General features: G+C 47.0%; 2 protein-coding genes across 14 annotated transcripts; both read right to left on the reverse strand.

The window, feature by feature from the left end:
* Nucleotides 1-37,039: 37,039 nt before the first annotated feature.
* On the reverse strand, nucleotides 37,040-42,002 carry LOC123162447 (uncharacterized membrane protein At3g27390). Of its 12 annotated transcripts, none has more exons than XM_044580221.1 (10): nucleotides 41,807-42,002; nucleotides 41,565-41,673; nucleotides 39,596-39,788; nucleotides 39,163-39,299; nucleotides 38,759-39,047; nucleotides 38,561-38,667; nucleotides 38,229-38,403; nucleotides 37,938-38,133; nucleotides 37,609-37,849; nucleotides 37,040-37,509 (listed from the first exon to the last, which is right to left on the reverse strand). In XM_044580221.1, exons 1-10 carry the CDS (start codon nucleotides 41,898-41,900, stop codon nucleotides 37,278-37,280), a joined length of 1,773 nt encoding a protein of 590 aa, XP_044436156.1. In that variant the 5' UTR covers nucleotides 41,901-42,002; the 3' UTR covers nucleotides 37,040-37,277. The 12 variants fall into 12 exon arrangements, with proteins under 12 accessions (XP_044436156.1, XP_044436157.1, XP_044436163.1 ...); XM_044580222.1 differs by having other exon boundaries at nucleotides 39,163-39,315; nucleotides 41,807-41,924; XM_044580228.1 differs by lacking the exon at nucleotides 41,565-41,673 and adding an exon at nucleotides 40,304-41,094 and having other exon boundaries at nucleotides 39,163-39,315; nucleotides 41,807-41,921.
* Nucleotides 42,003-53,372: 11,370 nt separating this feature from the next.
* LOC123159817 (39S ribosomal protein L46, mitochondrial) lies at nucleotides 53,373-59,198 on the reverse strand. Of its 2 annotated transcripts, none has more exons than XM_044577637.1 (6): nucleotides 58,939-59,198; nucleotides 58,770-58,835; nucleotides 57,923-57,997; nucleotides 54,341-54,470; nucleotides 54,060-54,182; nucleotides 53,373-53,894 (listed from the first exon to the last, which is right to left on the reverse strand). In XM_044577637.1, exons 1-6 carry the CDS (start codon nucleotides 59,130-59,132, stop codon nucleotides 53,745-53,747), a joined length of 738 nt encoding a protein of 245 aa, XP_044433572.1. In that variant the 5' UTR covers nucleotides 59,133-59,198; the 3' UTR covers nucleotides 53,373-53,744. The 2 variants fall into 2 exon arrangements, with proteins under 2 accessions (XP_044433572.1, XP_044433571.1); XM_044577636.1 differs by having other exon boundaries at nucleotides 53,373-53,897.
* Between the last annotated feature and the right edge of the window lie 12,891 nt (nucleotides 59,199-72,089).

The following is a 72,089-nucleotide window of genomic DNA, read 5'->3' on the forward strand; positions in this document are numbered from 1 at the left end:
TTTCCTCTGTTGTTCAAATTCTTCAACTTTGCAGGTCTTCACTCTTTCCGACCTTGTTCTTCATTGACTATAAATATATTTGAGTTTTTTGTCCTCTACAGCATTCACTTATTGCTAATTCTTCAAGTTGACTTTTCTGCTAAGTGAATGTGATCGGACCCGTCCCCCTCTATGTTAAACTCAACCCAGTCTATTCACAAATTCTTCCTGTGCGTTCTATTTGAAACCCGTTCAAAATATTCATTGTGTCCTTGCCAGCTGAAGAATTTGCGAACGAATCTTTAAAATATTCTTATCTGAATTTTCGGCTTTTGTCGCTCAAACCGTTCCACATCTCACGATATGATTATTCTATTCACCCACCATCTCACACGATCTCCACTTAACAGTACGTGGGTGACACATGTCCCTAGGATGAGAAGGGTCAGGGGCATGTTCGTCCATTTTCCTCGGATGAGGAGTTTTTGACCTCGGATATAAATACCCCTCACCCTCCTCAGACAGCATTTACCTCGCTCGACCTCAACCCATCTCGCTCGAGCTCTCCGACCTAGCACCGCCGCTACTTCCATCGTCGCCGGTGAGGAAGAGCTTCACTGCCTCGACCTCGTCACCATCATACTCGCGCCGCTCCGCATCCGCCGTAGTTGTCTTCCGCCGCCAAGTTAGGGCGTGGAAGATCTGAACGGATGAACTTCTCAACTCCTACTCCCAGTTCGTCATGTTCTTCGTCAAGGGTAAATAAAATTTATTTTTACTGCCCTTGTTGATTCTGATGATTTCCACAAAATCTTTAAAAGGTGTTTATTCTTCAACTTCCACACTCGTAAACACCACACTTGCATCTATTTCTTGATTTGTTTCTCTAAGCAACGTTTTTCTTCAAGATTCCTCAATTGTGTGGATTTTCAATCTATACAACTCTGGAACCTAACTCAAAGACTGCTTAGTGAAATTCCTCAAGACACTCCTGGCCAAATTCCTCAAACTTGTTTCCTTTAGAAAAACTTCTGAGAATGCATATGACCTCTCCAAATTCTTCGCACCTATACTCTTTTCACGGGTACACATATCCGCTGCTGAATCTCTAGGTTCTCATCAACTTAACTCATTTGTAGCATTCCTTGAAGACAAATTGCATACCTCGTTAGAGAATTCTATTGTTCAAAATCCTCGGCTTAAGAAAATGGCTGATGGCAAGAGACCTCAGAAGGGAGGTAAGAGACCAGAAGTGAAAACAGCTTTTGAGATCCCAGATGACATCTATGAGGAATATTGTACTCCTGATGAAGCCAAACATGGCAAGGAGAACAAAAATCAGCGCAAGGTGCACATTTAGAGAATAGAGAGGAGATGGGCATGGGAAATGGAGGGAGTACAGCTATGTAACTCCGAAATACATGAAGAAATTCGCCTTACACCCTCCTTGCCCAAGACCTCCATTGGCACCCGGCCAAATAGCTGATCCCACTAGCATCAAGTGTGGTGAGTACTTTCCACATGAATGGGCCAAGCGGCAAGCCAAGTTGGCCAAAATGGCCAAAGAAGCAGTGAAGAAATTCAATGAAGATTCTGTTGTTGCCGCTGCTGAGGCCTCTACTAGCAAGCCTAAGAAGGCTATGCCAAAGAAGCCTGCTCACAAGTCCAGTTCCTCAGCAATGCCCTCACGGCCCAGCTCATCAAAGCCCTCACAGCATATTCCTCAAGCAGCTCAAGTCCCCACTATTGCAAAACCTTCAACTACTGCTGCAAAGTCCTCGACATCTGCGCATCTCACCTCTTGCCAAAGGACCACTGGCATCTCTATTGCTTCAGGAGCATCTGCAAGTTCTTCAGCTCCTCCTCAGTCCTCAACAGACCCAACTCTGCTGAAGAAAAAGGCCACTGCTGGACGAGGCACAACACCAAGTCCTCACAAAAAGCAGGTTGCTTTTCAAGTATCGTCTAGTGTAGACGAAGCTGATGATGAAGAAGAAGAACTAGCTGAAATCATCAGAGACCGACAGCAAAGGGCCACTAGAGCCAAAGGCAGTAATGTGCCACTGATGCTGGATCCTAAGTTGATCCTCGACTTCATTGATCTATGGCACAAGGACCCCAATACTCCTTTGCCTGAGCTGAACCTCACTCCTGGCCAAAGTCATGTGTTGACTGATACGTCTCCGTCGTATCTACTTTTCCAAACACTTTTGCCCTTGTTTTGGACTCTAACTTGTATGATTTGAATGGAACTAACCCGGACTGACGTTGTTTTCAACAGAATTGCCATGGTGTTGTTTTATGTGCAGAAAATAAAAGTTCTCGGAATGACCTGAAACTCCACGGAACACCTTAGAAAAAACAATAAAAAATCCTCGCCAAAGATAAAGACCAGGGGTCCCACACCCTGTCCACGAGGGTGGGGGCGCCCTCCCCCCCTGGGCGCGCCCCCCTACCTCGTGGGCCCCCTGGTGGCCCTCCGACGCCAACTCCAACTCCATATATTGGCTTTCGGGGAGAAAAAAATCAGAGAGAAGAAATCATCGCGTTTTACGATACGGAGCCGCCGCCAAGCCCTAATCTCTCTCGGGAGGGCTGATCTGGAGTCCGTTCGGGGCTTCGGAGAGGGGGTTTATCGCCGTCGTCATCATCAACCATCCTCCATCATCAATTTCATGACGCTCACCGTCGTGCGTGAGTAATTCCATCATAGGCTTGCTGGACGGTGATGGGTTGGATGAGATTTATCATGTAATCGAGTTAGTTTTGTTAGGGTTTGATCCCTAGTATCCATTATGTTCTGAGATTGATGTTTCTATGACTTTGCTATCGCTTAATGCTTGTCACTAGGGCCCGAGTTGTTGGGGAACGTTGCAGAAAATAAAAAATTTCCTGCGGTTTCACCAAGATCTATCTATGAGTTCATCTAAGCAATGAGTGAAAGGAGAGACGCATCTACATACCACTTTGTAGATCGCGAGCGGAAGCGTTCAAAAGAACGGGGTTGAAGTAGTCGTTCTCGTTGTGATCCTATCATCGGAGATCCTAGCGCCGAATGGACGGCACCTCCGCGTTCAACACACGTACGGTCAGCGTGACGTCTCCTCCGTCTTGATCTAGCAAGGGGAAGGAGAGGTTGATGAAGATCCAGCAGCACGACGGCGTGGTGGTGGATGCAGCAGAACTCCGGCACGGCTTCGCCAAGCTGCTGCGGGAGGAGGATGAGGTGTAGCAGGGGGAGGGAGGCGCCAAGACTTGGGTGCAGCTGCCCTCCCCCCTGCCCTCCTTTATATAGGCCCCCAGGGGGGCGCCGGCCCTGGGAGATGCAATCTCCCAAAGGGGCGGCGGCCAGGGGGGTGGAGTGCCCCCCAAGGCAAGTGGTGCGCCCCCCCCCCCACCTAGGGTTTCCAACCCTAGGCGTAGGGGGGCCAAGGGGGGCGCACCAGCCCACTAGGGGCTGGTTCCCCTCCCACTTCAGCCCACGGGGCCCTCTGGGATAGGTGGCCCCACCCGGTGGACCCCCGGGACCCTTCCGGTGGTCCCGGTACAATACCGGGTGACCCCGAAACTTTCCCGATGGCCGAAACAGCACTTCCTATATAGTTTTCTTTACCTCTGGACCATTCCGGAACTCCTCGTGACGTCCAGGATCTCATCCGGGACTCCGAACAACATTCGGTTTGCTGCATACTCATATTCATACAACCCTAGTGTCACCGAACCTTAAGTGTGTAGACCCTACGGGTTCGGGAGACATGTAGACATGACCGAGACGGCTCTCCGGTCAATAACCAACAGCGGGATCTGGATACCCATGTTGGCTCCCACATACTCCTCGATGATCTCATCGGATGAACCACGATGTCGAGGATTCAAGCAACCCCGTATACTATTCCCTTTGTCAGACGGTATGTTACTTGCCCGAGACTCGATCGTTGGTATCCCAATACCTCGTTCAGTCTCGTTACCGGCAAGTCACTTTACTCGTACCGTAATGCATGATCCCGTGACCAGACACTTGGTCACTTTGAGCTCATTATGATGATGCACTACCGAGTGGGCCCAGTGATACCTCTCCGTTATACGGAGTGAAAAATCCCAGTCTCGATCCGTGTCAACCCAACAGACACTTCAGAGATACCTATAGTGCACCTTTATAGTCACCCAGTTACGTTCTGACGTTTGGTACACCCAAAGCACTCCTACGGTATCCGAGAGTTACACGATCTCATGGTCTAAGGAAAAGATACTTGACATTGGAAAAGCTCTAGCAAAATGAACTACACGATCTTGTGCTATGCTTAGGATTGGGTCTTGTCCATCACATCATTCTCCTAATGATGTGATCCCGTTATCAACGACATCTAATGTCCATAGTCAGGAAACCATGACTATCTGTTGATCAATGAGCTAGTCAACTAGAGGCTCACTAGGGACGTATTGTGGTCTATGTATTCACACGTGTATTACGATTTCCGGATAATACAATTATAGCATGAATAAAGACAATTATCATGAACAAAGAAATATAATAATAATCCTTTTATTATTACCTCTAGGGCATATTTCCAACAGTCTCCCACTTGCACTAGAGTCAATAATCTAGTTACATTGTGATGAATCGAACACCCATAGAGTTCTGGTGTTGATCATGTTTTGCTCGCGAGAGAGGTTTAGTCAACGGATCTGCGACATTCAGATCCGTATGTACTTTGCAAATATCTATGTCTCCATTTTGAACATTTTCACGGATGGAGTTGAAGTGACGCTTGATGTGCCTAGTCTTCTTGTGAAACCTGGGTTCCTTGGCAAGGGCAATAGCTCTAGTGTTGTCACAGAAGAGTTTGATTGGCCTCGACGCATTGGGTATGACTCTTAGGTCGGTGATGAACTCCTTCACCCAAATTGCTTCATGTGCTCCCTCCGAGGCTGCCATGTACTCCGCTTCACATGTAGATCCCACCACGACGCTCTGCTTGCAGCTGCACTAGCTTACTGCTCCACCATTCAACATATACACGTATCCGGTTTGTGACTTAGAGTCATCCAGATCTGTGTCGAAGCTAGCGTCAACGTAACCCTTTACGGCGAGCTCTTCGTCACCTCCATAAACGAGAAACATGTCCTTTGTCCTTTTCAGGTACTTCAGGATATTCTTGACCACTGTCCAGTGTTCCTTGCCGGGATTACTTTGGTATCTTCCTACCAAACTTACGGCAAGGTTTACATCAGGTCTGGTACACAGCATGGCATACATAATAGATCCTATGGCTGAAGCATAGGGGATGACACTCATCTCTTCTTTATCTTTTGCCGTGGTCGGGCATTGAGCCGAGCTCAATCTCACACCTTGCAACACAGGCAAGAACCCTTTCTTGGACTGATCCAATTTGAACTTCTTCAAAATCTTATCAAGGTATGTGCTTTGTGAAAGACCTATGAGGCGTCTCGATCTATCCCTATAGATCTTGATGCCTAATATGTAAGCAGCTTCTCCAAGGTCCTTCATTGAAAAACAATTATTCAAGTAGGCCTTAATGTTGTCCAAAAGTTCTGTATCATTTCCCATCAAAAGTATGTCATCTACATATAATATGAGAAATGCTACAGAGCTCCCACTCACTTTCTTGTAAACGCAGGCTTCTCCATAAGTCTGCATAAACCCAAATGCTTTGATCATCTCATCAAAGCGAATGTTCCAACTCCGAGATGCTTGCACCAGCCCATAAATGGATCGCTGGAGCTTGCATACTTTGTTAGCATTCTTAGGATAGACAAAACCTTCCGGCTGCATCATATACAGTTCTTCCTTAAGATGCCCGTTAAGGAATGCCGTTTTGACATCCATCTGCCATATCTCATAATCATAGTATGCGGCAATTGCTAACATGATTCGGACGGACTTAAGCTTTGCTACGGGAGAGAAAGTCTCATCGTAGTCAATCCCTTGAACTTGCCGATAACCCTTAGCGACAAGTCGAGCTTTATAGATGGTGACATTACCATCCGCGTCCGTCTTCTTCTTAAAGATCCATTTGTTTTCTATCGCTCGCCGATCATCGGGCAAGTCAGTCAAAGTCCATACTTTGTTTTCATACATGGATTCTATCTCGGATTGCATGGCTTCAAGCCATTTGTTGGAATCTGGGCCCCCCATCGCTTCTTCATAGTTCGAAGGTTCACCGTTGTCTAACAACATGATTTCCAGGACAGGGTTGCCATACCATTCTGGTGTGGAACGTGTCCTTGTGGACCTACGAAGTTCAGTAGTAACTTGATCCGAAGTACCTTGATCATCATCATTAATTTCCTCTCCAGTCGGTGTAGGCACCACAGGAACATTTTCCTGAGCTGCACTACTTTCCGGTTCAAGAGGTAGTACTTCATCGAGTTCTACTTTCCTCCCACTTACTCCTTTCGAGAGAAACTTTTTTTCCAGAAAGGATCCGTTCTTGGCAACAAAGATCTTGCCTTCGGATCTAAGGTAGAAGGTATACCCAATGGTTTCCTTAGGGTATCCTATGAAGACGCATTTTTCCGACTTGGGTTCGAGCTTTTCAGGTTGTAATTTCTTGACATAAGCATCGCATCCCCAAACTTTTAGAAACGACAGCTTAGGTTTCTTTCCAAACCATAATTCATACGGTGTCATCTCAACGGATTTAGACGGTGCCCTATTTAAAGTGAATGTAGCTATCTCTAGAGCATATCCCCAAAATGATAGCGGTAAATCGGTAAGAGACATCATAGATCGAACCATATCCAATAGAGTGCGATTACGACGTTCGGACACACCGTTACGCTAAGGTGTTCCAGGCGGCGTGAGTTGTGAAACGATTCCACATTTCCTTAAGTGTGTACCAAATTCATGACTTCAATATTCTCCTCCACGATCTGATCGTAGGAACTTTATCTTTCGGTCACATTGATTCTCTACCTCATTCTGAAATTCCTTGAACTTTTCAAAGGTCTCAGACTTGTGTTTCATCAAGTAAACATACCCATATCTACTCAAGTCATCAGTGAGAGTGAGAACATAACGATATCCTCCGCGAGCCTCAACACTCATTGGACCGCACACATTGGTATGTATGATTTCCAATAAGTTGGTTGCTCGCTCCATTGTTCCGGAGAACGGAGTCTTGGTCATTTTACCCATGAGGCATGGTTCGCATGTGTCAAATGATTCATAATCGAGAGACTCTAAAAGTCCATCAGTATGGAGCTTCTTCATGCGCTTGACACCAATGTGACCAAGGCGGCAGTGCCACAAGTATGTGGGACTATCGTTATCAACTTTACATCTTTTGGTATTCATGCTATGAATATGTGTAACATTATGTTCGAGATTCATTAAGAATAAACCATTGACCATCGGGGCATGACCATAAAACATATCTCTCATATAAATAGAACAACCATTATTCTCGGATTTAAATGAGTAGCCATCTCGTATTAAACGAGATCCAGATACAATGTTCATGCTCAAACTTGGCACTAAATAACAATTATTGAGGTTCATAACTAATCCCGTGGGTAAATGTAGAGGTAGCATGCCGACGGCGATAACATCGACCTTGGAACCATTCCCGACGTGCATCGTCACCTCGTCGTTCGCCAGTCTCCGCTTATTCCGCAGCTCCTGCTGTGAGTTACAAATATGAGCAACGGCACCGGTATCAAATACCCAGGAGTTACTACGAGTACTGGTAAGGTACACATCAATTACATATATATCGAATATACCTTTAGTGTTGCCGGCCTTCTTGTCCGCTAAGTATTTGGGGCAGTTCCGCTTCCAGTGACCCTTCCCCTTGCAATAAAAGCACTCAGTCTCAGGCTTGGGTCCATTCTTTGACTTCTTCCCGGCAACTGGCTTACCGGGCGCGGCAACATCTCTATCGTCCTTATTGAAGTTCTTCTTACCCTTGCCCTTCTTGAACTTAGTGGTCTTATTGACCATCAACACTTGATGTTCTTTCTTGATTTCAACCTCTGCTGACTTCAGCATTGAAAATACTTCAGGAATGGTCTTCACCATCCCTTGCATATTGTAGTTCAGCACAAAGCTCTTGTAGCTCGGTGGGAGCGACTGAAGGATTCTGTCAATGACCGCCTCGTCCGGGAGGTTGATCTCCAGCTGGGATAGGCGGTTGTGCAACCCAGACATTTTGAGTATGTGCTCACTGACAGAACTGTTTTCCTCCATCTTACAACTATAGAACTTGTCGGAGACTTCATATCTCTCGACCCGGGCATGAGCTTGAAAAACCATTTTCAGCTCCTCGAACATCTCATATGCTCCGTGTTTCTCAAAATGCTTTTGGATCCCCGGTTCTAAGCTGTAAAGCATGCCGCACTGAACGAGGGAGTAATCATCAGCATGTGACTGCCAAACGTTCATAACGTCTTGGTTCTCTGGGATGGGTGCTTCACCTAGCGGTTCATCTACGACATATGCGTTCTTGGCTGCTATGAGGATGATCCTCAAGTTCCGGACCCAGTCCGAATAGTCGCTGCCATCATCTTTCATCTTGGTTTTCTCTAGGAACGCGTTGAAGTTCATGTTGACATGAGCGTTGGCCATTTGATCTACAAGACATATTTTGCAAAAGTTTTAGACTAAGTTCATGATAATTAAGTTCATCTAATCAAATTATTGAATGAACTCCCACTCAGATTTGACATCCCTCTAGTCATCTAAGTGTTACACGATCCAAGTCGACTAGGCCGTGTCCGATCATCACGTGAGACGGACTAGTCATCATCGGTGAACATCTCCATGTTGATCGTATCCTCCATACGACTCATGTTCGACCTTTCGGTCTCTTGTGTTCCGAGGCCATGTCTATACATGCTAGGCTCGTCAAGTTAACCCTAAGTGTTCTGCATGTGTAAATCTGTCTTACACCCGTTGTATGTGAACGTAAGGATCTATCACACCCGATCATCACGTGGTGCTCCGAAACGACGAACTTTAGCAACGGTGCACAGTTAGGGGGAACACTTTCTTGAAATTATTATAAGGGGTCATCTTATTTACTACCGCCGTTCTAAGTAAACAAGATGCATAAAACATAATAAACATCACATGCAATTATATAGTAGTGACATGATATGGCCAATATCATATAGCTCCTTCGATCTCCATCTTCGGGGCTACATGATCATCTTCGTCACCGGCTGTCAGGACCCCGACTCAATGCCAGATCGATCTAGCATGTAACACCTCATATCACTTTGCGGCCTCACGCACGGTATTCCCACGGGTGTCGCCTTACCTTTGCCCGGGACCGTTTGCGCCTTTTGGCACACGTATATGACAGTGTCGCTAGCATCCATATGATAAGGAGCCCGGGCTGACATGGCTAGTCGTAAACCCAAAGTGGCACAGACTTACAGGGACAGGCATCCATGACCCAGCATCGAACATGTCGGTCATCAGCGAGTGAATCCAGGTTGTAGCACTGGGCTAGCAGGACTCCGGTGAACCGGGCTGTAGCGGGCTAACAGGACTCCGGTATTCATCGCGTGACATTTCCCCGAAGGGACAGACACAGGAACGAAGAAGGACACATGCCGGCCAGCCTAAGTGTTCCGGAGCAGTAGCAAGCTACCATGGCTCAGTGAAACACTAGGAGACATTTCCCCGTAAGAGAGGCTACTAAAGATAAACAACTAGATGGTCAGATCCCACACATACCAAGCATTTCAATAACATACACACAATATGCTCGATATGTGCAAATACAACATGGCATCACAACATGACTCTACGACTCAAGTAATTTATTCAATAGGCTCCGAGGAGCGAGATATTACAAACATGGGTCTCATGACCCAACAATCAGAGCATACAAATCAAAGCACAAGCGGAAGCTATCATGTCTGGGTACAGACATCTATAACTGAAAAAGGCTGAGAAGCCTGACTATCTACCAGATCCTGCCGGGGCACAAGATCGTAGCTGAGGTAACAAGCTAAACGTCGAAGTCCACGTGAAACTACTAGTGAGACCGAAGTCTCTCTGCAAAAACATAAAATAGGCAAACGTGAGTACAAATGTACCCAGCAAGACTTACATCAGAACTAACTACATATGCATCATTATCAACAAAGGGGATGGTGGGGTTTAACTGCAGCAAGCCAGCTTTGACTCGGTGGCTATCCTGAACTACGACTGCAATGTAACTCTTTTGAGGTGGCGCACACGAGTCCACATATTCCCCATATCAATACACCACTATGGATCCGCTCCCGTCTCCCTACGAGAGCGCCATCCATAGCACTCACGCTTATCTTGCGTATTTTAGAGTATCCACTTTCACTTGTCTATGAACTGATATAAGCAACCCAGAAGTCCTTTACCGTGGACACGGCTATTCGAATAGATGATGTTAACCCTGCAGGGGTGTACTTCTTCATACATGTTTCCACCACTTAGCGTCTGCACACGACATGTGCTCGGCAGACTTCAAGCGAAAGCCGACGTGGGTGTAGACCACGACCTACCTAAACACTCAAGTCTCTAGTCCAGGTTTATCGCCTATTCGGGTTCCATCCATGAGGAGATCCGGCCGGAGTTTCGCTCACAGCCCCAAACGATGTGAACAGGGTTCCGTGACACCAAACGGGCGCCCGGTATACCCGGCCACGTGCCTACCGCATCACAGCCCACCCCTACGGTCAGCGCTGTCCACGGCCTCCAGCATACTACAAACACCAGAAACTACTTGCAACTCCTGGACAGAGGACAAGGGTGAATAAGAAGTCGAGCGGGGTCATATTTCAGGGCCCAATGTATGGTAGTAGCTGAATCATGGATCACAAACACAGAACTCAGTTCCTGAGGACGGCTTCAATGAGACAACCCACCATGTACTCCTACATGGCCTCTCACCGACACCTTTTACCAAATCGTGTTCACACACTTAGCTCACACACAGTAGGACATGTTCACACACCTCTGATTCATCCCGGATGAATCAGACCTGACACAACTCTAAGCAGTAGCAGGCATGACAATAAGCATGAATGAGTAGGCACAACAGGGCTCAAACAACTCCTACTCATGCTAGTGGGTTTCATCTATTTACTGTGGCAATGACAGGTCATGCAGAGGATAAAGGGGTTCAGCTACCGCAGCAAGTAACAGATGAATCGGTGTTGTCCTAATGCATTAAAAGAGAGCAGGGGCGAGAGAGTAGGATTGTATCGGAATGAACAAGGGGTTTTTGCTTGCCTGGCACTTCTGAAGATAACATTGAGTCTTCATCAGTGTCAACGATCACAACGTCGGAACATCGTCTACCGGGAGGGAACAGATACCGGCAACAAGAAGAAATACAATCAATGCAATGCACAATATGATGCATGCTCATGACATGGCAATATGAATGTGTTTTGAGCTAATGCACCTAGCTATGATTTAAATGAGGTTGGTTTGAATACATGATTCAAATTCCAACTCCATATATGATTATTTAAATGCCCTTTAATTGATTTGTGCTAAACAGCAGCTATAAGTTGTTCTAACATGCATGAAAATGGTACAGATGGATTCCTTGAATTTTTCTGATAATTTTTCATATATAAATTATTTAATTTGGAGTTACGGTTGAATTTCTATGATTTATTGAAGTTTTAGCTATTTTCTGAAATTTCCTGAATTAAAATAAATCCAGAAAATGATTTAATTGCGTCAGCCTGACGCCGGGGTGACGTCAGCAGGTCAAAGGCGTCGACCAGGTCAAACCTGACCAGTGGGGCCCACTGGTCAGTGACCCAGTCAACTAACCAAGTTAGTTAGCCCTAACTAACTGGATTGGGCCCACTGGTCAGCGACTAGCCTAAATATGATTAGCCCTAACTAACTTAGTTAGCCGGGCGGGGCCCGCATGTTAGTGGCTCAGTGGCTTAGCCGAAATTAGTTATTAACTTAACCAAAGTTAGCAGGTGCCGGGCCCACCTGTCAGTGACCCTGGGAAAGTCAAACAGGGTCAAATCCCGGGTCGGTGGGGTCAAACCCACCGGCGACATGACGCCGGCGAGGCCCGAGACGGCGGCGATGCGCGGAATCGCAGCACAGGCCACGGATCGAGGCGCGGATGGCACCGTTGGAACCCCGAGCCTCGTCCGCGTCCTCTGGTGCTAGTGGGGTCGCCGGAGACGGCTCAGATCGACGGCGGCATCCACTTCCGCGGCGGCCAGAGCTCGGCTAAGTGCGGGCGTGGTGCTGCAGCTCATAGGTGGGTGAACGGAGGTGCTAGGCAGCACCTAAAGGCGGCAGGAGCATGTCGGAGCTGCTATGCGAGGCAGAGGTGCTCGGGGCACGGAGCTCGCCGGCCATGGCGGACGGCGGCTTCGGGTGCTCGTGGGGCAGCGGCTACAGGGCGCGCGCGAGAGAGAGAGGTGAGGGGAAACGATGGTAAGCTCACAGGGAGGCAGCAGGGTGGCTCAGTGGGCTCGGGGACGCGCCAGACATCGCGAATCGACGGCGGTGAGCTTCGGTGGCCGGCGACGGAAACGGCGATGGTGGCGGCGTTGCAGGGCGTCCGGCGGGGCATGGGTTGGTGGAGAGGAAGAGGGGGTCGAGGCGGAGCCTTTGAGCGCATCGGCGAGGCTAGGGGTGGCCGGTGGCCACGGGTACGGCGACGATGACGGCGAGCTCCGCTCGGTGGTGTGCGCGAGAGGGGAGCAGAGGAGGGGATGGGGTCCAGGGGGAGAGGATGAGGGCGAGGGAGAGCGAGAGGGGGTCGGGGAGGCGCGTGGCGTCACCGGGGCGTCGAGGAGGAAGCAGGAGGTGGCCAGGGGAAGCAGGAGGTGGCCGAGGCCTCTCGGGCGCGCGCCACGCCTCGGTCCTTCTGGCGAGGAGGAAGACGACAGGGGGAGTGGAGATGGGCTGGGCCGTGCTGGGCCAGGTAAGTGGGCGCCAGATAACTTCCTTCTCTCTCTCTCTTTTATTTCTTTTCTATTTCTGTTATTTTGTTTTTGATTTGATTTAAAATACCAAATCATTTAATAAAATCCTGGAAACAATTATGGGTGCTTTCTGAATTATTTCAGTGACCCTTAACAATTTCCAACATTTATTTGAACATTTAAATTATTTATAGTGTTTAAATGCCCAAAGTCAAATACAATATGATTTAATTCAAAAATCCAAAAATGACCTAAGAATATATTCATCATTTTTGGCAGAGGTTTCCACCTTAACCAGAAATCATGAACTTTTCTTAGGAACTTTTTGGGTTTATTGAAAAGATTTTAATTCACCCTAGTTGAGTTGATTTAATGCTAGGGTTTGAACATCCCCATTCCAATTTTAGGCAAAAATTAAACATGATGCAACACATGACTAGCTAGCTCAGAGCAAACCAGAAGTTAGGGATGTGACAACTCACCCCCACTAAACAAGAATCTCGTCTCGAGATTCAAGCGTAGGGTAAGATGAAAGGGGAAACGCAAACTAGTATAATCTTCACGATCCAGGGTGCACTTCATAAGAGCGTTGATTCAATCACCATCTTTGTCTTGTCGTCTTGTTCTGAGAACTCCAACTAACATGACAACGAGAGGAAAGGAAAGACCCTAAAAGAATCGTTCTTCTCGAAGGTCGAACAACTCAGGATTAACTCACGGAATGAGACATAGCAACATCTCTCGAGCTGAGGGACGAAGCACACATCCATAAGAATGGAGTGAGGCAGATGACGAAGGTTCACTAGGTAGACAACAATTTCACGCTTAAGAAGATGGTAATCGGTTGTCAACGTAGCGAGGAGTTGAGTTGCCATGATACCACAACGAGACACCTTCGGAACCGTGACTCGTAGATATCTCCCCTTAAGTGGCAAAAAGAATTACCTTTGATTCAGAGATCATTGAAACTCTTTATACCAGCTTAAGGCAAATCATAATCGATCATTTAGAGGGGTTCGGTAGAATGGCATACTCAAACTTGGATGATGTGGATTACCTTGTTGAAGACAACGTAATGGATGAATTTGCTTATCACCGGAAATGGAAGAGACCCATGGTAGAATGACACATTGGCGGTGCAAGCTGGGAACAAAATGCAAATGCTGGGAATGATTCTGGTAACTGGGGAAGAACCCAACAATAGGGAGTGAATTCACTGTCTGAAAAGGTCATAGCATTGCCGAGGAAACTGAGAGGAATCCCAGTTAGTGCCGATGATAACTCGTAGCGCTTGTGCGTGCTCTCAAGAACTTGAGCATTTCCATATTCATCAAGGTTTTACCAACATCCGTGTCAAGGATCCTGGCAACACAACTTGCTACCATGATGAATGATGATGGATGATGCAGATGCAAAGAAAGATAACACTTTCTCAGATTTCACCTTAGCGAGGCCAAGGAAATAAAATCTGGATGATCGACCGAGAGACATTTAGCACTCCGCTTCTAATGTTCTCCTTGATGTGCTAGTGTATCCCATTCATAGATATGGTTTGATAACTAGAACATCAAGTAAAAGGTCGGACTTCGGGAGCAATAGAATCCATAAGGAACAGTTACGGAGGTAAATCCTACGAAATCCTTATGGGGAGGTGGCCAACTTCTTCAATCAAGATACTACAATAATAGGTCTTTCGGCTGGGTGGTGCTGGCCACGACATCCACTTTACCAGTTATCGAGGAACCAATATTATAGTTCTTGGGGAAATGTTCCAACCATCATATCTGCCTGAGATTCAGATCTGGTTGGTGTCAGAATATTCCAGACCCATCGAGTCTAGGAAGAAAAATGAAAGTTTGCAACACAAATCGACGAGATGACGTTGCGGGATTCTCGGGAGATGAACTACGATAGCAAGCTCCAAAACATGAGCTGGTTCTGCTACAAACATGTGAACACGTTGTCCCAGACAAGCATGCCCACATGGTAGTCTTACAATAAAACACTACCGAGTTCTGGTTGGGAACCATCAGCGAGGATATCGAAGTTCTTTCATAAGTCCGGATTAGCTCTTATGAAGATACTCCTTCTCCTTGAACAAATCAGTCAGTGGCTTGGTGTGCTAGGATACACATATGGAATGAAGGTTGCAAGTCTCCAGACCACAGAATACTTCGCACGTGTGCATGACTGACTTGCGATGATTCCAGAGGAAGCAACATTGACTTTCTCGAGTCCACGGCGGCAACTTGCATCAAATGCACATGAACTAGAGGAAGTCACTTCTTACATCCGAACATATGCTTCATGAGCTAGCATGAACAAATGCTTTCAAAAGTTTCCAACACTAGCTTAATGTTCAGCAAAATTATGGAGAAGACAAGGATGTTGTCAATGGGCACAACAACAATTCATCTGGGTTTCCTTTTAAAAGGAATTCCATAGTTAAGTGAACAAGTGATAGCATTGGTCAGACCCAAAAGATATAATGGTGTATGCTCGAGGGATCAACCACGAGTAAGACAACATTACGAATATCGTTGGTTCTGGTCTGATTGGATGATAGCCCATACTCAATCAAAGGTTTGGGTAAGATAATAGATCCAACAATTGTTCACAAGGACCAATTGATGAAGATATCATCTTTCTTCAACACACACACACACACAAAAAGATATCCCTTAACATGAACTAAGTCGGACAAGCTTTTATCTTCCAACTCTCCAAGTTGTTGTTTAGCTTATCCAACTAGCTCAGGGTATCCAACACGGATTCTTGGAGAAGGGGTGGTTTACAGGAATAAACCAACTTGATCACGAACTCAACATAGCGGTCAGGTGACAACCTGGTAATACTTCTGAGAAGATATTCAGAAAATCACGAACCACCGGTATGTTACTAAGCTCGAGAACAATCTTGCTTTTCAGGGCAAGACGATATGATCAATAGAGCAAGGATTTGAAATAATCCTAACTCATCGATCGAGGAGTGAACCAGGAGAATGGACTAGGTAGCACGATCAATCTTAGAATGATGATTCAATAACCAACACACTAAGAATGAAATTATTGTCCTTTAACTACCCAGCAACGAGGTTGCTAGGCGTATTGATTTCACACATCACAATTCATTTGTCGGTATTCCGGTTGCATCAACACGAAGACCGAGGAATGACTAATGATGGCAAGAAGTATCACTGTACCAAGAGTTCATAGGATGGTGTGCAATTCCTATAACAATCCCGATATAAAGATGGTAATACTCCAAGGTAGAACAGAACAAAAGCTGGATTAGCAATTTGATCTGCGGAGCACAACTTCTTTGACCCAATCCTGGATATGGAAGAGGTACTGGAGTTTGTTTCTCCTAGTCATTCTGCGATAGAATGGCTTGACGGACCACAAGAGTAATAGGCATCGATAAACGAACGCACGCATACTCTTGACTATCAATTGATAGACGAGGGTCAGAATGCAACTAAAGAGAACAACTCAAAGGAACATATAATTTTCTGAGTTGTGGATGCATAGATTAGTATGTCGAACCAAGTTCAACATATTTCTTCGGATAACCCATGCAGAAAGGTAGAACTGGCAGAGTCACGATTTATGAATGGAGAACTCCTCAAGAATAATCCTGTTGTGATATTTCAGTTCAACGAGGAACTTCTGCCATAAGTAGTTCATGGTATTTGGAAGAAGAAGATACCACGGACTTCAAGGACTATCGCAAAGGTTACTAATATCCTAAAGGCACTAGCAATTACTATCAACATGAAGTAGGTAGAGTGAATCTCGGGTTCAAGAACCCAGGAACAGAATACCTATTACTAAGTAGCATCACGGGATGCTTTCGAGAATGATGGCCAGAATCATCACACTGGGAACACAAATCATGGCTAAATTACTAGATGATCCCCTAAGACACCTAGGGTCATAATAATATCTCCAACATATATGTCAAGGTAACAGAGTACCTCAACTCACTGATTAGTGTGGTTAATCTGGCCCAAAGGAACATTGAAACGGGAGGAAGGAATTTGCAAGTGCATCAGACTGTTTAGAGACCTGAGATGACTCGGACAGCATAACGGCTGTAAATGCTCAAAAAGATTTGAGACATTCACAAAAATGGTGGCATAACCACTCAAAAGCACAATATCAAGGTATCGAGATCAATAATTAACATACAGAGGTAGAAACTGAACTGAGGCTTAATCCAACAATCTTATAAGTCTACGGATTAGTAACACGTGATCCTGATGGAAAGAAGAGATAGCCTAGTTCTTAATCCCCGTAGAAGAGAAGATGATGACTCAGATCAGAAGGCCATGAGGTATAAGGAGTAAAAAGAGCCTTACGTTCCATCCCACAATCAATTCCCTTATATAACTAAAGAATTTCTAGACTCAACTTCGACCAGTTTGGCTTGGTAATCCTACAGGCAGTCAAGCTCTGATACCAACGCTGTCAGGACCCCGACTCAATGCCACATCGATCTAGCATGTAACACCTCATATCACTTTGCGGCCTCACGCACGGTATTCCCACGGGTGTCGCCTTACCTTTGCCCGGGACCGTTTGCGCCTTTTGGCACACGTATATGACAGTGTCGCTAGCATCCATATGATAAGGAGCCCGGGCTGACATGGCTAGTCGTAAACCCAAAGTGGCACAGACTTACAGGGACAGGCATCCATGACCCAGCATCGAACGTGTCGGTCATCAGCGAGTGAATCCAGGCTGTAGCACTGGGCTAGCAGGACTCCGGTGAACCGGGCTGTAGCGGGCTAACAGGACTCCGGTATTCATCGCGTGACATTTCCCCGAAGGGACAGACACAGGAACGAAGAAGGACACATGCCGGCCAGCCTAAGTGTTCCGGAGCAGTAGCAAGCTACCATGGCTCAGTGAAACACTAGGAGACATTTCCCCGTAAGAGAGGCTACTAAAGATAAACAACTAGATGGTCAGATCCCACACATACCAAGCATTTCAATAACATACACACAATATGCTCGATATGTGCAAATACAACATGGCATCACAACATGACTCTACGACTCAAGTAATTTATTCAATAGGCTCCGAGGAGCGAGATATTACAAACATGGGTCTCATGACCCAACAATCAGAGCATACAAATCAAAGCACAAGCGGAAGCTATCATGTCTGGGTACAGACATCTATAACTGAAAAAGGCTGAGAAGCCTGACTATCTACCAGATCCTGCCGGGGCACAAGATCGTAGCTGAGGTAACAAGCTAAACGTCGAAGTCCACGCGAAACTACTAGTGAGACCGAAGTCTCTCTGCAAAAACATAAAATAGGCAAACGTGAGTACAAATGTACCCAGCAAGACTTACATCAGAACTAACTACATATGCATCATTATCAACAAAGGGGATGGTGGGGTTTAACTGCAGCAAGCCAGCTTTGACTCGGTGGCTATCCTGAACTACGACTGCAATGTAACTCTTTTGAGGTGGCGCACACGAGTCCACATATTCCCCATATCAATACACCACTATGGATCCGCTCCCGTCTCCCTACGAGAGCGCCATCCATAGCACTCACGCTTATCTTGCGTATTTTAGAGTATCCACTTTCACTTGTCTATGAACTGATATAAGCAACCCAGAAGTCCTTTACCGTGGACACGGCTATTCGAATAGATGATGTTAACCCTGCAGGGGTGTACTTCTTCATACATGTTTCCACCACTTAGCGTCTGCACACGACATGTGCTCGGCAGACTTCAAGCGAAAGCCGACGTGGGTGTAGACCACGACCTACCTAAACACTCAAGTCTCTAGTCCAGGTTTATCGCCTATTCGGGTTCCATCCATGAGGAGATCCGGCCGGAGTTTCGCTCACAGCCCCAAACGATGTGAACAGGGTTCCGTGACACCAAACGGGCGCCCGGTATACCCGGCCACGTGCCTACCGCATCACAGCCCACCCCTACGGTCAGCGCTGTCCACGGCCTCCAGCATACTACAAACACCAGAAACTACTTGCAACTCCTGGACAGAGGACAAGGGTGAATAAGAAGTCGAGCGGGGTCATATTTCAGGGCCCAATGTATGGTAGTAGCTGAATCATGGATCACAAACACAGAACTCAGTTCCTGAGGACGGCTTCAATGAGACAACCCACCATGTACTCCTACATGGCCTCTCACCGACACCTTTTACCAAATCGTGTTCACACACTTAGCTCACACACAGTAGGACATGTTCACACACCTCTGATTCATCCCGGATGAATCAGACCTGACACAACTCTAAGCAGTAGCAGGCATGACAATAAGCATGAATGAGTAGGCACAACAGGGCTCAAACAACTCCTACTCATGCTAGTGGGTTTCATCTATTTACTGTGGCAATGACAGGTCATGCAGAGGATAAAGGGGTTCAGCTACCGCAGCAAGTAACAGATGAATCGGTGTTGTCCTAATGCATTAAAAGAGAGCAGGGGCGAGAGAGTAGGATTGTATCGGAATGAACAAGGGGTTTTTGCTTGCCTGGCACTTCTGAAGATAACATTGAGTCTTCATCAGTGTCAACGATCACAACGTCGGAACATCGTCTACCGGGAGGGAACAGATATCGGCAACAAGAAGAAATACAATCAATGCAATGCACAATATGATGCATGCTCATGACATGGCAATATGAATGTGTTTTGAGCTAATGCACCTAGCTATGATTTAAATGAGGTTGGTTTGAATACATGATTCAAATTCCAACTCCATATATGATTATTTAAATGCCCTTTAATTGATTTGTGCTAAACAGCAGCTATAAGTTGTTCTAACATGCATGAAAATGGTACAGATGGATTCCTTGAATTTTTCTGATAATTTTTCATATATAAATTATTTAATTTGGAGTTACGGTTGAATTTCTATGATTTATTGAAGTTTTAGCTATTTTCTGAAATTTCCTGAATTAAAATAAATCCAGAAAATGATTTAATTGCGTCAGCCTGACGCCGGGGTGACGTCAGCAGGTCAAAGGCGTCGACCAGGTCAAACCTGACCAGTGGGGCCCACTGGTCAGTGACCCAGTCAACTAACCAAGTTAGTTAGCCCTAACTAACTGGATTGGGCCCACTGGTCAGCGACTAGCCTAAATATGATTAGCCCTAACTAACTTAGTTAGCCGGGCGGGGCCCGCATGTTAGTGGCTCAGTGGCTTAGCCGAAATTAGTTATTAACTTAACCAAAGTTAGCAGGGGCCGGGCCCACCTGTCAGTGACCCTGGGAAAGTCAAACAGGGTCAAATCCCGGTCGGGGGTCAACCCCGGCGCATGACCGGCGGGCCCGAGACGGCGGCGATGCGCGGAATCGCAGCACAGGCCACGGATCGAGGCGCGGATGGCACCGTTGGAACCCCGAGCCTCGTCCGCGTCCTCTGGTGCTAGTGGGGTCGCCGGAGACGGCTCAGATCGACGGCGGCGTCCACTTCCGCGGCGGCCGGAGCTCGGCTAAGTGCGGGCGCGGTGCTGCAGCTCATAGGTGGGTGAACGGAGGTGCTAGGCAGCACCTAAAGGCGGCAGGAGCATGTCGGAGCTGCTATGCGAGGCAGAGGTGCTCGGGGCACGGAGCTCGCCGGCCATGGCGGACGGCGGCTTCGGGTGCTCGTGGGGCAGCGGCTACAGGGCGCGCGCGAGAGAGAGAGGTGAGGGGAAACGACGGTAAGCTCACAGGGAGGCAGCAGGGTGGCTCAGTGGGCTCGGGGACGCGCCAGACGTCGCGAATCGACGGCGGTGAGCTTCGGTGGCCGGCGACGGAAACGGCGATGGTGGCGGCGTTGCAGGGCGTCCGGCGGGGCATGGGTTGGTGGAGAGGAAGAGGGGGTCGAGGCGGAGCCTTTGAGCGCATCGGCGAGGCTAGGGGTGGCCGGTGGCCACGGGTACGGCGACGATGACGGCGAGCTCCGCTCGGTGGTGTGCGCGAGAGGGGAGCAGAGGAGGGGATGGGGTCCAGGGGGAGAGGATGAGGGCGAGGGAGAGCGAGAGGGGGTCGGGGAGGCGCGTGGCGTCACCGGGGCATCGAGGAGGAAGCAGGAGGTGGCCAGGGGAAGCAGGAGGTGGCCGAGGCCTCTCGGGCGCGCGCCACGCCTCGGTCCTTCTGGCGAGGAGGAAGACGACAGGGGGAGTGGAGATGGGTTGGGCCGTGCTGGGCCAGGTAAGTGGGCGCCAGATAACTTCCTTCTCTCTCTCTCTCTTTTATTTCTTTTCTATTTCTGTTATTTTGTTTTTGATTTGATTTAAAATACCAAATCATTTAATAAAATCCTGGAAACAATTATGGGTGCTTTCTGAAATATTTCAGTGACCCTTAACAATTTCCGACATTTATTTGAACATTTAAATTATTTATAGTGTTTAAATGCCCAAAGTCAAATACAATATGATTTAATTCAAAAATCCAAAAATGACCTAAGAATATATTCATCATTTTTGGCAGAGGTTTCCACCTTAACCAGAAATCATGAACTTTTCTTAGGAACTTTTTGGGTTTATTGAAAAGATTTTAATTCACCCTAGTTGAGTTGATTTAATGCTAGGGTTTGAACATCCCCATTCCAATTTTAGGCAAAAATTAAACATGATGCAACACATGACTAGCTAGCTCAGAGCAAACCAGAAGTTAGGGATGTGACACCGGCATGACACCATGATCTCCATCATCATGATCTCCATCATTGTGTCTTCATGAAGTTGTCACGCCAACGACTAATTCTACTTCTATGGCTAACGCGTTTAGGAATAAAGTAAAGTAATTTACATGGCGTTCTTCAATGACACGCAGGTCATACAAAAAATAAAGACAACTCCTATGGCTCCTGCCGGTTGTCATACTCATCGACATGCAAGTCGTGATTCCTATTACAAGAACATGATCTCATACATCACAATATATCATTCATCATTCATCACAACTTCTGGCCATATCACATCACGTGACAATTGCTGCAAAAACAAGTTAGACGTCCTCTAATTGTTGTTGCATCTTTTACATGGTTGCAATTGGGTTCTAGCAAGAACGTTTTCTTACCTACGAATAACCACAACGTGATTTTGTCAACTTCTATTTACCCTTCATAAGGACCCTTTTCGTCGAATCCGCTCCAACTAAAGTGGGAGAGACAGACACCCGCTAGCCACCTTATGCAACTAGTGCATGTCAGCCGGTGGAACCTGTCTCACGTAAGCGTACGTGTAAGGTCGGTCCGGGCCGCTTCATCCCACAATACCGCTGAAGCAAGAAAAGACTAGTAGCGGCAAGCAAGTTGACAAGATCTACGCCCACAACAAAATTGTGTTCTACTTGTGCAATAGAGAACTACGCATAGACCTAGCTCATGATGCCACTATTGGGGAACATTGCAGAAAATAAAAAATTTCCTACGGTTTCACCAAGATCCATCTATGAGTTCATCTAAGCAACGAGTGAAAGGAGAGATGCATCTACATACCACTTTGTAGATCGCGAGCGGAAGCGTTCAAAAGAACGGGTTTGAAGTAGTCGTTCTCATCGTGATCCTATCACCGGAGATCCTAGCGCCGAACGGACGGCACCTCCGCATTCAACACACGTACGGTCAGCGTGACGTCTCCTCCGTCTTGATCCATCAAGGGGAAGGAGAGGTTGATGAAGATCCAGCAGCACGACGGCGTGGTGGTGGATGCAGCAGAACTCCGGCAGGGCTTCGCCAAGCTGCTGCGGGAGGAGGACGAGGTGTAGCAGGGGGAGGGAGGCGCCAAGACTTGGGTGTGTCTGCCCTCCCCCCTGCCCTCCTTTATATAGGCCCCCAGGGGGGGCGCCGGCCCTGGGAGATGCATTCTCCCAAGGGGGCGGCGGCCAGGGGGGTGGAGTGCCCCCCAAGGCAAGTGGTGCACCCCCCCCCCCACCTAGGGTTTCCAACCCTAGGCGCAGGGGGGGCCAAGGGGGGGCGCAGCAGCCCACTAGGGGCTGGTTCCCCTCCCACTTCAGCCCATGGGGCCCTCCGGGATAGGTGGCCCCACCCGGTGGACCCCCGGGACCCTTCCACTGGTCCCGGTACAATACCGAGTGACCCCGAAACTTTCCTGATGGCCGAAATAGCACTTCCTATATAGTTTTCTTTACCTCCGGACCATTCCGAAACTCCTCTTGACATCCGGGATCTCATCCGGGACTCCGAACAACATTCGGTTTGCTGCATACTCATATTCATACAACTCTAGTGTCACCGAACCTTAAGTGTGTAGACCCTACGGGTTCGGGAGACATGTAGACATGACTGAGACGGCTCTCCGGTCAATAACCAACAGCGGGATCTGGATACCCATGTTGGCTCCCAAATACTCCTCGATGATCTCATTGGATGAACCACGATGTCGAGGATTCAAGCAACCCCGTATACTATTCCCTTTGTTAGACGGTATGTTACTTGCCCGAGACTCGATCGTCGGTATCCCAATACCTTGTTCAGTCTCGTTACCGGCAAGTCACTTTACTCGTACCGTAATGCATGATCATGTGACCAGACACTTGGTCACTTTGAGCTCATTATGATGATGCACTACCTAGTGGGCCCAGTGATACCTCTCCATTATACGGAGTGACAAATCCAGTCTCGATCCGTGTCAACCCAACAAACACTTTCGGAGATACCTGTAGTGCACCTTTATAGTCACCCAGTTATATTGTGACATTTGGTACACCCAAAGCACTCCTACGGTATCCAGGAGTTACACGATATCATGGTCTAAGGAAAAGATACTTGACATTGGAAAAGCTCTAGCAAAACGAACTACACGATCTTGTGCTATGCTTAGGATTGGGTCTTGTCCATCACATCATTCTCCTAATGATGTGATCCCGTTATCAATGACATCTAATGTACATAGTCAGGAAACCATGACTATCTGTTGATCAACGAGCTAGTCAACTAGAGGCTCACTAGGGACGTATTGTGGTCTATGTATTCACACGTGTATTACGATTTCCGGATAATACAATTATAGCATGAATAAAGACAATTATCATGAACAAAGAAATATAATAATAATCCTTTTATTATTGCCTCTAGGGCATATTTCCAACACGAGTGCCATGATTTCAGATCTGAACCTATTATGTTTTCATGAATATATGTGTGTTCTTGATCCTATCTTGCAAGTCTATAGTCACCTACTATGTGTTATGATCCGGCAACCCCGAAGTGACAATAATCGGGACCACTCCCGGTGATGACCATAGTTTGAGGAGTTCAGGTATTCACTATGTGCTAATGCTTTGTTCCGGTTCTCTATTAAAAGAAGGCCTTAATATCCCTTAGTTTCCAATAGGACCCCGCTGCCATGGGAGGGTAGGACAAAAGATGTCATGCAAGTTCTTTTCCATAAGCACGTATGACTATAGATGGAATACATGCCTACATTACATTGATGAACTGGAGCTAGTTCTGTGTCACCCTATGTTATGACTGTTACATGACGAACCGCATCCGGCATAATTATCCATCGCTAATCCGGTGCCTACAAGTTTTCCATATACTGGTTCTCGCTTATTTACTTTTCCGTTGCTACTGTTAAAATCACTACAAAATACCTAAAACATTACTTTTGCTGTCTTTATTTTTGTTACCGTTACCACCACTATCATATTACTTTGCTACTAAACACTCTGCTGCAGATACTAAGTTTCTAGGTGTGGTTGAATTGACAACTCAGCTGCTAATACTTGAGAATATTCTTTGGCTCCCCTTGTGCCGAATCAATAAATTTGGCTTGAATACTCTACCCTTGAAAACTGTTGCGATCCCCTATACTTGTGGGTTATCAAGACCTTTTTCTGGTGCCGTTGCCGGGGAGCATAGCTCTATTCTTTGAGTCACTTGGGATTTATATCTGCTAGACACTATGAAGAACTTGAAAGATGATCGAACTACAATTTTGCCCTCAACTACGAGGGGAGGTAAGGAACTGCCATCTAGCCTTGCACTAGATTCTCCTTCTGTTATAAGTAAGCTTGCGACACCTAAACCTGCTACTTCTATGAATTCTGATATGTCGCATGTTATTGATGATGCCACTTCTGCTATGCATGATACTCATGATGAAACTACTTCTATGCTTGATACTACTGTGCCCCTTGGTGAATTTCTTGATGAGCAAATTGCTAGGTCTAGAGAAAGAGAAATTATTGAACCTGAATACGATGATGATAGTGATGATGAAAATATGCCTGCTATTCCTGAGGGTTATCTTTTTGATGCTGAATCTTCTGCAGCTATCTTTGCTTGCCAGGATAGATATGAACTTAAGAGGCTGCTAGTTAAATGGAGTAAAGAATCTTTTAGAGATAGAATGAGACCCGACCCTGCTTTTGCTACTTCACCTATTTGTGTTCCTGATAAGGATTATTATGATTTTTCTGTTGATCCAGATATAATTACTTTGGTTGAATCTGATCCTTTTTATGGCTATGAATCTGAAACTGTTGTGGCACATCTTACTAAGTTAAATGATATAGCTGCCCTGTTTACTAATAATGAGAGATCGCGCGACCTTTATTTACTCAAAATATTTCCATTCTCATTAAAGGGTGATGCTAAGACATGGTTTAATTCTCTTGATCCTGGTTGTGTGCAAAGTCCCCAGGATATGATTTATTACTTCTCTGCTAAATATTTCCCTGCTCATAAGAAACAAGCTGCTTTGAGGGAAATATACAACTTTGTGCAAATTGAAGAAGAGAGTCTCCCACAAGCTTGGGGGAGGCTTCTCAAGTTACTTAATGCTTTGCCTGATCATCCTCTTAAGAAATCGGAAATACTTGATATCTTTTATAATGGACTAACTGATGCTTCCAGAGATTACCTGGATAGTTGTGTTGGTTCTCTTTTTAGGGAAAGAACACCGGATGAAGCTGAAATTTCCACCATGCTTGCTAATTATACTTTTAAGGGTGGAATACCAAAGAAACTTGGAGATCCAGGAGTACCTACTATACCATGCTCCATTAAGAGAAATTATGTTAAAACTGATTTATGTGATCTTGGAGCCGGTGTCAGTGTTATGCCTCTCTCTTTATATCGTAGACTTGACTTGAATAAGTTGACACCTACTGAAATATCTTTGCAAATGGCTGATAAATCAATTGCTATACCTATCGGTATTTGTGAGGATGTGCCTGTTGTGGTTGCGAACGTTACTATTTTAATGGACTTTGTTATTCTTCATATTCCCGAGGACGATAGTATGTCTATTATTCTTGGAAGACCTTTCCTTAATACTGCAGGGGCTGTTATTGATTGCAACAAAGGCAATGTCACTTTTCATGTTAATGGCAATGAGCACACGGTACACTTTTCGAGAAAACAACCTCAAATTTATAGTATCAACTCTATTGGAAAAATTCCATCGATTATATTTGGAGGTTTTGAATTTCCTCTCCCTACTGTCAAGAAAAAGTATGATATTCTTATTGTTGGGGATTTTCATATCCCCGTTGAGGTAACTTAGTGTCATTCGAAATTTCTCCGGTTCCGGGATTATTCGGAATGAGTTTGTTAACAAGACTTGATCAACCTTGTTAGTGGGTTCATTTTGATGATCATGAGACGGATGAAACTAGAAGCACAACTTTCTGTACCCCTTTTTATATTTTCTGTTATTTAGTATAAATAAAGTAAAATAGTATTTTTCTGTCTGTCTCCTGACTTATCTGTGCAATATAAAAATATCCCGAAAATAGAAGTCCTCAGAATGCCATGCTAATTTAATATGATTTTTCGGGAATATTTGAGAATTTACTGTGCAAAAATTACCACGGCGGGAGCTGCCACCTGGCCACGAGGGTGGAGGGCGCGCCCTACCCCCATGGACACGCCCCCTACCTCGTGGGCCCATGGTGGCCCTCCTCCACTTATCCCTGCACCCATCTTCTTTCTCTGTCTCACACAAACACGAAAAACCAACTCAAGCACGAGTTCCAGCCCCCGTTGTTGTGATTTTCGATCTCCTTGCTCAAAGCACCTCTCGCAAAACTGCCTGGGGAGATTGTTCCTTGGTATGTGACTCCTCCATTGGTCCAATTAGTTTTTGTTCTAGTGCTTTATTCATTGCAAATTTGTGCTGCATAGGTGACCATGTTCTTGAGCTTGCATGTCAAATTTATATGGTTCCAAGTAGTTCCATTGCTTTATTTAGGCTCTAGGCACTTGTGGGAGTTGTTACTATCAATTTTATTGAAGTTGGTTCACTTTTATTTGAAGTTACTAAAAATTTCAGAAATTTTTCAGAGGAAACAATATGTTCAGGAGGATGTTCCAAGGTGGTTCTTCAAGGAAGCAAGGTCCCAGACTTGCAATACGTGATGCTGACAAGGAACCACCAAGAGACGCTCCTGTGAGGCCCTGTGAATGGCCTTCGGAAAATTTTATGAATCAAGTGGGAATCAAAGAAGAATTTAGTGCATATTTGAGTAACGTCGGTCTTGAGGACTTTGAAGCTGACAAATGCCCCCAGTATCATAATCTCACAAGTTCATTTGTGAGGAGGTTTGAGTTTTCATCTTCGCGTAATTCTCCTTCAGTCATGTTTGACCTTTATGACAAATCTTATACCATGGACTTAGAGGATTTCACTTCTGCTTGCAAACTTCCATCTTGGGGTAATGTCAGGGATCCCCCTAAATCTGAATATAGAGACTTTCTTGCTAGAATAACTGTGGGGGAATCTAGAGATATAACACAAGCCACAATAGGGAGCGTTCACTTTCCTGCTATACATTATTTTGCTCTCTTCATGGTAGATGCATAAATGCTAAGGATGAAGCATGTCACATGTGTGTCCCTGATCTCAGCATTCTCAGGAGTGCTGTGTTAGGAGACCAATCTTATCATATGGGAGCCATTGTAGCCCGCAGGTTGCATCAGAATAGACATAATGGAGACTTCTTTGGAGGAATTTATGCAACCCGCTTAGCTAATTTTCTTGAGATAGACATTCATGAGGGTGATATGGAGTTACCCCCTTCTTATTTAGATTTTGATTCTATGGTTTCCCACCAGTTTGTTGAGAGGACTGAACCACCTCCCCAGTATCGACTAATCTTTAATAAACGTCATGTAGTCCATATTGCTCTTCCTGCTCCTGCCTTCTTTGATTTTCAGACAAAAGGAAGATATATTATTACCAGAGAGGAGGCAGATGAGTATGAGAGGAGAGCGGAGGCTGCTCGACGCCACGCTACAGCTCAGGCGGCGATAGCCGCTGCATCACAGTATGACCCCAGCTTCACCTACGGGTATCTGCCAGGCTGTCTCTGGCAATAGACCAACTTAGGCCAAAAGCTTAAGCTTGGGGGAGTACGTATTTCCCACCGACATTACATTTATGTTCACACACACTCATTGCTAGATGTCGGTGCTCATACTCTTTCACTGTAACATTCATGCTAGTTTATTTTCTTTTTCCTGCTTTCTTCTTGTGTGTTTGATAAACCTTAAGAAAAAACCAAAAAAATTAGTAGTAGTTTATTTCTTTGCTGTAACAATTAAAAAGAAAACCCAAAAATATTTCCCGTTCTTCTTTTGCTTGTTGGGAGCTTTCCCGTGTAAATAGTTTTTATTTCTTTTCCTTTCTTTGGGGGTCGAGAAGACCATATTGAAAATGCTTAGTGGCTCTCATATGCATGATTGTTTATTTAACATAGAGCTCATATTACTTGTCTTCTCTCTTGAGTTGAATGCTTGCAGATTCCAACTTAGTCCAATGCACGTGCACTCTTATTATTATACACATAGTTCGGTCGTGCAAGTGAAAGGCAATAATGATGATATATGATGGACTTATTGGGATGAGAAAAGCTGGTATGAACTCGACCTCTCTTGTTTTTGTAAATATGATGATTCATCATTCCTGATTCAGCTATTATGAAGTAAACATATTTGCAATGACATTTAGAGATTATAGATGCTTGTGCCATGCTTGATTACCTATGAGTTATAATGGTTTACCTTGCATGCCAACATACTATTAGAATGATTATGATGTGGTATGATGGGATGGTATCCTCCTTTAAATGAATTGAGTGACTCGACTTGGCACATGTTCACGCATGTAGTTGAATCAAATCAACATAGCCTTCATGATATTTATGTTCATGGTGGATTATAACTCATGCTTGTATTCGGTGTAAATTAATTTTAATGCATGTTTACGACTGTTGTCGCTCTCTCAGTTGGTCGTTTCCCAGTCTTTTGCTAGCCTTCACCTGTACTAAGCGGGAATACTGCTTGTGCATCCAAACTCCTTAAACCCCAAAGTTGTTCCATATGAGTCCACTATACCTTCCTACATGCGGTATTTACCTGCCATTCCAAGTAAATTTGTATGTGCCAAACTCTAAACCTTAAAATAAACATTCTATTTTGCATGCTTGATTAGCTCATATGTCAACTAGAACAGCCATTATCTTCCGTGTTAGGCGGGTTATTCTCAAGAGGAGTGGACTCCGCTCCTCATTCACGAGAAAATGGCTGGTCTCCGGGATGCCCAGTCCCATGCTTTATGCAAACTAAATCAAAATAACTGCAAACAAAACTCCCCCTAGGACCCGTTGAATGTTGGAGGCACTCGTTGTTTCGAGCAAGCCATGGATTGATGCTTGTGGAGGAGGGGGAGTATAAACTTTACCATTCTGTTTGGGAACCGCCTATAATCTGTTTAGCATGGAAGATATCGTCGTCTTTTAGTTGTTATGTTGACAAAGAGAGTATGCCGCTCAAAATATAATTTATCTCTATTTCAAAACCGAGCTCTGGCACCTCTACAAATCCCTGCTTCCCTCTGCGCAGGGCCTATCTATTTACTTTTATGTTGAGTCATCACCCTTCTTATTAAAAAGCACCCGCTGGAGAGCACACTGTCGTTTGCATTCATTATAATTGGTTTATATTGGGTATGACTTGACTGGATCTCTTTTACCATGAATTACAATGTTTAGTCAGTCCTTGATCTTTAAATGTGCTCTGCATTTATGTTTTGCGGTCTCGGAAAGGCTAGCGAGATACCATTTTGTTATATCATGTTATGATTATTTTGAGAAAGTGTTGTCATCCGAGTTTTATTATTATGGCTCGCTAGCTGATTATGCTATTGATATGAGTAATTGTGAGATCTACGTGTTATTGTGAGTATGGTTAGTTCATAATAATTGCTGAAACTTGAATGCTGGCTTTTCATGTTTACAACAACAAGAGCAAACAGAGTTTGTAAAAGTTTTTTTTTTCTCTTTCAGTTTGTCAACTTAATTGCTTGAGGACAAGCAAGGGCTTAAGCTTGGGGGAGTTGATATGTCTCCATCGTATCTACTTTTCCAAACACTTTTGCCCTTGTTTTGGACTCTAACTTGTATGATTTGAATGGAACTAACCCGGACTGACGCTGTTTTCAGCAGAATTGCCATGGTGTTGTTTTATGTGCAGAAAATAAAAGTTCTCGGAATGACCTGAAACTCCACGGAACACCTTAGAAAAAACAATAAAAAATCCTCGCCAAAGATGAAGACCAGGGGGCCCACACCCTGTCCACGAGGGTGCCCCCCTGGGCGCGCCCCCCTACCTCGTGGGCCTCGTGGTGGACCTCCGACGCCAACTCCAACTCCATATATTGGCTTTCGGGGAGAAAAAAAATTAGAGAGAAGAAATCATCGCGTTTTACGATACAGAGCTGCCGCCAAGCCCTAATCTCTCTCGGGAGGGCTGATCTGGAGTCCGTTGGGGGCTCCGGAGAGGGGGATTCGTCGCTGTCGTCATCATCAACCATCCTCCATCACCAATTTCATGATGCTCACCATCGTGCGTGAGTAATTCCATCGTAGGCTTGCTGGACGGTGATGGGTTGGATGAGATTTCTCATGTAATCGAGTTAGTTTTGTTAGGGTTTGATCCCTAGTATCCATTATGTTCTGAGATTGATGTTGTTATGACTTTGCTATGCTTAATGCTTGTCACTAGGGCCCAAGTGCCATGATTTCAGATCTGAACGTATTATGTTTTCATGAATATATGTGTATTCTTGATCCTATCTTGCAAGTCTATAGTCACCTACTATGTGTTATGATCCGGCAACTCCGAAGTGACAATAATTGGGACCACTCCCGGTGATGACCATAGTTTGAGGAGTTCATGTATTCATTATGTGCTAATGCTTTGTTCCGGTTCTCTATTAAAAGGAGGCCTTAATATCCCTTAGTTTCCAATAGGACCCCGCTACCACGGGAGGGTAGGAGAAAAGATGTCATGCAAGTTGTTTTCCATAAGCACGTATGACTATATACGGAATACATGCCTACATTACATTGATGAACTGGAGCTAGTTCTGTGTCACCCTATGTTATGACTGTTACATGACGAACCGCATCCGGCATAATTATCCATCACTAATCCGGTGCCTAGAGTTTTCCATATACTGGTTCTCGCTTATTTACTTTTCCGTTGCTACTGTTACAATCACTACAAAATACCAAAAACATTACTTTTGCTGTCTTTACTTTTGTTACCGTTACCACCACTATCATATTACTTTGCTACTAAACACTCTGCTGCAGATACTAAGTTTCCAGGTGTGGTTGAATTGACAACTCAGCTGCTAACTTGAGAATATTCTTTGGCTCCCCTTGTGTCGAATCAATAAATTTGGGTTGAATACTCTACCCTCGAAAAATGTTGCGATCCCCTATACTTGTGGGTTATCATTGACGGCCTTCATTCATGAGGAAAAATGGAAATTTGAATAGGGGAGGAAAGTGAAGAAATCTCAGTACAAGAAAGAGCGCTTTTTGAAGAACAATGTTCTGAAGCTATCACCTAATGAACTTGTAGCTCTGCAAACAGAAATCAAGGGACTCAGTGATGAATTTGACCGATACTATGCCGATTGGCTGGGAGCCAAAGTCAGATTTGTCAAGCTGACCAAGAAATTTACTCCAAATGTTGCAGCCTCATCGCAACATGACATTCCTCAGGCTGAAGCATCTACACAGCCTACTAAAGAACATGCAAGCACAACTGATGACAGTCCAGCTGTTGAAGGAAATGAGAGCACCAGGGCTGCTGAAGATATTTCAGCCGCTGAAGAAACTGCCAGGGCAACCTCTAGTGTTGCGCCTGAAGAACAAACCAGGCCAGTTGAAGCATCTGCTACTACGCCCGAAGAAACTGAACATGCCAGGGCAACTACATCAGTTGCGCCTGAAGAAATTGCACCTATTTCCTTTGCTCCTCCTGCATAGATGACAAGCATCAACCTTCCTTCTGCATCAGAAGCGAAGAAAACCAAGGCTGCGGAGCGAGCAACTATGAAGAAAAGAAAAGCATCTGCATCTTCAGAGTCTTCAGCTCCGAAGAAAGTGTATACTTTGACAAGCTCTTATGAAAATCCCATAGATGTTGTTCCTATATCAAGCATGCCATCAAAGGAGATTGTTCCCCTTGGTGAGGAATATGTGATTCCAAGTGAATCAGATGAAGAAGATCCTTCTGCTTCTTTGTCAGAGCAGTTGGATGAAGAAATTGAAGTGGACAATATCACTTCAACTCCTCTGGTATCATCGCCTATGCCTCAGTTTACGGCTGAAGAGGCAGGCGTTGAGGAAATTGATGAAGAAGATGAGGACGTGGACATTGGGTCAACAACGCCAATTCTGAATGATGACTATTGGGAAAGTCATCACCCCAATTCTCCACTGACCACACCATTACACCAACTACCTCAGTCCCCAGTCCAAATTGAAGAAATTCATACGGGCTCTGAAGAACGTCAAGCTTCTCTTCATACTATTCATGAAGAAGTTCCAGCCACTAGAGTCGATGCAAATGTTGCTGAAGAAATGGAGGCCAAGGCTGGTGCTGATGACATTGCTCCTGAAATTCCTCAGCCTGTGGCTCCAGAGACTGTGATTCAAGAGGCTGTGAAGACTTCAACTGCTAATCTTCAGCATAAGCCACAGAATCCTCACACCAAGAAGAAGAAGTTCAAGGCTGAAGACTTCTTCAATGAGCACATTTTCTTCACTGACTACAATCCATATGACGCTGCTCGACTTCGTCGCAAGCGCTTTTGACTGCTAGCCAAATGAACTTCTATTCCCCGCTGCTGTTTGATAAGGACAAAATCTTTAACCATGAGCAAATTCCTCATGTGGACATGGAGTCTCTACCGTGCTTCACCCCAGTCCTTAATGTTCTTCATGAAGCTGGGTTGCTCAACTTCTGAACCGACATATGCGACTAGAATGAAGAACTCATTCTTCATTTCTATGCCACGTTGCACATCACTGGCAATGCTGAAGATGTGAATTCATGGGTATTGGACTGGATGACAGAAAATACTCACTGCAAAGCACCAGCCTCTGAATTGCTTCATGTTGTCCCAGTCAGTCCTCCCGCTGAAGGTGCAAGGCTCATCAATGCTGAACCTGAACTATCAGATCATCTGATGCAAGTGCTGATGAAGCCTTTGGAGCCAGGCCAAGCTCCAAGGACCAAATTCCTCGTTAAGGAATTGCAAAATGTGCCAAGGACAGTGTACCGGAGATTGACCAAAACCCTTAGTCCAATCAAGGGCCATAACTCTGATGAAGAAGAGGTTGTTGGCATCATGAAGAATCTGCTTTCCAACATCATACATGGTATTCCTATCAACTACCATGATTTCTTCATGGGGACTTTGGCCAATGTAGCTCTGTCACCGTTTGAATTGAAGCCTTACGCTCCCTGGATCATGAGATTCAACAGATCAAGGTCTTCAATCAACTACAAGGCTGATTTTCAAAATCATCTCAGCTATTTGCCCCCAATTGAAGTCCTCAAAAGGACTATTTCCTCAGCTGATGAGAATGGCAAAGTCGCTGTTATTGATGAAGGCACTCGTCCATTGATGGACAGTTTCGCAAAGCTGCATCTTATTCCACCAATGATGACTCTGACACACATGTTTTTGCCGCAAATGCTTCAAAGCAATATCCTCAAGCCACTGCTCCGCGTGTGATGACTAATCGTGAACTTCTCCTCAGTCTTCATCAGAAGGTCATCGCAATCATAAGTGGGTCAAGCGTCAGTTTGGTTCAATTCTTCAGAACATGACAATCACGCAAAACACTGTGAAGAAGAACCATTACTACTTGCATGAAGTTTTTGATCGCACCTAGGCTGTATTGTCTCGCCTCTATGGTGATGAAGATCTCAAGCAGATGGGATTCAAGCAGGACTTTGACTGGTCTCAGTCGCCTTCGAAGAAATTCAAGAAGGTCAAAGTTCCTCACTTGGTTGCCAGTTCATATTCTTCATCACGCGAGACGGACGAAGCTGAAGACTTGAACGACACCGTGGCAGGCCCTACTCTAACGGACGACCCCAACAACGCTGGCGCTCCTCCATCGACATCGTGATGATATTCTTCAGGGGCGTTAATCCTCATTTTTCATTCATTTTGGTCATCTGATGACAAAGGGGGAGAAATTTGAGTTAGTCTTCAAGCGGGTCTCTATATATGGGCTTTTTTTATTAAGTTACAACTCTCGTTCTTCTGAAGTATTTGTTGGATCGAGTTGTAAACTTAAGTCCTATGGTGGTCTGATACTTTTGCTCTGCTTTTCTGCATGCTATTTCCTCAGATATGTTAATGGACGCATGCTGAATTACATCAGTCACAATATTTCATCATGCATTTCAAATTCTTCATATCATATGTTAAATGCGTGTATGAATTATAAGATATAGGGGGGGATCTCCATGATTCTACTCTACAATGTGCATTTGCTATTCAAAGCAAATTCCTCACATATGCACATCTTCAGGGGGAGTTCTTCTATATCTTGGAACCAAATTCCTCAATATCTATATTTACATTTCATATGTTTATCTCCGTTGAAAACTTAACCTATATTGTCATCAATCACCAAAAAGGGAGAGATTGTAAGTGCATCTAGTGCCCCTTAGTGATTTTGGTGTATTGAATACTTATAGGTTAACGGACTAATGTGTTTGTGAGTGTACACAGGTCTATATTGTCATCAATCACCAAAAAGGGGGAGATTGTAAGTGCATCTAGTGCCCTTTAGTGATTTTGGTGTATTGAATACTTATAGGTGGTTAACGGACTAATGTGTTTGTGAGTGTACACAGGTCTATAAGTCTATGAGGAGTTTGATTTTACAGAGAAAGTCGACGCCTAAAAATGAATGTCTTCAAGTGAAGACTTTGGCTTTCTGAAGACTTTGAAAGTGAAGAAATTGGTGTGACCGTGAAGACTTGATATTCATGCGAGGAATATGAAGCGTGAAGACTTTTGTTTTCGTAGTTTCGTTTTTCTCTTTCTTGAGTCATAGGAAACACCGTACTATTAAAGGGGGTCGAGGTAAAACTAAGGAAAAGTTTCCAAGTGATGCTCATCTCAAAATCCTACACCTACCAATCCTTTCGAGTGAAGCCATTGGAAATCTCATATAGTTCAGTCAATTTCTTCAGTGACAGAGATGAAGATCTTCTGGTCTCTGAGGAATTTGTTCTGACTGAGGAGTTAGGAATTCGCCAATGCAGATTGCCTACAAGTGAGGAACATGATAGCCTTGAGGAATTTGATACTCAGATATCCGACCGTTGTTGTGCTATGCACCAACTGTCCCAAAATATCTTCCCACCTAACGGTCATATCATTGAAGGGCATTTATGTCTTATCATGTCGGGCTGCTCCCTGGGCTATAAATAGCCGCTCCCTACAACCACTAGTTGGTTGGCTGCTCCGAGAGAAACTGACACTTGTCATTGAGAGCATCCCATCCTCCGAGAACTTTGAGCGAAAATCATCAAGTGAGGAAAACCCAAGCCCAAACACCTACAAACCCAAAGTGATTGAGCATCACTGAAGAGATTGTTTCTGTGTGGAACCGACGCTTGTTACCTTTGAGGAATGTGCATGCTCCAGACGGTTAGGCGTCATGGTCTAGAGCATCCAAGAGGAAATTGTGGATCGCCGAGTGACCGAGTCTGTGAAGGTTTGAAAGTCACCTGAAGACTTACCACGAGTGATTGGACGAGGTCTGTGTGACCTTAAATCAAGGAGAATACGGTGAGGACTGAGTGTCCGGGACTGTGTGTCCTCAGGTTTAAATATGCAGCCGCTCCAACCAGACGTACGACTGTCACAACAGTTGGAACTGGTCTACCAAATCACTGTCTTCACCAAGCTACTAGTTCTATTTCCTCATTTATATACTGTTGTACTTGATCGTACTATTTGAAGACTTTGGCTGAAGACTTTCTCAATTTTCCTCAGTCCTAATTCTTCAGTCACTCTGTCTTCAGCCTGCTTATCCTGTGTTTACGCTACTTGTACGATGTGTTTGTTTTCATTTCATCATGATGACTGCGCTACTGCTCTGTTATGCTTGCATCTAAGTATTTATTCCGTTGCTCAGTAGTTCGTTACTTAGGAATTTCCTCACACTGAAATTTCCCAGTGACGAATTTGTAAATTCGCCTATTCAACCCCCCCCCCTCCTGTCGATATAACGCACTTTCAAGTTTAGAAGCGGATGCAAATGGTCTGCATAGGCGGCATCTGAAAAATGGTGATCGTGTGCTGGGTTTTTGATACGTGGATGGCAGGGATGGCCTGCTCCGACGTCTTAGTCATGTGGGGGTGCCAGATCTGGAGTTCGATAGTGTGTCCGGGGTGTTGTCCCTGTTTGATTCAACAGTAATGGTTTCACTTTTGGTGAGTCACTTTTAACTTTCGTAAAGCAGTATATCAGCGATGGAGCATGTCGAGCTTGGATATGGTGATCCATCATTTTTTTTCTTCGGTGGCTTCTGTGGTGGTGTCAGAGTCAGCTGACGGACGTTGGAATCAAAAGGTTTCTTCGGTCTTCTTTGTAATTTTACTCTTGGCCGTTGCTTTTTTTGGGCAAAGCATAGCGTTCTACTATTATTCAGTTTTGCCAGGTCGATATGTATGTGGTTTGTATTATGATTCTTATATGATATGAATGAGACACTTACTACCATAAAAAAGACATTTGCGCAAAAAAAAAGACTCGTATCCTAAATAAAAGACATAGGGAGCGCATATCAAAATGAAACAAACCTCGCTTGGTTACCCAACGGCGAAGGCACATTCACTCGCTCTCAGCTTTCACCATTTCTACCCCGAACCCGCAGACAGAACAAAAAGAAACAGAGCAATCTGACCCCAGCAGGCACAGCCATCCATCGTGTTCCCGCGTTGCGTGATCCGTGTACCAACGTCTAAAACAACTAATGCACGTCCCAGCAGGTACAGCAAAAAATATGTTTGCACAGCACAACAACATCAAACCATGTCAACGTCCACAGATGTCCCATTCGATGAACCCTTCGTATCTCCGACATCTCCGCTCTGAAGTTTCTCGGAGGCGATGTCAGCCTTAACCTTGCGCTCCACCTTCCGCGACCCGTCGATGGTGCCCGCGTCGATCGCCTCCAGGTACAGTGCCCTGGCCAGGCTCATGAACCGTCTCCTGAAGCTCGGTATCCGGGACATATTGGCCACGATCCCTTGCAACCTGTTGATTGATGAATATGTTACTGATTCTGTAGCTGTTTCAAATTTATATTTGGGAGTTGACTGTGGCAAAGTTGGAAGGGTGTACAGAAAAAGACACCTTCTGATGATCGCCTGTAGCTGAGCTCTCTTCACGCCGTCGCTTGACGGGAAACCACAGTCGTCCCAATCCGATGGTTTTTCGTTCGCGTTCGTCATGATGAGCTTCTGCAAGCACAGCTCCTCGTCTTCAGTGAGCTCCAGTTTCTTCATCGGCTCCTTCAGAACCAGCAGCGGTCCGAGCATCCAGTCGAACACCTTGTCTTTTGGCCAATTGAAGTTGGTCACCTCAACGTCATCAGCTGCAACCAACAAGGAAATGGTAACCATGAACCATGAAGTTCTAAATTGCTTAATGTTATGCTAAGGCTGCCAGGGGATCATGCATACATATGAGCAAACCGTGTGTGTCGTGTTTCGCGGATCGTATCAGACAGTGAAGGATGCACCAGGCAGGTAGTTTTATGCTCAGCTTCTTTCCCTTTCCTTTGGTTATAAATTCCTCTATATCTTCAGAACTTATCAGTCCCTCGCTCAGTAATATCCTCCCATTTATCTCGCAAGATCGGAAGAGCCAATCCCATATCTGTGCAAGTTCAGTCGTCGAGAGAATGGTTAATCTTAGCTGTTAGAGCAGAGATATAATCGTATAGATCATTGAAGACGACGAGATGTTCATACTTGAATGGGTCTTAGTCGTTGGATAGTTTCCATGAATGTCTTTGACCGGTGTAGAACCCTCCTATGCTTACGCTGGCCTTGATGTTGCTTCTCTGCAGATGCAGCTGTAACGTTGTGCTCATCTTTGTCGCGGCCGGTCTCATACTTCGCAGAACCCGCTTTCCGGTACTTGGGCCTGTCTATTGGAACTAGTTTACTGCCAAGTAAAATAATTGCTATGCACGATCTTCTAAAAATATTGCTATGCATAGAAAAAGGTCATGCAAATAAGTACTAACAAACTTCTAGCATATGAGGCCATAATCGCAGTAAAAATAACTGCTAAATCACACCTTGGAAAACAAGAACCTTCTCTCAAATAAAGAAGATCATTTGTGTATTCATCATACAATGCTACTGCAGAGATCATGTATGATAGCCCCATTTGAAATGAAGCCTCCTGCACATGATTACAGACATGTATAAGTAGTGGTTCAAGTGAGTCGAAAGAGAGACACCATTATTTTCTATTGGAAGAAACAATAAAAAACCTGATAAGCAACCAATCCAGCATGGAGGCCAAAGAAGAAGCTGCTAAGGAATGATGCAATCACTCCTGCAACGACAGCAAGCGGCCACAATATAATGGCCAAACCAGCGAAAGGGACACAAACAGTCTCTAGAAAAGGCCCTTCCCTCCCAACTAGATCCTCGCAGAGTCTTTGCCATCCTTTCAACAACATGCAGGGGCTTTTCCACAATGCCACCCCAGTAATCATCAATACATCCAGAGGAACGGCAACCAGCGCAGCGAGGAAGCTCCGCGGTAGATAAGACAACCTTCAATCGTAGAAACAAGCATAATGTATTAGTACTAGAGGTTGTTTCAAGGTGAGTGCATAATTAGGATCTGATTCTCCATTTTGACGACATGAATATGTAACATGTTATATACTTGATGTCAATAGGTGCTTCGTCATCCCCCATTTTCTCGGAAAGCTCGTCCATGAAGGAGAAGTATGAGTGGAAGCAGAAGTCGGTAACATCACGCACCACCATACAAGCTCCCCTTATTGTGCTAGCAGTACCATCCTGTGACATATCATTACTACGTTAATTGGACGCATTATTTTGATCTGTAGTGCCCCCTCAGACTCCAAAAAGAAGGCACGCACACTTTTCAAAATTCAAGTTTGGCCATGAATTTAACCAATAAAATGTGGGTTCGTGCTACAAAAATTATACCATCAAATTTGTGTCCACTGGTATAACGTTGATGGCCAAAATTAAATCTCGAAAAATGTGTGTGTCCTCTTTTTGGGGTCGGGGGAGTACATCCAGAAAACTTAACCAAATACGCATTCCAAGTTTCAGCAGCATGTACGTACCAAAAAGCAATGAGAGAGCTTGTCTGCGACGCCCTCGCCAACAGCCTCAAAAGTCGCCATGAGGGGAGTGAAAACTCCATAACCGATACCAGCCAGAAGGCTCCCTACAATGCCAAGCACCGGCAATAGGAGCAACGGCAGTGGCAGGAATACCACGGCAAGGATCTTCAGAACCGGCCCAATTCGCTTCGTGCTGCAAACCAGAGTTCGCAGAATAGTTTGATCACATACGACCAACACAACATTTCACTCAAACTTATGCAGAAAATTTTAACTCGTTTAGGAATTTAAATTTGATTAGGCGTGCAGGCATTAAAGAGCAAAATGTGGGGGGGAGTCGGCATGGTAAAAGAAACTGAAGATGTAGTGGCAAAGTGTGGCGTAGCAGCATGCAATGGTTTTCTCTAGAAAACGTAGACCGCCTGGGTGCCATATGCGATGAACAAAACAAAACGGTTTCAGCCTAATCCAGGCCATTAATTCCTGAACCGAGCACATGGGGTTGTGGCACATGTGTATAAAATGCCCGGTCTGGACCAAGCGCTGCAGCCACACACCAAAACACCGCAGCTACTCATGTGTTCATCCTCGATCTTCTTCTCCTCCTAAGATTTAGTTTCCTCAAGTGCTCATCTATTTCCCTTCCCCTTCAATGCTTGTACAGGACATCCGTGGAGATGGGCCGTGGGGGATCAATGGCGTACTCACCAGTACCTGCTCCCAATGGAGCTCCTTCTTCCATGAAGAGGACACCAGTTGTGAACACGGCGTTACTTCAACTCCATCATGCTGCACTTGCGGGGTACTGGAATCCTCTTTGTCATCAAAGCTGTGTTTGTTGGTACCGGCATGGACGATCTGCTCAAGTTAAAAGTGCTAGGGAACAACAACCGCATTTTCTGCATGGTTCCCATTTTTAGGATAGATCCAAGAACCATGATGATGGACATGGGGGGTGCCCTATAGCTTTGGCTACTTCCCTAGAATTGCGGCTGTTGGTTGGATCTATCCTAATGAGAGCCATGGGGAAAATGCGGTTGTTGTTCCTAACACTTAGGCTGGTCACAATGGGCTAGTAACTTACACACTTCCCTAGACTATGTTCCTACCTCCATAGTGGGTAGGAACATCTATGTAGTGTCATGCAATGATGTATTTATTAGGTTATAGACTCATTGTTTCTTGGAGTGTGTGATGTTCCGGTAACTTAGCTAGTTACCACAAGCACCTCTCTCTTCATTAAATATGTGCCACATAAGTAAAGTTGTATTGGAGTGTGTGATGTTACTCCTAAGTTCCTCCCCATTGTGACCAGCCTTATAACTTTTAACTTGCACAGATCCTCCTTGCCGATACAAGCGAGCACACCTTTGATGAGAGGATTCCAGCACCCCGCAAGGGCATGATGGAGTTGAACGCCGTGCTCACAATCGGTGTCCTCGGGAACAGGCACTGGCGAGTACGCCTTCGATCTCCTGCGGCCCATCTGCACAGATGTCCTGTACAAGCATTAAAGGGGAAGGGGAAAAACGATGAGCACTTGAGAAGACATAAATCTTAGGGAGGGGAGAGGAGGATGAAGACACACTAGCAGCACATACGTTGCTCCTACCCTATCCCATTCCCCTTACCCTTCCGGCCCCAGGCCTCGCCGTGGTGTTTTGGTGTGTGGCTCGGCTGGCATTTTATACACATGCGCCACATCCCACACCCATGTGCTCCAGTAACTAATGGCGTGGATTAATTAGGCTGGCACCGTTTTGTTTTTGACTTTTTGTTCATCGCATGGCACCCAGGCGAGCCACGTTTTCTAGAGAAAAACGAGACGTTGCATGCTGCTACACCACACCTTGCCACCGCATCATCTTCAGTTTATTTCCACCACCTTGCACACGGTTCATCATGATGCAGGGAGGTAACAAATCAACGAATCAGGGTGGTAAAAAAATGTGGGGGGAAGTCGGCGTACGCTAGCACGCAGCAGTAGGTCCAGACGAAATGCGCAGGCCAAAGACCGGCGATGACGGCTGAATCGCCAAGGAAAACGATGGCCGCGACGACTGGGCCGATCAGAAGAGCTGCAAAAGGCATCGTCAGGCTGGGCATCGTGAGCACAAATATTCCATTGCTTTGGGCAGAAGACGGCAGCGATGGCGGCTAGCCTCGGACATTGCAGGACAGGGAGAGGCGGGGATGGTGTTGGTTAGTTACCTTTGGCGGAGCCGAGCAGCAGCAGGAGGACGAAGAAGGGCAAGAATGACACGAAACTCCAGAGCTTGGCGAGGAAGCCCACCGGGACGTTCATGGATCAGCGGCAGCAGCAGCGGCGGCCAACCAGTTGCTTCCTCTTGCCCTGAGCCTGACGAGAACGAAACAGAGAGCTTGAAACCCAGAGAAAGGGAAGGAGAAGGAAAAGGAAGACGCCGGGGGTCCCTGTCGGCAGGTGAGAGTCCCGAGCGGTGTGCTGTGTAGCCGCCGTGGCGCGACACGTGCTGCTCTGCATGGGGCGCTCTCCAGCACACGCATAATTTTCTATAGCAACAAGGTCGAAAGGCCATGGCGAGCACACCTGTCTCGCCCCCCTGCAGCAGACCTCAAGAGTTTCAACGCACAACGGAAAATTCCTATGACTTGCGCCAATTTGGGGCCGAAATCACTATTCTGACCTTGTCAGCAATATTTGTCGCAAACTGAACTCGACACGAAAGTATTTCACAATCTAACCCTTTTAGCAACGCCACAACTAGTGGCGTTTCTGCCCAACTTAAAAACATCGGGCCAGCTAACGTTACATCGGCACATAGACACGCCGAGCTAGTTAGCGTTTCTGCCTAACTTAGAAAAGCCATAAGTTGGGGGGTTGCTGCCCAATGTAGAAACGCCATAAGCTAGGGCGTTATTGGCATGGCCCACGGCAGGCCGGCTGCTGATGTGGCTGAGCACGGAACGCCAATGTTGTTGGCGTTTCCTGAGCTTTCACTGTAAGACAATAAGTTTTGGGGAACCAGCACAACCCTCTAGGGGTGGCTTATCTCATTATATATAATGGTTGTGTTACAATATGTACCATATACGTACATAGGTACAGAAGTTATACATAGTCTAACACCCTCCCTCAATCTTAGCCACTTTTTAAAGAACTGAGAAGGGTAAGATTGCGCCTACAAGCCTCAAACTGTGGCAGCGGTAAAGGCTTAGTGAAGATGTCTGCAAGTTGATCCTTAGATGAGATAAACTTGATCTGGAGTTGCTTCTGTGATACACGTTCCCGTACAAAGTGATAGTCAACTTCAATGTGTTTCATTCGGGCATGAAATACTGGATTTGCAGAAAGGTATGTAGCACCGATGTTATCACACCAAAGAATAGGAGGCTGTGGTTGAGACAAACCCAACTCCTGAAGCAAAGACTGCACCCAAATAATCTCTGCAGTAGCATTAGCCACAGCCTTGTACTCAGCTTCAGTACTGCTACGTGACACAGTAGCCTGTTTCCGAGCACTCCAGGCGATCAAATTAGAGCCAAAGAATACTGCATAACCCCCCGTGGATCGCCTGTCATCTGGGCTACCAGCCCAATCTGCATCAGAGAAGGCCGAAAGGACCCGAGAGGAAGTCGGCCGAATATGCATACCAAATGTCAGGGTGAACTGAACATAACGAAGAATGCGTTTAACAGCAGCCCAATGAGTATCTCTGGGAGCCTGAAGATACTGACAAACCCTGTTAACAGCATAAGAGATATCTGGTCTCGTGATCGTCAAGTACTGAAGTCCACCAACAATGCTCCTGTACTCTGTGGCATCCGCAGGAGACAAAAGCTCACCATCAACAGTTGTTATCTTGTCGGTAGACGACATGGGTGTGGTGGTCGGTTTGCACTTCAGCATGCCAGCTCTTTGTAACAACTCCAAGGAGTACTTCTTCTGCGTAAGGACAAGACCAGTAGCACGAGAAGTGACCTCAACTCCAAGAAAGTAGTGAAGCTTCCCAAGATCTTTGACCGCAAAATCAGCACCAAGAGAGCAGACAAGAGCATCAGCAGCATACTGAGAAGAGCTGACAAGGATAATATCATCGACATATACCAAAAGATACATAGTGACTTCTGGCTTCTGTAGAAGAAATAATGAAGTGTCAGCAGTAGACGGCACAAAACCATGAGCACGAAGGGCAAAGGCAAGGCGGGCATGCCAGGCACGAGGAGCTTGCTTCAAACCATATAGTGCTTTGGAAAGACGACAGATATAGTCAGGACGATCAGGATCAGAGAAACCAGGCGGCTGTTTCATATAAACCTCTTCCTCCAAAAATCCATGTAGAAAAGTATTCTGCACATCAAGTTGACGAAGTGACCAACCACGAGAAACAGCAATGGAGAGAAGAAGCCGAATAGTGGTAGGCTTGACGACAGGACTGAAGGTGTCCTCATAGTCAAGACCATGACGCTGCCGAAAACCGCGAGCAACAAGTCGCGCTTTGTAACGCTCAATAGATCCATCCGAATGCTTCTTCACTTTGAATACCCATTTTGAGTCAATAACATTTACCCGTGGTGGTGGAGGAACGAGAGTCCATGTCTTGTTACGAAGAAGAGCATGAAACTCCTGCTCCATAGCCTCTCGCCAATGTGGAATGCGCAGGGCAGCCTGATATGAGCGAGGCTCAGAAGATGGATCCGCAACAGCAGCAGCCAAACAAGCAGCCAACCAAGCAACCGTACCATCCTTACGTTCCTTAGGTTTGAAAATGCCACTGCGACTGCGTGTATGTGGTCGGGACACAGGAACCACCGAGGTCGACGGAGCAGCCTGCAACGGGCTGGAGGACGGCGACGTTGACGAGTCAGCCGGTGACGAGGAGCCAGTCACGGTAGCCTCGGACTCGGTTGGCGAAGAAGGCCGACCCACCGGCGAAACCGGCAGAGCAGACGAAGCAGCTGGCGACTCCGGCATCACAGACCGGGCCGATGGCGAGCTCGGCATAGTGGGCCGTGGCACGGCCGGTGTCGCGGGCCGATCCGCTGATGAAGGCGACGTGAGGACCCGAGCCGCTGATGAAGGCGACGTGAGGACCCGAGCCGCGGGCGAAGACGGCGTGACGGGCCGAGCCGCAGGCGAAGACGGCGTGACGGGCCGAGCCGCGGGCGACTCGGCGGCCGCTGGCGAAATGGACCGAGCAGTGGAGATGCTCGGCGCGACGGGCTCGTCGGGTGACCATGCATGGGCACGCGAATCGATGCCATGCAACATAGGGCGATCGACGTGCCCACCAGAAGACGACGATGATGATGGTGAATCCTCCAACAGCTCCAAACGAGCTCCACGTCCGGTTCCTGCACCATGGTTAGGTAACAGCAAAGGAGAGTATGCAACATCATCAAATTGGTCAGAAGCAACAGAGGATGAATGCAGGGATGGTGGTTCGACAGTGGACACAGGAAGGTTGGCAAAGGGAAAAACATGCTCATCAAACACGACGTCCCGAGATATATAGACACGATTAGTGGGAACATGAAGACATTTGTAATCTTTATGAAGAGAGCTATAGCCAAGAAAAACACACTTCTTAGAACGAAACTCAAGCTTGCGCTTGTTATATGGACGAAGATGCGGCCAGCAAGCACACCCAAATACCTTGAGAAAGGTATAATCAGGTTGTTCATTAAGGAGAACCTCAATGGGAGTCTTCATGTTTAAAACACGAGTAGGAGTACGGTTGATGAGAAAGCATGCAGTGGTGAAAGCATCACTCCAAAACCGAAACAGAACAGATGCATGGGCCAAAAGAGTAAGACCAGCTTCAACAATATGACGATGCTTACGTTCGACTGAACCATTCTGCTGATGTGTATGTGGACATGCTAAACGATGAGCTATCCCAAGCGACTGAAAGAAAGAGTTGAGGTTGCGATACTCGCCCCCCCCCCCCAGTCTGACTGGACATGAACAATTTTGTGCTTGAGAAGATGTTCAACATGTTTTTGAAACTGAACAAAAATATCAAACACATCAGATTTGCGTTTAATAAGGTAAAGCCAGGTAAAGCGACTATAAGCATCAACGAAACTGATATAGTAATTATGACCACTGACAGAAGTCTGAGCAGGACCCCATACATCTGAAAACACAAGTTCTAAAGGATGTTTCACCTCACGACTGGACTCCGAAAAAGGAAGTTGATGACTCTTCCCCTGCTGACAAGCATCACACACTGCTACATCTTTATTACTAGACAAACTAGGAAGCTCATGACGACGCAAAATATGACGGACAATAGGTGTGGCCGGGTGACCAACACGAGCATGCCACTGTGACGGAGAGACCCGAACTCCACTGAAAACACGAGCGACACCAGGATGCTCCAGACGGTAGAGGCCCTGGCACAACCGCCCACTAAGAAGAATGTCCCTCGTGCCCCGATCCTTAATAAAAAGATCAAAAGGGTGAAATTCACAAAGCACATTATTATCACGTGTGAGTTTAGGAACTGAAAGAAGATTACGGGTCACAGATGGAACTCGAAGAACATTGCGAAGCTGAAGACTCCTATTGGCATGTCTAGTGAGAAGAGATGCTTGACCAATATGAGAGATGTGCATACCTGCTCCATTGGCGGTGTGGATCTTGTCGGAGCCATGATAGGGTTCACGAGTGTGAAGCTTCCCCATCTCGCTGGTTAGATGCTCTGTCGCCCCAGAGTCCATGTACCAGTGTGGATCGATGGAGTAGGACTGAGTGTGTCCCTATTGCTTCTGCGGCGCGGGACGATCAGCCATGGCGACCTGACGGGCATTGTTGCGTGTATCTTTGCCGTCATTGCCAAGACCAAGGAAGCTTCGCTGGAAGCGCTTATGACACTTGGAGGCCCAATGCCCATCGCGGCCACAAAGCTGACACACACGTGGACCGCCAGCCCCCGGTAAGGTCGCAGTAGGTGGGGGGGCGAGGCGGGCGACGGTGGCAGCCCCAAGGGAGACCGGGGTGATGAAGAAGAGCGGCCACCCTTGGTGGCGGCGTTGGCCGAGAGGGAGCCAGTGCCCCTGGTGCGGCGAGTCTCGACCCGTTGCTCAGTGAGAAGGAGCCGAGAGAAAACCTCGTGTGCCAGCATGGGTGTCGAGTTGCCCCGCTCGTTGATGATCTCGACTAAGGCATCATACTCCTCATCAAGACCATTGACAATAAACGAGTTGAACTCGGAGTCGGTGAGGGGCTGTCCAATGGAGGCCAATGTGTCGGCGAGGCCCTTGACCTTGTTGTAGATCTCAGTGGCAGTGGAGTCAAGCTTCTGACACTCTCCAAGCTGACGACGGAGTGCAGAGACACGAGCCTGGGACTGCGCTGCAAAGGTGCGCTCAAGGATGGTCCAGGCCTCATGAGACGTCTTCGCGAAGACAAGAAGGCTGGCAACTGCCGGCGAGAGCGACCCCTGGATGGAGGAGAGGTTCGCCTGGTCCTGCCCCGTCCAGACGCGATGGGCCGGATTGTAGATCGGACCGTGCACGCTGTCTACCAGCGCGGGTGGGCAGGGAAGCGATCCGTCGACGTAGCCTAGCAGGTAGTGACTCCCCAAGAGCGGGAGAACCTGCGCATGCCAGAAGATGTAGTTGTCGGCGGAGAGCTTGATGGTGATGAGATGACCGAAGTTGTGACGCCCCCGATTCAATCGTACACTAATCATGCACGCAAATGTGTACGATCAAGATCAGGGACTCACGGGAAGATATCACAACACAACTCTACAAATAAAATAAGTCATACAAGCATCATAATACAAGCCAGGGGCCTCGAGGGCTCGAATACAAGTGCTCGATCATAGACGAGTCAGCGGAAGCAACAATATCTGAGTACAGACATAAGTTAAACAAGTTTGCCTTAAGAAGGCTAGCACAAACTGGGATACAGATCGAAAGAGGCGCAGGCCTCCTGCCTGGGATCCTCCTAAACTACTCCCGGTCGTCATCAGCGGGCAGCACGTAGTAGTAGGCACCTCCAGTGTAGTAGGGGTCGTCGTCGACGGTGGCGTCTGGCTCCTGGACTCCAGCCTCTGGTTGCGACAACCAGAAAGAAGGGAAAGGGGAAAAAAGGGGGGAGAAAGCAACCGTGAGTACTCATCCAAAGTACTCGCAAGCAAGGAACTACACTACATATGCATGGGTATATGTGTAAGGAGGCCATATCAGTGGACTGAACTGCAGAATGCCAGAATAAGAGGGGGATAGCTAATCCTGCCGAAGACTACGCTTCTCGCAACCATCGTCTTGCATTAAGCAGAAGAGAGTAGATTGAAGTCCTCCAAGTAGCATCTCCAAGTAGCATATCCAGGTAGCATCGCATAGCATAATCCTACCCGGCGATCCTCTCCTCGTCGCCCTGCGGAAAAGCGATCACCGGGTTGTCTGTGGAACTTGGAAGGGTGTGTTTTATTAAGTATCCGGTTCTAGTTGTCATAAGGTCAAGGTACAACTCCAAGTCGTCCTGTTACCGAAGATCACGGCTATTCGAATAGATTAACTTCCCTGCAGGGGTGCACCACATTCCCCAACACGCTTGATCCCATTTGGCCGGACACACTTTCCTGGGTCATGCCCGGCCGCGGAAGATCAACACGTCGCAGCCCCACCTAGGCAAAACAGAGAGGCCAACACGTCGGTCTAAACCTAAGCGCACAGGGGTCTGGGCCCATCGCCCATAGCACACCTGCACGTTGCGTGGGCGGCCGGAAGCAGAACTAGCCCCCTTAATACAAGAGCAGGCTTACATTCCAATCCGGCGCGCGCCGCTCCGTCGCTGACGTCTGAAGTGCTTCGGCTGATACCACGACGTCGGGATACCCATAACTACTCCCGCGTAGATGGTTAGTGCGTATAGGCTCGTAGCCGACTCAGATCAAATACCAAGATCTCGTTAAGCGTGTTAAGTATCCGCGAACGCCGAACAGGGCCAGGCCCACCTGTCTCCTAGGTGGTCTCAACCTGCCCTGTCGCTCCGCCACAAAGTAACAGTCGAGGGCCGTCGGGAACCCAGGCCCACCTCTACCGGGATGGATCCACCTGTCCTTTCAGCCCCCTCGTCAGAATCACTTGCGGGTACTCAATGAGCTGACCCGACTTTAGTCACCATCTGTATAGTATGTATATATGTATAGTATATACTCGTGATCACCTCCCAAGTGATCACGGCCCGATAGTATAGCAAGGCAGACTGACAAGAATGTAGGGCCAATGATGATAAACTAGCATCCTATACTAAGCATTTAGGATTGCATGTAAGGTATCAACAGATGTAGCGACAATGTCAGGCTATGCATCAGAATAGGATTAACGGAAAGCAGTAACATGCTACACTACTCTAATGCAAGCAGTATAGAGAAGAGTAGGCGATATCTAGTGATCAAAGGGGGGGCTTGCCTGGTTGCTCTGGCAAGAGAGAGGGGTCGTCAACTCCGTAGTCGAACTGGTCAGCAGCAGCGTCGGTCTCGTAGTCTACCGGAGAGAAGAGGGGGAAGAAATAATGAATACAGAGCAAACAAAGCATCACAAAATATAACAAGGCAATACGCGGTGTTCGGTGTGCCCTAACGCGGTAGTAGGTGATACCGGTGAAGGGGGGAAAACATCCGGGAAAGTATTCCCGGTGTTTCGTGTTTTCGGGCAGAGGAGCCGGAGGGGGAAAGTTGCGGGTTCGATAGGTTATGGGGGTGTGGCGGACGAACGGACTGCGTATCCGGAATCGTCTCGTCGTTCTGAGCAACTTTCATGTTGAAAATATTTTAATCCGAGTTACGGATTAAAAGATATGATTTTCTAAAGATTTTATTAATTTCTGAAATTTAATTAATTATTTAATTTAATTCGAAAATTTGGATTTATGACATCAGCATGATGTCATGCTGACATCACCAGTCAACAGGGGTTGACTGGGTGGGACCCACCTGTCATACACTGTTAGGTTAACTAGGGTTTAGTTATCTGCTTAGGCTAATCTAATCAGGATTAATTAGTTTAGTTAATTAATTAGGTTAATTAAGCAAGATTAATTAAGTTAATTAATCCTTTAATTAATTAATTAATTTAATAATTTTATTTATTATTTATTTTTAATATATTATTATTAACTTTTTAATTCCCTTTTTTTTAATCCGCTCTGGGGGTGGGGTCCCGCTGTCAATGGCCGAAAGGGGCCAAACGGGCGCTGGCAAACGGGTGCGGGCACCAGCCCGCTCGGTGGCTGGGGCGTGCGGGCGCCCGAGCGAAGGCCGGGCCTGGGCGGCAGTGGGCACGGCAGCCCGAGGAGGGGCCGGCGGCAGGGAGGCGGAGGAGGGCCGCGGCATCGCCGATGAGCAGCAGCAGAGCAGACCGCGGAGCAAAGGGGGGCACAACCCCAGGCGGAGGCGGGCGCGGGATGCGAGCGTTGACCACGGCGGCAGAGGGGGCGCTGGCAGCCAACCTGGACGGCAGCGGCGGCGGGGTTGCAACCGGAGCGTGCGGGCGAAGGCGGGACGCAGGGGGGCAGCAGTGAGCGGAGCCGGAGCAGGGGTCACGGGCGCAGGCACGTCCAGGGTCGTGCGCGCGCGAGCGCGGGGGGGGGGGGAATGGAGGTCGCAGCGAGCGCGAGCGCGTGCACGGCTAGGGCGCGGCCGGGCCTCGATGTCCAACGGGGCAGGGGGAGGAGAAAGGAGGGAGAGCATGGGGAAGCGCTCACGGGGGTTAGTAGGGATTTCGGCCAGCGGGCTCGATGGAGTTCGGGGAGGTCCGACGAGGACGACACGGCGGAGCGGGAGGCAGTCCGACGAGGAAGTGGCGCCGACGAGGGGAGGTGTTGGGGCGGCGTCGACGAGGTGATGCCGCGGAGGGGGACGGAGGCGGCGGCGGGGCGACAACGGGCGACGTTCGGGCCGCCGGCGACGAGGGCGGCGGGGCCATGGCGCGCAACGGCAGCGGGAGGGGTCGGGGGCGTCGGTTGCCCCCCGATCTCGATCCGTTCGTGGGGGCGGGGGAAGGAGCGAGGGGAGTGGGGTTTCGTCCCCGATCCAGATTGGATCGGGAGGGGGAGAGGGAGTGGGGGGTTAGGGTTTCTGGGGTGTGGGGCTATGGCCTATAGGCCAGGGGGTGGCCGGTTGGGCCAAGTAGGCCGGTTGGGTGGGAAGGGCCGAGGCCCATGGGGAGCGGGGTGGTTTCTATTGTTTTGTTTTCTATTTTCTGTTTTCTTTTATTTCTTCTTTTCTGTTTTATTAAGTTTTTTATTTATTTCAACTTTATAGAATGTGAGAACAACACCTAAATGTAGTAGGTTAAATATACCACTGCCACATTAATTTGGACAACTAGATAAAATAGTTTAATATTTTACAAAATACAAAAGGCATTTAATTAATTTATTTTGCTGTTGTTTTATTCATTTTTGAGTATTTACGCATTTTATACAAGTGTGGTTTCTTCACAAATATTTAGTAAGGATTATTTGCCACAAACCGAACATTTTGGTTTTAATGTTTCAAAAGTTTTGTTGTTTGCCTTTCTTTCAAATTTAAATTTGGATCGGTTCTGAACTAACGCGAGATTAACGACAGTAACTTTGATGGCTTGGCATCATTAACACGTGATTACTATAGCCTAATTATCCGGGCGTCACAGAAGTGAAACGGCGGCGGCGAAGACGATCCCATCGAGGAGGCTGCCTGGGGTGCAAACACCATGGAGGCAGCCGGAGGCACCGAAGACGATGCGGGAGGAGGCGGGACCGCAGCCAGGGCGGGCACCGCAAAGCTCGCGGCCGGTGCGGACGCCGCAAGGCCCGCGGCCGGGGCGGACGCCGCCAACCCCGCCAGCGGGGCAGTGTGATCCGCTTGCGGCAGGAGCGGCGGGACGACGCCTGCGGAGTCCGCAGCGGACGGCGGCGCCGCGGTGTGGACCACGAGGTCACGCCCAAGCGAGGGCGCCGGCGGCGTGGAGAAGACGGAGCCGATGCTCCTTGTCCCGATCGGAGCCGGAACAGAGACGGCATCGAGCGGGAGGTTGAGCAGAGCCGCAAGAGAGGCCGGGAGGAAGCCCGCAGCAGTGGAACCGGTGGTGGCGGCGCTCGACATGGCGGCGGCGCGATCGGTGGCGCGGCGGCGGCGGTGAAGGCGGCGGCGGCTGCGGCGGCGGTGCGGGTATTAGGGTTTAGAAGCGGAAGCGATCGTAACCTAGCGTGATACCATGTAAGACAATAAGTTTTGGGGAACCAGCACAACCCTCTAGGAGTGGCTTATCTCATTATATATAATGGTTGTGTTACAATATGTACCATATACGTACATAGGTACAGAAGTTATACATAGTCTAACACCAACGCCATTGACCACAGCGTTTGCTCCTTGGTAGTGCAGATGCTTGGCATTGCATCCATGAATGCATGCATGCACGTAGGCCTAGCATGCACCATGAAGGTGCTTATACTTTCAACAATAGCAAGGCCTAGTATGGAGGGGAACTTTTGGTCTATGGAGACATATGCGCCCTATATGGAAAAAAATTAGTAATTCAACAAGAAGTCGAAAATTCCTGAAAATATTTTTAAAATAAACTTGACCTTCTATTGTACTCGTGAGAAAATAAATCCACAAAAAAAATATCCCTTTGACTTCTTTTCAAAAAAGACAAATTTTTGGCTAAAATAGTGAGAATAGTGACCTATAATAGCAAATAAATTTTGTCTTTTTGCTGTGAGGTCAATTTTTGTTTCTTTTTCGTCGAGATTTATTTACTAGTGCAAAAGTAAGTCAAGTGTTTTGTCAAAATAGTTCTTACCTATTTTGACTTTTATTAAAATATTAAAAAAATAATCCCATATAGGGTGTATATACACCCAGGAACCGAAGTGTATTTCCGGCCTAGTATGCCCTTTGCTTGCATCCATCGTTCTCTTCTCCCTCCCTCTCTCATCCTGTCGCTGGCTTTGTAGGGCATGCATGCATGCAGCGAGAGAGAGAGAGGCACCTCTTACAAAGCCCTGGCTAGGTATTTAGTAGAGCAGATGGGCAGTAAAAAGTGCCTTTGAAGGGCTAGCTGTTCTGCGCATGTATGCTAAATATGAGACATGATTGAGCTTTAGTTGTACACAAGTGACATAGGACCTCATGAAGGCTCGCCGAGAAACTGCTACTATTTCCTACGTGCATGCATGCATGCATTCATGGATGCAATGCCAAGCATCTGCACTACCAACAAGCAAACGCCATGTTCAATGGCGTTGGTGAGAGCTTAGGAAACGCCAACAACATTGGCGTCCTGTGCTCACCCACATCAGCAGTCGGCCTGCCATGGGCCATGCCAGTAACGCCCTAGCTTATGGCGTTTCTATATTGGACAGCAACGCCCCAGCTTATGGCGTTTCAAAGTTGGGCAGAAACGCTAGTTAGCTCGGCGTGTCTATGTGCCACTGCAGCGCTAGCTAGCTCGGCGTTTTTAAGTTGGACAGAAACGCCATGGGCTGTGGCGTTACTAAAAGGGTTAGATCGTGAAATACTTTCATGTCAAGTTCAGTTTGCGACAAAGATTGCTAACAAGGTCAGAACAGTGATTTCGGCCCCAATTTGGAGCCATACGCATCAACAAGATTGTCTTCCTGTCTCTTTTTGGTCAATGTTGTGAAGATAGAAATGAAGATAGGTCAAAGTAAAAAGCAATACTAGTGCTACAGCGGCAGTTCTCAAACAATACTAGTGCTACAGTCGCACGAATTATCTTCACAGCGGCAGGAATTATATCTTCACAACTAGGGCGGCAGAAATGAAGATTGGTCAAAGTCAAACTGGAGAAATTTGAAAATAGGAATTACACGTTCAATTCAAGCGCCTTTGCGTTGGGTAAGTTGGCCGGCCACAAAACGTCAGGAAACAGGGACAACAGACTGGCACCCCATCAATTATTTCCCCACAAAAAATAACAGGTATAGCATGTGACGGGAGAAGAGCCTGTAGTAAAGCTTAAGCTAGCGTGCATTTTTTTTTGTCTAAAAATGCAAACAACAAATTCTGGGGCTTCACTCTTTCGACAAACGCTTGCGGCCCAGATGGTGGTGGCTGGAAACCGGTACACAGGACAAGCAGCGCTCCATGTTCAGATGGCCTCCGCTTCGTCGCCGCCCCCGACAGATTAAAGCTATCATCTATCTTACGTGAATGATCATCTTGTTCAAGAGATCCTTGTGCTCCGGAAAATATTCCAGCAACTCAGCTTTGGTCACCCACGCATGGTCCTCGCACCTCCTGATGTCCAAATGCGTGGTGCCAATCACTTGCGACTTGAAGAAGAACCGCTGCTAGATGCATACAACAGGATTAAGAGACCATCGGGTGACACTGCGTCAAAACTAATATGTCGATTGCTTGACAAAATGCAAGCAAGTCTTCTTTTAATCAATGATACGCGTCCTATGCCTATTCTAGTACTAGAAGAAGAAAAATGGTGAACCAAGAAATACCTTGAATGGTGAAACAGTGGAATCCTCTTTTTGTTCAGTTACCATGTGAGCCATTGGAGCGTTGCCAACAAAATATGTATTGTCAAGCCCGCCGAGAACAGATTTTAGGGCTGACTCGGCACACTGAAATCAATACACAAAATATGAATACGCATGATACTATGAAACTACAATTTTATACTACCAGAAATTTATCAAATAATATAAGGAAATAAACTGGAAGTGAACTAAAGCATGGATCATCTAATAAAAATAAGAAGGCTTTTTTGGGAAGTGCATACCAAACGCAAAGAGTCTTCATTTTCATAAACTTTTTCTGGAAAATGCCAAACAGGCTTGCCATCAGGAGCCCCAAAAGTTTTGCCGTACAGGAGAAGATAGAGCTTATTATCCAGAGCTCGTTGTAGTGACCTACAGAAAACATTGGATTAGCAAAAGTTTACAGTGTTATACTCACAGAGCAGCATTGTCATGAAAGTTGGTTCACAATATATATATTTGAGTTTTTCAGGACATGATGGAGTGTTTTGCAGGTAACACAAAATATCAAATAAGATACTGCTGTATGAGGTATGTCTACAATCTTCGGGCTAGGAATGAGTAAAACATAAAAGAGCTATCCAGGAATACTAAAGATAAAATTATGACAACCATGCATATATTTATAACTGCTGGTGATGTGGACAGGATGGTATCGGTTTGCACAGCAGAAGGAACAGTGCAGACCGCCCTTCCTATTTTCTCAACTATGGGCAAAAGCCGACTATACCACTCCATCACCAAGCTTTTCTTCGTTACGCTTGGTAAACATGCTTTCAAGGTCCATGCCAAACACAGTTGCCCATCTTACCCAAATCCAAATGGAAACAATATGATCAAATCATCCTTTCTTGGCTACCTTGGTCTCCATTGAGATCTCTGATATAATATGAATATTGATGTGACTGCCAAAACAATTAAGGAGAACTACTCTCACAGCAACAAGGATGAGTCACATTGGCACGCTCACATCCAAGGACACATTGCCACAAGTTAAATGGTGCTAGCCAAGCAGCCGCCGTTGCCAACCTTCATCGAGGTGCTTTACTCAAGGAACATGTCACATGAAAGTGAGTGCAACTCGATGAACCTTAGGAAGGCCGACAGCCTATGGCAGAGGCAGAAATATAATCTGTGGGGTCAACCCTGAAACTTCCAGCCTTCTAAGGAGGGGAGACTAGCTAAGTGCATAGAAGAATTGTTAGAATAATCACCGAGCTATTCATACAAGTATATGGTGATAGTGCACAACGCATCAAAGCGGATTTGGCGTGACAATGGTGTATCTACCATGATTTACTATACCATGCTCCTACTGACATACATCAAAGGCCAACAAACCAAAGTGCAGTTACATAATTACAAAGGAGAGAGAGAGGGGGGAGGGGGGAATGAAATCCGAAAACCCTAGAGGTTTAGGCCTAGGCTATAGAGGAACAATAACAACAATCCTTAGACTTCAGGCTGGGCTTAACCACATGCACCAGCAGAGAAAACACTTCTTTGAATCTGGACACCCAAGAAGGACAGGATGGCGGCACACTTTGAAAAAGCTCATATTTTCCTTTCTTTTAATATACCTTCATCCATCATAGGTATAGATACACCTAGATTGACCAGGACATTTAGCTAAATTCAAAGGGGATCTGGTACACAGGTGTATCTAAGCCTATGATGATCAAAGTACTTGTAGTATTCAAAACAGTTCAGAGTAGTAGTGTATAAATGTAAAGAAACATGCAAAAAAATTGTACAAACTGACTTGTACAGTGCTGTAAAAAGGAAAAAAAGATTTCACTGTAGCAGCAATTTTTGTCTTCTTTGTACAAAACAATGTACAGGTCAATTTGCATAGTTTTGCATGTACTCTTACATATACATCTACTAATGCCTGTGAAGCGTTTGAATATTTTCTGAATTGCACAAGTACCTTAATCCATCATAGGTGTAGATACAGCTAGGCTGACCAGGACATTTAGCTACAATGAACTGGTGGGTTATATAGTAAGCTTACAAGCAAAGCTCAACTAGATCTATCCTAATTCACAAAGGTTGTGGAGGTGAGTCACAGCGTGCATGTGACACAGACAACCCATGAACAGTAGATGGCCATGTTCATACACTACATACGTAACATGCGTGTTGGATGACTTGGCTTGCTGCACTTGCCTCCATGTCATGCATTAGGATAGGTCTAGGTGCTACCTTCACTTGTGTGTCTATGCACGGACATGTTCAACATAGCATGTATCACAGGCATGCTAGGTGACATGGCTTGCTGCACTCCCCTACACAATTGTCGTGCATCAGAATAGGTTTAGTTGTTAGCTTCATTTGTAAGGTTTGTATGCACATGTACTTGTATACTGAATACAATAGTGATTCACGTTGCAGATTTTCCACTCCCTATCTTATCACTCGGCCTCAAGATTTATGGTGTACCTCTTATTGCTATCTTGACAAATACTCCCTCCGTTCCTAAATATAAGTCTTTTTAGAGATTTCACTGCGGACTACATACGAAGCAAAATGAGTGGATCTACACTCTTAAATATGTCTATATACATCCTTATGTAGTCCTTATGGAGATCTCTAAAAAGACTTAGATTTAGGAACGGGGGGAGTATAATGTAATGCACACTTTCTCGGCTAATGGCTATCATATCAAGCTTTACATTACGTGAAAGATATAGGGAGAGATCGAGCCAAGTGGCAAACAAAGGACAATGTAATTATTATACTTCTGCCATTTGACATATTGGCGAAGGGCGGGCCTGGTGCATGGTACAGTCTCTCCACTTGTGGCCTGGAGGTCCTAGTTTTGAACCAGCCTTCTTGCAGAATTATTACGCAAGGGTAAGGCTGTCTAGAAATTCCCTTCCCCAGACCCCACATTGTGTGGGAGCTGCACTGGGCACGCCCATTTGATATATTGGCAAAAGTGGAAAAGTGCCTAGGACATTATCCCTGAGAGCATATTTGCAGCGCAGCTAAGAAACTAGCACCAGTAAAATTAGTTGGAAGCTCGGAGATCACAGGAGATGGATACATGTGTTTTGATGCTAGCAACATTGATAGCATATAAATAGAATGGGATGGAGAGAGGAAGAAGGGTGGTGAAGAGAATGACAGTTAAGCTGAAATCAGCTCTGATACCATGCAAGTCAATATGAATGTCCATTCATGCAGCTGAGGAGAGTAAGAAATCATAAGTGGGCACGTGTTATTTGTGTTACTCTAGTAGTGACAGATAATGAATGTGCATTCATGCAACTGAGAAGAGTAAGAAATGGAGAGAAATAGGGTCATGTGGATATGTTTGTACCCCAGGAAAGTACATGCAATTGTAGCCGATACAAGGTCACATAGGCTCAAGCATCCATGCAGGTAAGGCATGGAAACACTATCACTAGCAAAAAAGGAAAATGATGACAAGAGAATATCACCAACATGATACTGTGGTTTCGGCCTTTAGAATAAATAGTTCATTAGAGTTAAGGTGAGAAACAAAAGAAATAAGCAAAGAAAGCCTGTTAACGGCATAGAAGGTACAGGGAATGAGAATCTGGAGCTACAACCTTAGAATGCAGTGCATGTTCGAAGGGCAAAACAGACTAAGCAAAAAATAATATGTACTAAATCACATGCATATCTATATGATACTATCAATAGAATTAGAAACATTCAGGACAATGTGCAATATAAGTTAGCACATGCTTGCATAACAAGAGTGTAACTGACACTGACAATAACCACAAGAAAGTATGCACCCAAGCAAGCTAAGTTATGAAATAAAGTGACAGGAATGGAAGCTGGAAACTTACTTCCTGTCATTTGCTTTGTCAGCTTCTGTGATTCTTGGAGCAGGCACATAGTCTATCTGATAATCACCCTTGCCCCTGCACACATAAACAAGCATGTTTCATGTACTACATAATGGCAACTGAAAAGACAATAATTGAATCAAAGCCTGTCTGCACATATTCCACTGCCACATTGAAGTTGTTGTATATTCACAAAAGCCTATTGTGATCTATGTTATGGAGCAGATGATTTTGACAGTAGGTACAATTTCTGATCATGGGGATTCTGCCAAAATCATGCTTCATTAGCATGGAATGGGACCCAAATCCTTTACTGATGCTCCTTCTAAGAACCATCACAGATCTATGTGAACAGACAGAACATTTGCGTGCAAGTTCTATTTCATGGATCTAATTTGACCATTGGATTCTAAAAATCATGCTTCTAAGAACACATGGGATTCTATCTATATTTTTGCCAGTTTTGGGTCAAGCATTGTTTACTCACTAAGAAGTTGCAACTATTGGCATTGCTTGTACAAACTACTCCATGTATCAACTTCCAATTGCTCCCCACGTTTACCTGGTAAATACTAATTGTAAAAGCTGCATGGCCAGTGTTGTTCATTTTGCACACGAAACAAGAATAACTATTCCCCTCTCCTTGAAATTCCCAATCTATTATGATACAAGACTCTTGTGCCGGCATACTCAATCGTATACTGCCCACAGGCACAGAAGAAAATATGCTACCCTTACCCAATAATGCACTTAACCTATTATAAACTTCAAATCTATAAGCGAGAAATGACCGATGTGCAAACAAAAACATACAAAGAGATCGCAAAGCGCGAGGGCGAAATGTCACCTCGCGTCCGCCTTGCCTAGGACATCGTCAGGGTACTGCCGCCTGTACTGCTGCCTCCATCGGAACCTAGCAAGGGGAAGAAACCAAACCCCGCGCGGAGGACGACATCAGCCCCGAGCAAACAGCAGGCGCCGCAAAACTAGAGGGGAGACGGGCGGATCTGGAGTACGAGAATTCTTGGAAGGCGTAGACGACGGGGTGGATCTTGGGGATGACGACGGGGAGGCGCTCGAACACCACCGAGGCCACGATCTTCCCGTCAGCCCCTTCCTTCGCGGCCGCGGCCGGGGCTGAGGACGAGCTGAAGCCCCGCGGCCACCGGAGCGACCGGAGGTGGAGGCTTGCCGGCGATCGCGGCAGCATCGTGTGGGGTGTGAGGGGGGCGTTGGGGTTGGGTCGCGCCGCAAGAAGGGTGGGAGGAAGGAGCCAGTGAAGAACCCTGCTTAAACCCGGCTCGTGGGCCGGCCTTGTGCTCTCCTCCACGGGCCGCATCATTTCGCATTTGATTTGGTACACGCCTGGGGCGTGTTTGGTTCCTGCACCAGGCCCGGTCTGGCTCGCGCGGGACGCAAACGGACCGATTAGTTGTCTGCTTTTACTTCTCTAAAAAAAAAGTTGTCTGCTTTTACTGTTTGGCCTGCATGGCATGAACCTTAAAGCATTCCTGGGCCTGGCTCCCTGGAAACGCTCGAATCGGCAGTTTCTCCAGGGTTAGGCCCGAGCGGTGCACGTGGGCGGCAGCGGCTGCACGCGCGTGGCCACACTCGAGAAGCCGCGTTGCTTCCCGAAGCGCCGGCAGTTATTAGCCTCACCGCCCCTCACCGCTCCCTCTCCCCACTCTCCCGCACTCTCATAACTCTCACCGGCGGCGGCGGATCGGAGGAGAGCAAGAAGACCACCGGACTCCATCACCGGCGAGCGGATCATCACCTGGCCCGCAGCAATGGCGGTAAGCACCTCTCTGTTTGTCATGCACTACTTTTTCCCGTTCGATCCGGCGATAGATTCGATCCACGATGGAGAGGGAAATGGGGAATGGAGGGAGATAAGCATGGCAGTTCATACTAGTTCATACGAGTTCATACTACTTCATACTAGTTCATGCAAGATCGGAATAGAGGTAGATGCGGATGGAGTAGAAGGGGGATTGGCGGTACACAACGGACACCGGCTAACCGTGGCGGCCATCACGGGCGTGCGGAGCGGCGGGTCGAGTGGTTGGCCTTCACATTCTTGTTCATCGCCGTGCGGGGCGGCGGGTCGTCGTCGTCGTCCTCGGCGGAGTCGAGGTCGATCTGCCAGGTACGATGGCCTGGCTCCGGCGCCCTCGATGGCATCTGCACTGGTTCTTCCTCCTCCTTAGGCTCCCCGCCGATGACCGCCGGCGGCACGATTGTCGTCTCCCAGTACACTGCGGCACGGTGGTCATTAGGAGCCCAGTAGTTCTTGTACTTGGACCACTTCTTCTTCTGTTTAGCGTCCTCGAAGACGGCCTGATTCATGGCCCAGTGAATGATGTCGACTTCCATCGCGCCTTTCGTTGGGTCAGGAATCAGCGTCTTCAGCTATTGTGCAGTGGCCCTCATGGGCACTGCATAAGATTCCTTCTGCATGTCAGGCATGGAGCCGAAGTTCGAGCACACCTCCATGGTGTTCTCGAACTTGGTGCGGTCACCAGCCGACCACCCGAGGAAGAAGGCCCTCCAGCCAATACCCCAAGGGAAGGGGTTGGCGTTGGAGCTGGAGCTAGAGCTCATGGCGATGGAGAGGAGGAAGGTTGACAGTGAGAGAAGAGATGGGATGGGTAAGTAGTGGTGGGCAGGGTGAGTAAATATAGGGGCGATGGAGAGGAGGAAGAGTGACAGTCATGCCATTTTAACTACATGCTCTTCAATAAGCCATGAACTCTGTGATGTGTCTGACTCCATGAATTGTGTGCAGATCGAGGAGAGCAATGAGATGGGCACGGAGGTGCTCCCTGCCGTTGACAACAAGGGCAAGCAGCCCCTTCATCCAATGCCCGAGGTTGTGCTGCCGCCCACCACCGAGGAAGAACCAAAGACGCCCGAGGTTGGCGACGACGAGCGCATGGAGGAGCCCCCCAGCAACAAGCGCTGCAACTACGGCCACTACCATGAGGAGGATGGCCCAGCTCACTTCTGCAAGGTCATCCTTGCACCGAAGCTTGAGTGCATCCCATGCCCTTGGACTTCACCAAGCACTTCGTCACGGTGCTGACGGAGTTCAAGCTCAGGAACAACATTGGCTGCTCCTGGAAGGTGACGGTGAAGCTGATGAACGGCAGGGTGACCCTGGATCAGGGTTTGGCCACCTAAGTAGCCGTTCATCAAATCAAGATCGGCTACATGGTGACGTTCAAGCTCCTAACTCCCGACACCCTCAAGGTCATTATCTTCGACGACGATGGCATTGAGGTCGTCAACAAGTGCGGAAAGCACGACGAAGCCTTCGCCGCCAAGGACTAGGGTCGGGGCACCTCCTTCCTAAGTACTATTGAGTCTACTTTTAACTGTTTATGGTTTATGCGTTGAACTGTTATGAAGTGTGGTACTGCTTATCTAAATATGTTGTTAAGTAGTTGATCCTCTGTTTATACTCTGCTCTGCTTATGATGTGTACTACATGGTTGTGCCGAAGTGTGCTGGTAACCTCACCAACTAGCCAAAGAGGCTACCACACACCAGGCGTTGCATACAACCAAACACCATGCCTTGGGTTTGTCACTAACATGCAGGCAACCAAACACCAGGAAGTGTGGTTCAGCCCATGCAGGCAAGAGGGCATGCAGGAACCAAACAACTTGCAGATGGTGCATTTGAGGCTGCATTTGCATAGCCAGGCTGAGTTGAGAAGGCTATGCAATGCAGCTACTGTAGACTACGGCAACCAAACACGCCCCTGATGAATTCCAAGGGGCGCAACTCTTCGAATCCTATATAGTGAAGCTATATTATACTACCTCCATTCCTAAATATTTGTCTTTTTAGAGATTTCAAGTGGACTACCACATAGGGATGTATATAGACATATTTTAGAGTGTAGATTCACTCATTTTGCTCCGTATGTGGTCACTTATTGAAATCTCTAGAAAGACAAATATTTAGGAACGAAGGGAGTATGATACTCCCCTTGTATTATATTTAGTACAGGGTACATGGCTATATATATATTGGTACAAACTGACTTAGACTAGATATTACAAACCGACTTGGACTAGGAAACTTGTGATCCATGGAATAGTCTAACATCCCCCGTGGTATCAACGGGAGGCTCAATGACGTTGAAACTGAAACGTATGTCTTGAAATGGCTTAGTAGCAAGTCCTTTCGTGAAGATGTCGGCGAATTGAGCCGTAGTAGGAACATGGAGTACCCGAACGTGTCCAAGAGCCACCTTCTCTCGAACAAAGTGAATATCAATCTCAATGTGTTTGGTCCGGCGATGCTGAACAGGATTTCCAGACATGTAAACAGCTAAAATATTATCACAATATACAATAGTAGCCTGCTCAATCGGTCGGTGCAGTTCTGAGAGCAATTGACGAACCCAAATAGTATCAGCGACGACATGTGCCAAAGTATGATACTCAGCTTCAGCGGACGAGCGGGAGAACGTAACATGTCTTTCTGAGGACCAAGAAATCAAATTGTTACCTAGAAAAACACAAAAACTAGATGTGGATCATCGAGTGTCTGGACAACCAGCCCAGTCTGCATCAGAGTGTGCGGTGGGAGAATGAGGAGTGGACTTGTTGATGTCAAGACCATGATCAAGAGTACCTTTCAAATACCTAAGATCAAGAGTATACTGACATTGGGAAAGAAAAAGGCAAGAAGAATCACGAAGAACAACAATGCCCAAAAAGTGACGAAGAGTACCAAGATCAGTCATGGAGAATTCAGAATGAAGAAGGGTAATAATATGATCTAAAAAGGTTTGAGAAGATAGTATTTAAAACCAGAAACACTTGCAATAGGTGATGTCCATAAATCACAATGTATTAATTCAAAAGAATAAATACTAGAAGAACTAGAGGAGCTAAAGGGAAGACACACATGTTTGCCTAACTGACAAGACTCGCAAAACAAAGAATTGTGGGAATCATGATTACATGGTATGGAAAATTCGCTAAGCATAGATGCTAAAACAGCAGGGTTGGGAAGACCCAAATTACGATGTCAAAGGTCGACGGAGGCTACCATGGATGTAGGAGGAGCGGCGACAGGAACACCATGAAGAGAGTAGAGTTCACCGGAGCTATTAAAGTGGGCGATCTCGGCCTTGGTCTAGTAATCCTTCACAGACAAGCCAAAGGGGTCGAATTCAATGGAAATGAGATTGTCGCGAGTAAATTGGTGAACAAAAATTAAGTGTTTAATAAGAGCGGGTGCAACAAGAACATCACGAGGAAGAAGTGGTTTAGTGGGAGAGGGAAGTTGAGCCTTACCTACATAGTATATGGGAATAGATGAACCATCACCAAGAGTAATGGAAGGAAACGTAGGAGTGCAAGAAGAAAGGAAATTACTTGATGCAGACATATGACTAGAGGCACTAGAATAAAAAATCCAATCCGTACCTGAGTTTCCTTGGGCAGCAAAGTTGTTCATGGCCTAGAGAAAGGCGGTTTGATCCCAGCTTGGCGGTGCAGGTGAGGTTGGTGTGGGTAGCAACGGCGGCTGATATGCCGGTGAAGGAAGGAGAGCCGACGAGGGCATGTATTAGTAGAGACTTCCATCAGCAGGAGAGGGTGAGGGAGCACCGTAAGGAGCATATGATGGAGCGGCATGATATGCGTTCGCCGGCTGTCGAGGGGTGAGCAAACCATGGGCACCAGTATGCGGACGAAGGCCGGGTTGCCAAGCACCGGTGTAGGTGTTGGGGAACGCAGTAATTTCAAAAAAATTCCTACGCACACGCAAGATCATGGTGATGCATAGCAACGAGAGGGGAGAGTGTAGTCCACGTACCTTCGTAGACCGTAAGCGAAAGTGTTATGACAACGCGGTTGATGTAGTCGTACGTCTTCACGATCGACCGATCCTAGCACCGAAAGTACGACACCTCCGCGATCTGCACATGTTCAGCTCGGTGACGTCCCACGAACTCATGATCCAGCAGAGTGTCAAGGGAGAGCTTCGTCAGCACGACGGCATGATGACAGTGATGATAAAGCTACCGGTGCAGAGCTTTGCCTAAGCACTACAACGATATGACCGAGGTGGATTATGGTGGAGGGGGGCACCGCACACGGCTAAGAGAACAATGATCAACTTCTGTGTCCATGGGGTGCCCCCCTGCCCCCATATATAAAGGAGCAAAGGGGGAGGACGGCCGACCCTTGGGGCGCGCCAAGGAGGGGGAGTCCTCCTCCTCCTAGTAGGAGTAGGACTCCCTCTTTCCTAGTCCAACTAGGAGGAGGAAGGGGGAAGGAAGGAGAGGGAGAGGAGAAGGAAAGGGGGGGCACGCCCCCCTCCCCAGTCCAATTCGGACTCCCTATAGGGAGGGGGCACGGCTGCCCCTTGTGGGCTGCCTCCCCTCTTCCCTATGGCCCATGTAGGCCCAATAGTTCCCCCAGGGGTTCCGATAACCCCCCCGGCACTCCGATAATTATCCGGTGACCCCCGGAACTCATCCGATGTCCGAATATAGTCATTCAAAAATATATCAATCTTTATGCCTCGACCATTTCGAGACTCCTCGTCATGTCCGTGATCACATCCAAGACTCCGAACTACCTTCGGTATATCAAAACAAATAAACTCATAATACCGATCGTCACCGAACATTAAGCGTGCGGACCCTACGGGTTCGAGAACTATGTAGACATGACCGAGACACGTCTCCGATCAATAACCAATAGCGGAACCTGGATGTTCATATTGGCTCCTACATATTCTACGAAGATCTTTATCGGTCAAACCGCATAACAACATACGTTGTTCCCTTTGTCATCGGTATGTTACTTGCCCGAGATTCGATCGTCAGTATCTCAATACCTAGTTCAATCTCGTTATCGGTGATACGTCTCCAACGTATCTATAATTTATGAAGTATTCATGCTATTATATTATCCATCTTAGATGTTTTATATGCATTTATATGATATTTTATATGATTTTTGGGACTAACCTATTAACCTAGAGCCCAGTGCCAGTTTCTGTTTTTTCCTTGTTTTTGAGTATCGCAGAAAAGGAATACCAAACGGAGTCCAATTGACGTGCCAATTTTTGATGATTTTTTGTGGACCAAAAGAAGCCCCCGGTGTAAAAGAGTTGGGCCAGAAGAGTCCCGGGCTGTCCACGAGGGTGGGGGCACGCCCAGCCCCCTGGGCATGGGCCCCTATCTCGTGGACGACTCGGAGACCCCCCCGACGTGAGACCTACGCCAAAAATTCCTATAAATACAGAAACCTCCAGAAAATAACCTATATCAGAAGTTCCGCCGCCACAAGCCTTTGTAGCCACGAGAAATCAATCTAGGCCCTCTCCGACACCCTACCGGAGGGGGCCATCATCACCGGAGGCCATGGAGGAGGATCCCGGAGGGGCCATCATCGCCATGAAGGCCAAGGACCAGAGGGAGAACCTCTCCCCATCTAGGGGGAGGTCATGGAGGAGGAAGCACAAGGGGGAGAACCTCTCCTCCTCTCTTTCAGTGGCGCCGGAGTGCCATCGGGAGGGGAATCATCGCCGCGGTGATCGTCTTCATCAACATCACCATCATCATCACCATCCCCATCTCTTTTACGCGGTCCACTCTCTCGCACCCGCTGCAATCCCTACTTGAACATGGTGCTTTATGCCACATATTATGATCCAATGATGTGTTGCCATCCTATGATGTTTTGAGTAGATATCCTTTGTCTTTGGGTTGATTGATGATCTAGATTGGTATGAGTTGTATGTTTTATTTTGGTGTTGTCCTATTGTGCCCTCTGTGTCGCGCAAGCGTGAGGGATTCCCGGTGTAGGGTGTTGCAATATGTCCATGGTTTACTTATTGTCTGCGTTGCTTGAGTGACAGAAGCATAAACACGGATAAGTGGGTCACGACGTATGGGATAAAGGGGACTTGATGCTTTAATGCTATGGTTGGGTTTTACTTTAATGATCTTTAGTAGTTGCGGATGCTTGCTAGAGTTCCAATCATAAGTGCATATGATCCAAGATGAGAAAGTATGTCAGCTTATGCCTCTCCCTCATATGAAATTGCAATAGTGATTACCGATCTTGTTAACAATTGCCTAGGACAATTCCGCACACCGACCCATCATTATTCCACACTCGCTATTTATAATATTTAGTAATATATTCTAAATATATGATAACAACACCTACTTTTATGTTTTAGCTCTCCGATACCATGCAAAGTTATCCTCTTCATACCCACAACATAGTTTTATTTCTCGTTTCTAGTTGGAAGCAAACGTTCGGTGTACGTAGAGTCGTATCAGTGGAAGATAGGACTTGAGAGAATATTGATCTTACCTTTAGCTCCTTGTGGGTTCGACACTCCATACTTATCACTTCCACCTTTGGGAATTGCTACGATGATTCCCTGCACTCGGGGATTATCAACCGACAAGTCTCTTTACTCGTTTTGTAATGCATCATCCCGCAACTAACTCATTAGTCACATTGCTTGCAAGGCTTATAGTGATGTGCATTACCGAGAGGGCCCAGATATACCTCTCCGACAATCGGAGTGACAAATCCTAATCTTGATCTATGCCAACTCAACAAACACCATGGGAGACACCTATAGAGCACCTTTATAATCACCCAGTTACGTTGTGACGTTTGGTAGCACATAAAGTGTTCCTCCGGTATTCGGGAGTTGCATAATCTCATAGTCATAGGAACATGTATAAGTCATGAAGAAAGCAATAGCAATAAACTAAACGATCGTAGTGCTAAGCTAATGGATGGGTCTTGTCAATCACATCATTCTCTAATGATGTGATCTCGTTAATCAAATGACAACTCATGTCTATGGCTAGGAAACTTAACCATCTTTGATCAACGAGCTAGTCAAGTAGAGGCATACTAGTGATACTCTGTTTGTCTATGTATTCACACATGTACTAAGTTCCGGTTAATACAATTCTATCATGAATAATAAACATTTATCATGATATAAGGATATAAATAATAACTTTATTATTGCCTCAAGGGCATATTTCCTTCAGTCTCCCACTTGCACTAGAGTCAATAATCTAGTTCACATCGCCATGTGATTTAACACCAATAGTTCACATCACCATGTGATAAACACCCATATTTCACATCGCCATGTGACCAATACTCAAAGGGTTTACTAGAGTTAGTAATCTAGTTCACATCGCCATGTGATTAACACCAAAAGAGTACTAAGGTGTGATCATGTTTTGCTTGTGAGAGAAGTTTAGTCAATGGGTGTGCCACATCCAGAGCCGTATGTATTTAGCAAATATTCTATGTCTACAATGCTCTGTATAGAGCTATTTTAGCTAATTGCTCCCACTTTCAATATGTATCCAGATTGAGACACAAAGTCATACAGATCGGTGTAAAAGCTTGCATCGACGTAACTCTTTATGATGGACTCTTTATCACCTCCATAATCGAGAAATATTTCCTTAGTCCTCTAAGGATAATTTTGCCCGTTGTCCAGTGATCTACTCCTAGATCAAAATTGTACTCCCTCGCCAAACTCAGGGCAGGGTATACAATAGGTCTGGTACACAACATGGCATACTTTATAGAACCTATGGCTGAGGCATAGGGAATGACTTTCATTCTCTCTCTATCTTCTGCCGTGGTCGGGCTTTGAGTCTTACTCAATTTTACACCTTGCAACACAGGCAAGAACTCTTTCTTTGATTGTTCCATTTTGAACTACTTCAAAAACTTGTCAAGGTATGTACTCATTGAAAAAACTTATTAAGCGTCTTGATCTATCTCTATAGATCTTGATGCTCAATATGTAAGTAGCTTCACCGAGGTCTTTCTTTGAAAAACTCCTTTCAAACACTCCTTTATGCTTTATAGAAAATTCTACATCATTTCCGATCAACAATATGTCATTCACATATACTTATCAGAAAGGCTATAGTGCTCCCACTCACTTTCTTGTAAATACAGGCTTCACTGCAAGTCTGTATAAAACTATATGCTTTGATCACACTATCAAAGCATACATTCCAACTCCGAGATGCTTGCACCAGTCCATAAATGGATCACTGGTGCTTGCACACTTTGTTAGCATCTTTCGGATTGACAAAACCTTCTGGTTGCATCATATACAACTCTTCTTTAAGAAATCCATTAAGGAATGCAATTTTGACATCCATTTGCTAAATTTCATAAAATGCGGCAATTGCTAACATGATTCAAACAGACTTTTAAGCATCGATACAAGTGAGAAAATCTCATTGTAGTCAACACCTTGAACTTGTCAAAAACCTTTTTCGACAAGTCTAGCTTTGTAGATAGTAACACTACTATCAGCGTCCGTCTTTGTCTTGAAGATCCATTTATTTTCTATGGCTTGCCGATCATCGGGCAAGTCAACCAAAGTCCACACTTTGTTCTCATAAATGGATCCCATCTCAGATTTCATGGCGTCAAGCCATTTCGCGGAATCTGGGCTCATCATCGCTTCCTCATAGTTCGTAGGTTTGTCATGGTCAAGTAACATGACCTCCAGAACAGGATTACCGTACCACTCTGGTGCGGACCGTACTCTGGTTGACCTATGAGGTTCAATAGTAACTTGATCTGAAGTTTCATGATCATCATCATTAATCTTGCTCACTAATTGGTGTAGGCATCACTGGAGCTGATTTTTGTGATGAACTATTTTCCAATTGTGGAGAAGGTACAATTACCTCATCAAGTTCTACTTTCCTCCCACTCACTTCTTTCGAGAGAAACTCCTTCTCTAGAAAGGATCCATTCTTAGCAACAAAGATCTTGCCTTCGGATCTGTGATGGATCATGCGGAGGACGCCAGGATGGAGCCTGATACGTATTCAATGTATCTATAATTTTTGATTGTTCCATGCTGTTATATTATCATTCTTGGATGTTTTAAAATCATTTTATAGCAACTTTATATCATTTTTTGGGACTAACCTATTGACATAGTGCCTAGTGCCAGTTGCTGTTTTTTGCTTGTTTTTTACTTCGCGGAAAATCAATACCAAACGGAGTCCAAATGCAGCAAAACTTTTTGGTGATTTTTTCTAGACCAAAAGACACCTGTTGGGCCAAGAAAGTACTTGAGGGGAGCTCCGAGGGGAGCACAACCCACCAGGGCGCGCATGGGGCCCCAGACGTGCCCAGGTGGGTTGTGCCCACCTCGGTGGCCTCCCGCACCGCCTCTTTGCTCTATAAATACCCCAATATTCCAGAAACCCTAGGGGAGTCGGCGAAAATCAATTCCAACCGCCACAAGTTCCAGAACCACCGAATCAAATCTAGACACCATCACGGAGGGGTTCATCATCCTCATTGGTGCCTCTCCGATGATGCGTGAGTAGTTCATTGTAGACCTGTCGTGGTGGGCGCATGACCGATGCCAAGGGATGGCTAAAGAGAGGAGGAGGCTTGAGGGCGATGGTGGGCTTCGGAGGCGAGGTTGATATGCGCGGGCGCGGGACGCTGGACATACCCAGGTTCGGGGCTCTCCGGAGAGATAACACCCCTAGTCCTGCCGAGTTTAGTTGGATGGTTGATAGTACAATGTCGCTCCTGGAGCTGTATGGAGGAGGAAGGAGGCTGGCCAAGGCTCCGACTGCTCCCTCTCTCTGGTGTTGCTATGTAGTGGCTAGTCCTATCTTGCTTGCTTTATCTCCTATGGCTTTGCGTGCCGGGGATCTCACATATCACGCCATGTGTGTCTCTGTATATCGCATGCCTCTGTTGGCGTGGACTCCTGGGGGGTTTTATAGATCAACCCACCCAGGGTTACAATGGTAATATGCCGAGTCGATGGGTCCGTATTGTCGGCGTCCGGGGTACCGAGCTGGGTCCCGCTTGGGAGCTTGTGGTTCGCCGGGTTCCCCTAGGTGCTGGCCCCGCGTGCCTAGGGGGACTGTGCGCCGTCTTGTCGATCGTCATGGCGTGGCTGAGTCGAGCCGCACACAGTGTTCTCCGTTAGGCCTCCGCTTGCTGTCGTCAGCGGTGAGGTCGGGAACACTGTTGCCGTGCTAGCCTTGGTTAGCGGGTCGGTAAGGGGCACTGTTGCCATGCTCCAGCTGACCACGGGCATGGGCGGGGGCACTGTAGTCTTGGTCATCGGTGATTGAGGTCTCGTCCCATCGTACGACCTGGGTGGGACGGGAGCTGAGTCGTGGCTGGGTTGCTGTGGACGCCACAGGTGGGTTGGCTTGCTGGGGAAGCCACGGTTGCGCCGGGCCGAGTTGCCTTGCGCCAGCCGTTGCGGCCGGGTCGACGTACCTTGCTGAGTCGAGGGTCTTGGCCGGGTTGCGCGCCTTGCAGGGTCGAGCGACCCGGCCTGGCGCACGCCGGTTTGCAGGGCGATGCGGGCCCCGCTGCTTTTGAAATAGATCCGAGTTCCATTGCCTGCCCGGGGTTCATCCCCCCGACAGTAGTCCCCGAAGCTGTGAAGGTCCGCCGTCTTTGGATGAGTGGGCCTTCGCAGCTTCCCCCTTGAGCACGGCGGAATCTGCGAACGCCGGGTCCGGCAACACCCATTGTGTGCCAGTTTTCTCGGAAACCGGATCGCGGCATCCCGGCCGTGGCGGGAACCGAGGCGTCCATCAAATCTTGAAGCGATCCCTCGGGCTTCGCGCAGGCGCCACGTGGTGCCCGGAATCCGGAGGGACCTGACTGGCCACGCGCGTGACGGGACTAGGCGACGGGCCGGGGCCCGCCACCGTGCGCCGTTGGCCACGCGTGCGGATTTATTGCGGCATCTGGGGGCCGGTTGCACTTCCCCGCGCAGTTAGTGCGTGTGTACGTGCACACTTATTGCGGGGTAGTGGAACGAGCGCATGCAGACGATCCCACTCCCCCACGTTTGAACCGGGGGTTATAAATTGAGGGGGGCAAGGGGTCGGCGGACACTATTCTCGCTCGCGCCCTCCTGTCCCCCTGCTCTCGCTCTGCTTCTTGCCACCGACGCACAGCTGCGCCCACGGCCTTGAGCAGAGACCTTCTTCGTCGCTCGTCTTCTTCTTCCTACTTCTATCCATGGCGCTGCCGTCGGGCTCTTGGATGGGCTCCAACATCACCCCTGACGACATCACGCAGCTTCGAGCTTCGCGACGCTTGCCGCGGGAGATGGACGTCGGTGTCCGCCTGCCGCGCGGCGAGCAAAGGCCCCAACCCGAGGGGCAGGAGTGCGTCATCTTCCTCACTCACTTCGAGCGTGGGTTCGGTCTGCCGGTGAGCACCTTCTTCCGCGCCTTCTTGGAGTTCTTCGGGCTTCAACCGCACCATCTTGGCGCCGGCGCCATCGTCCAACTCTCCGGCTTCGTGACCCTGTGCGAGGGGTACCTGGGGGTCGAGCCGACGATCGACCTCTGGGCGCGCTTCTTTTCCTTGAAGCAGCAAGGCCCGTCGGCCGGGGAATTCGCCGACTGCGGTGCCGCCGTCATCTCCAAGCGGTCGGGGGCAGATTTCCCCAAGATCCCGCTCGAGGATTCTGCCAAGAAGTGGCAAAATTCCTTCTTCTATGTCCGCAACCATGGCGCATACCATATCAATCTTCCCCCCTTCGTCATCGCACCACCGCGGGCGAAGACGAACTGGGGCTACTTGCCCCGGCGCCCGTCGCAGGAGATCGTCAACCTCTGCGAGCGGGTGATGGTGATGAGGACACAGGAGGGGCTCACCGGCACGGACGTTCTCGCCGCGTTCATCACCCGCCGGGTGCTCCCGCTTCAGAGGCGCTCCTGCCTCATCGGCGAGATGATCGGCCTGCAGGACCCCAACCGAATGGGGTCAACACGGCTGTCTGCGGAGCAGGCCGTGTGCACCGTCAACGTCATCTCCAGGGCCAATCTTGGAGAGGATTGGCGATTCGGCAAGGCGCCGTATAGCCAGGCGAACCCGGCGCCACAGGTGAGCATCTGGTCTCCTTACTTCGCCGCCGCGCATCTTCTTGTTCGTCCCGACGCGACGCGGGAGATTCTTCTGAATGCGAGCCGGCATCCTTACGCCCGGGCTTCGCTGCAGGTGGCGCCGGCGGCGCCAGAGGAGCCCGCGGCCCAAGGCCGTGAGGAGGTGGCCGAGTCCGACGCCGGCGCTGGGCATCGCGCGGGTAAGCTTCAAGTCTTTCTCTTCTTCAT

Source organism: Triticum aestivum, chromosome 7B, assembly GCF_018294505.1.
Source record: "Triticum aestivum cultivar Chinese Spring chromosome 7B, IWGSC CS RefSeq v2.1, whole genome shotgun sequence".
Lineage (NCBI taxonomy): Eukaryota > Viridiplantae > Streptophyta > Magnoliopsida > Poales > Poaceae > Triticum > Triticum aestivum.

What these genes read in the sequence shown, in the direction of transcription:
- LOC123162447 (XM_044580221.1), bottom strand. Translation starts at nt 41,900, where the DNA reads ATGAACGTCCCGGTGGGCTTCCTCGCCAAGCTCTGGAGTTTCGTGTCA. An exon ending in CTGGATTGGTTGCTTATCAG is followed by an intron (nt 38,668 to 38,758) that starts GTTTTTTATTGT and finishes AATCATGTGCAG; the next exon opens with GAGGCTTCATTTCAAATGGG. An exon ending in GAAGGTTCTTGTTTTCCAAG is followed by an intron (nt 38,404 to 38,560) that starts GTGTGATTTAGC and finishes TCCAATAGACAG; the next exon opens with GCCCAAGTACCGGAAAGCGG.
- LOC123159817 (XM_044577636.1), bottom strand. Translation starts at nt 59,132, where the DNA reads ATGCTGCCGCGATCGCCGGCAAGCCTCCACCTCCGGTCGCTCCGGTGG. An exon ending in TACGCCTTCCAAGAATTCTC is followed by an intron (nt 58,836 to 58,938) that starts GTACTCCAGATC and finishes TCCCCTTGCTAG; the next exon opens with GTTCCGATGGAGGCAGCAGT. An exon ending in CCACTGTTTCACCATTCAAG is followed by an intron (nt 53,898 to 54,059) that starts GTATTTCTTGGT and finishes GTATGCATCTAG; the next exon opens with CAGCGGTTCTTCTTCAAGTC.